Source organism: Acomys minous, assembly GCF_964271855.1.
Source record: "Acomys minous genome assembly, chromosome: 14".
Lineage (NCBI taxonomy): Eukaryota > Metazoa > Chordata > Mammalia > Rodentia > Muridae > Acomys > Acomys minous.
Genome location: NC_140496.1, coordinates 4,793,125 through 4,863,886, shown reverse-complemented (window position 1 = coordinate 4,863,886; position 70,762 = coordinate 4,793,125). Strand labels below are relative to the sequence as shown.

The 70,762-nt window shown below is 48.4% G+C and overlaps 2 protein-coding genes and 1 long non-coding RNA gene across 5 annotated transcripts in view; 1 reads left to right on the top strand and 2 right to left on the bottom strand.

Moving 5' to 3' along the window:
• Positions 1-15,572: 15,572 nt before the first annotated feature.
• RAB4A (RAB4A, member RAS oncogene family) lies at positions 15,573-47,357 on the top strand. Of its 2 annotated transcripts, XM_084755973.1 has the most exons (8): positions 15,573-15,808; positions 36,372-36,452; positions 39,205-39,319; positions 40,627-40,689; positions 41,891-42,045; positions 45,012-45,107; positions 46,177-46,309; positions 46,676-47,357. In XM_084755973.1, exons 1-7 carry the CDS (start codon positions 15,778-15,780, stop codon positions 46,290-46,292), a joined length of 657 nt encoding a protein of 218 aa, XP_084612099.1. In that variant the 5' UTR covers positions 15,573-15,777; the 3' UTR covers positions 46,293-46,309; positions 46,676-47,357. The 2 variants fall into 2 exon arrangements, with proteins under 2 accessions (XP_084612099.1, XP_084612100.1); XM_084755974.1 differs by lacking the exons at positions 15,573-15,808; positions 36,372-36,452; positions 39,205-39,319; positions 40,627-40,689 and adding an exon at positions 41,437-41,817 and having other exon boundaries at positions 41,929-42,045.
• LOC311582734 lies at positions 46,248-51,473 on the bottom strand. The gene is made up of 4 exons (XR_014774210.1): positions 50,747-51,473; positions 48,327-48,444; positions 47,364-47,399; positions 46,248-46,316 (listed from the first exon to the last, which is right to left on the bottom strand). It is a non-coding gene; the product is annotated as an uncharacterized lncRNA (long non-coding RNA).
• Positions 51,474-53,453: 1,980 nt separating this feature from the next.
• The window catches only part of CCSAP (centriole, cilia and spindle associated protein), an 18,539-nt gene continuing 1,230 nt past the window's right edge, over positions 53,454-70,762 (bottom strand). For both annotated transcript variants that reach the window (XM_084755972.1, XM_084755971.1), the window contains 3 exons: positions 70,604-70,762; positions 57,289-57,557; positions 53,454-55,071 (listed from right to left, as the gene is read on the bottom strand). The exon at positions 70,604-70,762 is cut by the window's right edge. In XM_084755972.1, the coding sequence (XP_084612098.1) occupies positions 54,895-55,071; positions 57,289-57,557; positions 70,604-70,762 (605 nt within the window). In that variant the 3' untranslated portion in view covers positions 53,454-54,894. The remainder of the gene's footprint in view (positions 55,072-57,288; positions 57,558-70,603) is intronic.

Genomic DNA, 70,762 nt, shown 5'->3' with positions numbered 1-70,762 from the left:
GGCTCAGAGGTTAAGAGCACTGGTTGGTCTTCCAAAGGTCCTGAGTTCAATTCCCAGCCACCACCTGGTGGCTCACAACCATCTATAATGAGATCTGGTCCTCTCTTCTAGAGTGTAGGCACACATGTGGGCTGAATACCGTATAATATTTATAAAGCAACACAAATGGAACACTGCCATCAGTGGCTGATCAGAAGAGGAGGATGAAGCCAGAGGATCTCTCTGGCCCAAGAGTTTAAAGTGTTTATGGCAAGACCTTGTATTAAGAAAAAAAGAAGCCGGGCGGTGGTGATGCATACCTTTAATCCCAGTACTTGAGAGGCAGAGGCGGATCTCCCTGAGTTCGAGGCCAGCCTGGTTTACAAAGTGAGTCCAGGACAGCTAAGGCTACACAGAGAAACCCTGTTTCGAAACACCTAAAAATAAAAATAAAAAAGAAGAAATAAATAAAAGAAGAGAGAAAAGAAAAGCCCAGCATGGTGTTATACCACTCCAATACTCAGGAGACAGAAGCTGACAAGCCAGGAGTCCAAGGCCAGCCTTGGCTACATAGTGAGACCCTGTTTCCAATCATAAAAAAATATTTTAATAAAGAGCTGTAGAGTTAGCTCAGTGCTAAAGTGCACACTACTTTTCAATCCCCAGTACCACAGGATGGCGCTCTGAGTCGCACTATTTATAACAAAGTATCTCATAATTGAAGCACATTGTATCCACTAGAATGCTCTCAGGATGGGGTAGGGCATTAAGTTCTGTCTAAGTGATTTATCTGCATTGCAGAAGAAGGATCAAGCGCATCGCATCATCTCTAAGTAAACAAACTGTGTCTGACAGTCAATGACAAGTCACCAGGCATGTGAAGTGAGCAAATATTACCCAGGAGGAAGAGAAAAGTCAGTTACTAGAAAAGACCTCACAAATCACTCACGTGACAAAGCTCAGTAGAAAGCAAGACTGAACCATCTCAGGACCATGGTCCGGGCTGGGGAGATGGTTCAGGCAGCAACACACTTGCCTTGTAAGCACAAGAATATGTGTGTGATCCCCAGAACCCACTTTTTTTTTTTTTTTTTTTTTTTTAGTTTTTTGAGACAGGGTCTCTCTGTGTAGCCTTGGCTGTCCTGGACTCGCTTTGTAGACCAGGCTGGTCTCGAACTCACAGCGATCCACCTGCCTCTGCCTCCCGAGTGCTGGGATTAAAGGTGTGCGCCACCACGCCCAGCAAGAACCCGATTTTTTAAAGATTTATTTATTATGTATACAGTACTTTGCCTGCAGGCCAGAAGAGGGCGCCAGATCTCATTATAAATGGTTGTGAGCCACCATGTGGATCCTGGGAATTGATCTCAGGACCTTTAGGAAGAGCAGTCAGTACTCTTAACCTCTCAGCCATCTTTCCAGCACCCCAGAACCCACATTAAACAAACACATAAGCCCACACTTGCTGGCACACGCTTGTAATTCTAAGGTTGGGGAGAAGACAGGCTGATGTGCGGTGTAGGTCTCTGTGGGGCTCACTGGCTAGCTTAATGGGCAAGCTGCAGGCCAGGGAGAAACTCCTAAAGAAATCTGAGACACCTCTCTGGCCTCCACAAGCACATGAACAGAATTCCATGCACATCTACACACACACACACCACAAATATACATACACAGACACAGATTAAAATAAAGAAAGACCATGTAACCGAGAAGCTGGAAGAGAGATGGGACCTGAATGCAGTCACAGAGCTGGCAGTCTCAGACTCTGGTAAACCAGAGATGCAAGCGCCAGTGCCTGGGCTGGGGCAGGTGATGCTCCCATAGGGCCCACAGCAGAAAGATGCCCCTGACTGAAAGATTCCTGGACTTAGAGACACAGAAACAAGGAAACACACAAGATGAAACAACAAAAAGGGTTCAGGAGAAACATAAATTCAGGCATCCTAGCAAGCTGCAGAGGACCAGGAGGGAGGGGGAAACATCTGAAAAGACAATGGTTGAAAAAAAAAAAAAAACTCCAAGTCGGATTAAAAACTATAAACTCACAGAACAAAGAAGCCTTAATAAACTGAAGGGCCAGAACCGTGGTGAGACCTGCTCCATAGCGCATCAAGATCACGGTGCTTAAAACCAGAGAAAGGGATGGAATCATAAAAAGCTGAGATAAATGACTCAGTTCACATAAAGAAACGAAGATAAGAGAGGCCTCAGCCAGCGCATTGGAAGCAAATCTGCGGAACAGTAACTACGGGGAAACTGCGGGCCTCTAAGGAGCTGGCATGTCAGGGGCAGAATGTGTGATACACCTTCAAAGCGCCCTTTATTTATTTTTAGCTAAACCTGTGTGCAAGCTGAGCATGCCCAGAGGCATTCCTGTCCCTTCTTACCCTTTCCAATACATGCTCCCTGCCCTAGAATGCGCCTGACATCTTCCTTACTTCAAGGATCACTTTAAACTGAGCATATTCAGGAACGGACTGCTTAGAGCCATGTGGGGTGTTGATGGAATTCGCTATTAGTACAGCGCTTCCAGATCTGTTCCCAGAAGTCCTCAGCACAGGAGGAGATGGTACCAGGCAGCATAGCCCCAGTGTGGGACTTAGCTGATGCACAGGGACATAATGAGCCTTTTCTCCTCTCTCTCTCTCTCTCTCTCTCTCTCTCTCTCTCTCTCTCTCTCTCTCTCTCTCCCCTCTCTCCCTCTCTCTCTCTCTCCTCCCCCCCAGCCCCCCTCCTCTCTCTCTGGTTTTTTGAGACAGGGTTTTTCTGGCTGTCCTTGACTCACAGAGATCCACCCGCCTCTGCCTCCCTGAGTGCTGGGATTACAGGTGTGCACCGCCATTCCCGGCTTTCTCTTCTTTTCCATTTTTTAATTATATTCATGTGGACACATACCGGCTACTCAGAAGACATCTTCGGGGAGTCAGTTGTCTCCTCCTGCCAAGTAGGGCTTAGGGATCAAAGAACAAATGCCCACAGAGCCACCTTGCTGGCCCATGCTTTTTTTTTTTTTCAAATTACACAAACTATTTAAAAGAATTGTTTAAGCTTAGTATGGTAGAGAATGCCTACAATCCCTGGACTTGGGAGGTGGAATTCTGGGATCAAGAGTTCAAGGTCATCTTCAGCTATTTAGCAAGTTTAAGGCCAGGTTGGATGCCTGTGAATATGCATACAACACATTGAATACTGTTTGGCCAATGAAAGAAATGAGGCTGGGGGGCTGGAGAGATGGCTCAGTGGTTAGAGCACTGTCTGCTCTTCCAAAGGACCCAGGTTCAATCCCTAGTACCCACATGGCAGCTCCCAAATGTCTGTAAGATACTTACATAATAATGCACATAAAATAATATAAAACTAAAAAAAAAAAAAAGAAGAAAGAAAGAAAGAAATGAGGCTGGAATGTGACTCAGTTGGCAAGGCTCACACAGCATGCGCTGGATCCTGGCTTCTGTCCCTAGCACCACAGAAACCAGGTATGGTGGCTCCAGCCTGGGACCTCAGCTTTTGGGAGGTTAGAAGCCGGAAAATCAGATATTCGAGGCCAGAGAGCTTGAGGCCATCCTGGGTTACATGAGACCCTGTTTTAAAAAAAGAAAAGAAAGCCGGGTGGTGGTGGCACACGCCTTTAATCCCAGCACTTGGGAGGCAGAGGCAGGCGGATCGTTGTGAGTTCGAGGCCAGCCTGGTCTACAAAGTGAGTCTAGGACAGCAAAGGCTACACAGAGAAACCCTGTCTCAAAAAAAAGAAAAGAAAAGAAAGAACGTAAGGTCTTCTGTTGTTGCTGTTGTCTTGATGACTCTTTGAAATCGCGTGTTCTTCCATAGCCCGAGCATTTCCGGAGCTGCAGCAACCCTGCCTTGGCCTCTAAGTGTCGGGGTCAGAGGTGTGCACCACCACACCTGGCTAAGAGATTGCTTTTTGGGAAACAGAATAGGAAACCAGCAAAGCTCAGGGGACGTGGGCAGGAAAGAACATCTCATCTTTTAATCTGATTACATTTTCTGTAGGTGCAGAGTCGAGAAAAGCCAACAACTGACAGGATCGCCCACAGCAAGTGAATCCTGTTCACTTGGGGCCAGAAGTGACCTTTGAATTCAACCTATCAGCGCTCCCCTCTCACCCCTGCACCCAAACAATGTCATTCCTAAGTCACCTTTCCACTCAGGTAGCAAAGGAAATCCTTTAAGCAAACAGCCAAACTGGCTGGTCTGTCCTTACCTAATCTTTAAACAAACACTACCTAATTTTTAAGACTTACTTATCTTTTAACCTAGTTGTCTTTTGAGCAGGACAACTCGAAAACCCACAGGTGCTCATATGTACATATTAAGACTCTCCATGGTGCACGCCTTTAATCCCAGCACTCGGGAGGCAGAGGCAGGCGGATCGCTGTGAGTTCCAGGCCAGCCTGGTCTACAAAGCGAGTCCAGGACAGCCAGGGCTACACAGAGAAACCCTGTCTCAAAAAAACAAAAAAAAAAAACAAAAAAAAACAAAAAAAAAAAAAGAAAAAAAAGAAAAAGAAAAGACTCTCCAAGGGTTTTTACAATGCTCGAACTTGAAACTAATGCATGTACTATACTTTTCTCTACTTAACAAACTCTCTCTCTCTCTCTCTCTCTCTCTCTCTCTCTCTCTCTCTCTCTCTCCTTTCTTTCTTTGAGGCAGGGTCTCATGTAGCCAAAGCTGGCCTCACCCTACAAAGTGGAAGAAGCAGACTTTGAACTCCTGTCCTCCTGCTCAATCTATGTGCTAGTTAGAATCAGACCTCAAAGTCTCCACTGCGCCTGATAAAGGGCCTGCTTCATCGGAGTGGAGTCCCAGAGCGCAGAGCTCCTCAGGCTACAGCTGGAACCCAAGCTGTGTCTCCACTTAAGGCTGGTCACCAAAGGACTGGCCAGCGGTACCGGTCACCAAAGGACTGGCCAGCGGTACTTTTGTGAGGTTCCTAGAGTGGTCAGGTGTGTTCAACAGAAAGAAAATGAGATGGTAGACGCTGGGGGACAGAGAGAGAGGGTTCAGTATCCTGAGACATAACTTTGTAAGTATATTTTGACACACACCACATACACACACACACACACACACACACACAGAGAGAGAGAGAGAGAGAGAGAGAGAGAGAGAGAGAGAGAGAGGGAAAATGAATGAGAATTGACTGCTTAGCCAGGTGTGATGACACACCCCTTTAATTCCAGCACTCAGGAGGCAGAGTCACGTGGATCACTGTGAGTTCAAGGCCAGCCTGGTCTACAAAGCAAGTACAGGACAGCCAAGGCTACACAGAGAAACCCTGTCTCGAAAAACCAGAGAGAGAGAGAGAGAGAGAGAGAGAGAGAGAGAACCAACTGCTTAACACAGCCATTGATAAGGTACAGTACAGTACATAGCACAGAAGATACAGTACATATTGCAGATAATACAGAACATGGCGCAGAAGATACAGCACATAGTGCAGAGGATACAGCGCATAGTGCAGGCAATACAGTGCATAGTGCAGATGATATATTACATAGTGCAGACAATACAGTACCTAGCACAGTCAATACAGTACACAGTGCAGACCATACAGCACATAGCACAGAAGATACAATACATAGTGCAGACAATACAGTACATAGCACAGAAGATAAAGTACATAGTGCAGAAGATACAGTACATAGCACAGAAGATACAGTACATAGTGCAGAAGATACAGTACATAGTGCAGAAGATACGGTACGTAGCATAGAAGATACAGTTCATAGTGCAGAAGATACAGTACATAGCACAGAAGATACAGTACATAGCACAGAAGATACAGTACATAGTGCAGAAGATACAGTACATAGCGCAGAAGATACAGTACATAGCGCAGAAGATACAGTACATAGTGCAGACAATACAGTACATAGCACAGAAGATACAGTACATAGTGCAGAAGATACAGTACATAGCGCAGAAGATACAGTACGTAGCATAGAAGATACAGTACATAGCACAGAAGATACAGTACATAGTGCAGAAGATACAGTACATAGCGCAGAAGATACAGTACGTAGCATAGAAGATACAGTACATAGTGCAGACAATACAGTACATAGTGCAGACAATACAGTACATAGCACAGAAGATACAGTACATAGCACAGAAGATACAGTACATAGTGCAGAAGATACAGTACATAGCGCAGAAGATACAGTACATAGCACAGAAGATACAGTACATAGCACAGAAGATACAGTACATAGCACAGAAGATACAGTACATAGCACAGAAGATACAGTACATAGCACAGAAGATACAGTACATAGCACAGAAGTTACAGTACATAGCTCAGAAGATGTAGAATGTGGAAGGACTGTGACTTGGCCCCAGGTGAAAGCAATCTTGGTGGGCTTTGCCCCTTTGAGACACTGTGGATACCTCACCGAGATAAACATTGTGATAAACTGAGAAGAGCCATTCTGGGTCAGGAACTAAGGAAAAGGACTAGGACTCCAGCTGGGCTATTGTATTGCTAATCGACCATCAATAGGAGGAAGGAACCAGAGAGGTCAGGGGTTGCATACTGACTGGAAGGAGAGAGAAGGCTGCAGGATTGGACCATGAGGGCGCGGATTGCTTCTATCTGGGAGAGGATCTACACGCAGACCTGGGGACGCCTAGGGATTCATCCTGTGGAACTGATACCCAGAAGGTTTATTTTCATTCTCTTTAACCTCCTTTCCCTCTGGCTTAGAGTAGTTGGCTTGTAAAGAAGATACTCTTGTTTAATACATTCATAATAAAATCTAATTGTTAAGGAACAAGAGCCAACATGCAACACATAGCCAGAACTATGGCACTCAGATTGTGGGTGCTGGCAGAGCTGAGTGGTAAGTGTCATAAAGCTCTCACACCCCTTTAGAATTAGCTCTAGTCACATGATTTCTCTGGCCCATTAGTTCCTGGGGATATTTTCCCTGGGTGATATACAATGTCTCATTTTTGCTGCCTGAGTGATTTGCAAGTGTGTTCAGATGCACCTGCTCAGCTTGAGGCTACAAGGACCACAGTGACCCCCATGGTCTATAAAGTTGTAGTCATCTGCCATGCCAAAAATCTTCTCAGAGACCTTAGGAAGTTACTGCTAGGATGTGGGCATCTCTGTCCTAATTAGTTTAAATATATTTAATGCCATATTCATCAGATCTCTGACAAGCTTGAGGGTCAGCATATATGAGCTGAATGCTTGTCTGTCGGTCTTTAGCTGTCTGTTGTAAACTACATCCTACAAACATAAGACTGGTTGTCATGATTTATAATCTGTAGACACATGTTTGCCTCTAAGATAATCTGTCTATGTTTAGCATATCTGGATTGTTTACATTACCTGATTAATTTAGGAAACTGAACTAGCATCTAATAAAGTCACAAGTTGTGATTACCCTAAACAGTTTGTGATAGCAGCTCTTAATTTTACTTACCTGTTGCAGTTAAAGTACCAGTATGGCTTAAGAATGTTTATTATTATGCCTATAATTATTATTATGGCAGTATTTTCTAACCAGCTAGCAATCAATCAACACACAGACACTTGTTATATTTTAAAATAGCCTTAGTTACCCTGGGGCAGGGAAGATATTAATCCCCTAAACTACTTCCCATAGTGGGGCAGGTATGGGATCCCTGCCCCAATCCCATGTATTCTGCTTCTAATAATTTCTATCAAGCTACCTCCCATCCATAAGCCCAAATAGTTGCTAATGTTCTTCATCTACGCCAAATCTCCATCCACGCCGGCCACATGCTTCTCTTCCATCTCTCAATTCTTCCATACAATTTACAGCTCTTTGTCCAGAGTGCGACAATGATTCCTAGTATCTGTCCCAATCCCCCACTAGGAGGAGTCTCTCAGAGGACATCTATGTTGGGCTAATATCCACTTATAAGTGAGTACATACCATTGTTTGCCAGAACACACATTTTCCAGTACTCCCAAATGCACCTGTTCTCTCTACTGGAGCGGCTTTGCCCTTAATGTAAAGAAACAGTAACAGCTGAACAATTCTATCCCCTGCGTTAATTTGCATCTCCTGCTTTCCACGAGCTGTGCTTTTGATTTCCTCCTTACAATCCCCATCTATAATACCAGGATGCACAATAAGACCTTGAGAAGTCACATACCATTTTTAAGAATTACATAGAACACCTTAAAAGAGTTGATACATAGTATGCTGTAATCAAAATATAACCTCCCTTAACTGAAAACTGACCATCAATTTGTATCTCCCAGTTATTAGTAATACTTTAGTTATTTACCTCTGTTTAATTTTGAAACAAACATGAGGCCCAAATAAATCCCATCCTGGCAATCATTCATGGCCATAAGCACAGTCAGAGATACTTTAAAAATACAATCATTCATGAGGCAACCGATAATCTGCACTTCTCTGTTATTTTTAACAGTTAAAAATAAGATGACAATCATTAAATTGGAGCTCCTTTACCTCAGCATCAAAATCTCTAACTATAGGGGCTGGAAGCTTTTCTGAGCCCCATATGGCATTGTCATTATAGAACGCAACAGTTTTCTTTTTTTTTTTTTTTAAGATTTATTTATTATGTATACAGTATGCATCAGATCACATTATAGATGGTTGTGAGCCACCATGTGGTTGCTGGGAATTGAACTCAGGACCTCCGGAAGAGCAGTCAGTGCTCTTAACCACTGAGCCATCTCTCCAGTCCCAACAGTTTTCTTAAAAGAAAATCTGTCCATGTTACTAACATATTTAACTCATAATTTATAGAAGTTTCCTTCAAGTCACTAGTACCCTGTATTGACTGTAACATAATTAATACAAATGAGTCTTTTTACATTTGTTTAAGAGTGAAGTCATACACTCGGGAGGCAGAGGCAGGTGGATCGCTGTGAGTTCAAGGCCAGCCTGGTCTACAAAGTGAGTCCAGGACAGTCAAAGCTACACAGAGAAACCCTGTCTTGAAAAACCATAAAAAAAAAAGAAAGAAAAGAAAAGAAAAGAAAAAAAAAGAGTAAAGTCATAGAGCATAACAATTTTTAGAAGTCAAAACCATGTTTTTCACAGTGTAAACAATTGAATATCTCTAAAGTTAATATATTTCAACTTAAAGGCATCTTTAGAATCACTCATTTTTTAAATCTGCAAATCTGCCAATCTGAATCAATTTTCATAACTTTAAAATTTTACCACCAAGGGGCTGGAGAGATGGCTCAGTGGTTAAGAGCACCGCCTGCTCTTCCAGAGGACCTGAGTTCAATCCCAGCAACTACATGGTGGCTCACAAACATCTATAATGTGATCAAACACCCTCTTCTGCAGATAAAGCACTCATATGCAATAAATAAAATAAACAAATCTTTTAAAAAATTTTACCACCAAATAAAGAATAATTTGAACTAGGATTGAATCACATATCTGTGCTACAAACACACATGCACTCATATATTTTAAACAAGAGTTTGAACTTAAATTTTAAACATCACAACCAGTAAGCAAGTTACAAATCCTTAGATGAGAGTTCACAGATATATGCTGGAGGTGCAGGTACAATACCTTTTTTAAAGAAACATTGTTTTAAATTTTATCTTTTATAAGTCTAGTACTGTTTCCTAAGTTGGCTCATTTCATTTGCTGTTTAGACTGTCTCCAGCCTTAAGTTACAAACTTAAGTTAACTTACAAATGTTAAAGATTTTCAACCATATCCAATAACCAATAATTTATAACCAAGATATACAGAACACAATAAATTTATACCTTTAAAGCCATTAAGAAACAAACACATAGTAAAATAGACAAAAACTATTCTTTAATTTTTTTTTCCCTAGCTGTCATTTCAAGGGAGGAGCATCTTGCTGCCTGCCTGGTTAGCACATTACAGTTCTCATTAATCTTATAGCATAATTTAAAAAGCATCTTACACCTAAATGTTAAATGCCAAAGGCAGAACCTGTGGAAAATAGTAGAGAAAGTAGAGCTATCTGAGTTTGGCGTCTTGCCCAGGATGTTCCTGCACACAAGCCCCTGCTGAAATGTGCAGACCCAATAGTGAAGGTATGCAGAGCCCACAGCCAGGGAGTCCAAGGAGTGGCTAGGACTGCAAGGAACATTACCAGTGGTTTCCTCTGGTCACTGCTTACCACCCAGTCCCCGGAAAGACCCACCACATTAGCTCCCACTGCTCAGCCCCCTATTCCCCCCTCTTGGGGGTAGCGACCCTGCACTCACCACCTTGAGGCTTCTGGGCTTGCTGGAGTGCAGAGCACATCATTGGGAGTTCAGGCCGCCCTGAGCTTGCTGCCAGTTTGATCCAGGCAGGAGAATCCCAGCCTAGCTCCAAGGACAGAGCTAATTTATCCGATTTTGCTTCTTCTTTTCTTGAGAATCTCTGAAATGTGTTAGAACTAACAGCCAGCAGATGAAGTTTGGCCCTTCCTGCCACCCGCCCCCCCACCAAAATATAAAACATAAAACAGTATTTAAACAAATAAACAAAGCTTCTTAAAAGGGTCTGTCATGAGGGAAAAGGAGGTTGTCATAGTTTGTCATTAAATCTAGAGGGGTGGAAGTAGTCTGTCCCATCGTCTGTCCAAGTCTCAGTCAGATAGAGAGCAACAAAAAGACACACACACCAGACAAAGAAAGTGTAACAGAAACTGCACACCCAAGACCCAATTGGAAGCAAACCCAAAAATGGAGCACCGGGCCCCACACCGGCTGCGGGAGCGACCTGCCATGTCCCTACACATGAACCCCCTTAGGGTCTTCACAAAAGGGACACTCTGTGCGCACCCATGGAATCCGGAACGTCTTCCAGACTTCCTGTGATCTCGGCCTTGTGGCGCGTCCGCTCAGCCGACTTGATCGAGACCACAAAGTGAAAGTAAGACTGAGGGCAACAAACAACAAACACAAACACAACACTTACCGCTGTCTTAGACTCCCATTGGGTTGGAGGTCTTGGGGGGTCACGCAGTTTCCTGGCCAATGCACCATATTCGCCAATATACCATAATATTATGCCCAAAATTTTGAGAGACTCCCCGAACAGACCACCCAAGAGCCGGGCCCAAATGCAACGGCAAGGAAGTCTTTATTGCAGGTTCGAACCTGGGCCACCCCTCCCATGCACTGGCACAGCAGATACAGGGAAGCGGCCTTGAGTCTCAAATGAGAGGGGTTTTTATAGGTCTTAGACAAAGAAATGGGTTTTACAGTATATGATTGGGTGGCATTTGGGCAGAAAAGCTGCAAGCAGGGAGTTACAAGCCTTGGCGTTTCGTGGTTGGGTAATAGGTGTAGGGGCAAGTTGGCCTATAGACAGGATTGGTTGAAGCAGTCATGGGATGTTAGGAACTTTGGCCTGGCTTCTCCTAATTGGTTGTTGCCATGTGCCAGACCACCTGCTGACCAGCAGAGAGTATATTTGGACTTTCCCAAGGTGAGCTGATTGTGTTGCTGGGGAATATTTTTCTGTTTAGACTAGTTTGTGGTTTTTCTGGAATCTGAGTTCAGCCCTTGGCTAGGTTTAACACAAAATAGAGTTTCTTTTTCAAAAAGGAGTTTGTCTGATCCTAATAATGATGATGATGATGATGATGATGATGATTATCTATTATTATTATTGGAAATTACAACTTCCAGAGTATTTCAGCAGTGAGGTCTCATACTCATTTGCTGTCAGTACCAGCAAAAAGGAGCAAGAGACAACTCTATGCAGCTGCCTGCATCTGTCTGAGTCCTTTCTGGAGACCTCTCATCAGGGGAAGGTGGTTTTGCTTTGTTTGTTTGCTTGGTGTTTTTGTTTGTTTATTTGTTTGTTTTGGTTTTTCGAGACAGGGTTTCTCTGTGTAGCCTTGGCTGTCCTAGACTCGCTTTGTAGTCCAGGCTGGCCTCGAACTCACAGCGATCCGCTTGCCTCTGCCTCCCGAGTGCTGGTATCACAGGTGTGTGCCACCGTGCCTGGCTTAGCCTCCCCCCATCCCCCTTTTAAATACATTCCAACTTTGCTTCATACTGGCTTGTTCTGAAATTCCTCTCTGTGTGTAATCAGGAGTCCCAGCTTTAGCCGGGCATGGCGGCTCATCCCAGCACTGGAGAGGCAAAGGCAGGTTAATATCTGAGCTCAAGGCCAACATGGTCTACATAGTGAGTGCTTGGGGGCAGCCAGGGCTAGGTAGATAGACCCTATGTTAAAGACAAACAAACCAAAAAAATAAAAAACATAAAAAACAAACAAACAAACAAACCAGCAGGGTGAGGTGGCACACACCTCTAATGCCAGCACTAGGGAGGCAGAGGCAGGAGGATCTCTGTGAGTTCGAGGCCAGCCTGGTCTACAAAGCGAGTCCAGGATAGCCGAGGCTACAGAGAGAAGCCCTGTCTGGAAAAATTAGAAAGGAAAGAAAGAGAAAAGAGGGCTGGAGAGATGACTTAGTGCTCATGAGCACTCGCTGCCCCTGCAGCACCTGGTCTGGCCCTCCGTGCCCACCGAGGGGGCGCACAGCCTTCTGTAACTCTAATTCCAGGGGATCGCATACTCTCACACATACACATCAGATTTTAAAATAATAAATCCTTTTAAAAGGCTCGTTTAATTTTCTCTTACATGTATAGGTATTCGACTGCACATGTGTTCATGAACCATGCGTATACTGTGCCCATGGAGACCAGAAGAGGAAATTAGAGTCCCAGGGACTGGAGTTGCAGAATGTTGTTCGCTGTCGGTGGATGCTGGGAATTGAATTTGTGTCCTCTGTAAGAGCAGCCAGTGTTCTTAATAGCTGAGCCATCCCTCCAGCTTTCTTGAAGTTTTAATAAAGATTTAATCATGGGAGAAAAAAAGAGAACAGAGAGAGAGAGAAAGAAAAAGAAAAGAACATGCTGTCTTAGTTAGGGTTTCCATTGCTGTGAAGACACACCATGATCATGACAACGTTTATAAAAGAAACATTGACTGGGGATGGCTTATAGTTCCAGAGGCTTAGTCACTGAGACAGCCTTAGTTACATGCCCCAACAACTAAAAATGAAAAGAGAGAGATAACTTTGAGCGTCTTAACAATAGCATATATATGATTCTGGCTTTTATTTTATTTTTTAATTTTTTTTACATTTATTTACTGTGTGTGTGCACGCACACATGTGTGCTTACTATTTATTTTGTGTGTGCATGAGTTAGTGTTGGGGGGGGGGGTCAAAGGATGAACCTTCTATCACATGGGTTCCAGGTCACCAGGCTTGGTGGCAAGTACCTTTACTCACTGGGCCATCTTGCCAGCCGTGTGTGTGTGTGTGTGTGTGTGTGTGTGTGTGTGTGTGTGTGTGTACACGCACTCACAGTTTGCATGTGTGTATGTACAGGTACACGTGCGTGCAGAGGCTGGATGTTGGAACTGGGTCTCTCAATCACTACCTTCCTTTCTGAGACAGTTTCTCTCTAAATCTGGAGGTTGCTGATCCAGCAAGAACAGCCGAGCAGCAGCCGCGTGGGTCCCCGTCACTTCCTTCCCAGTGTTGAGGTTACAGGTGCAGACTACAGCACCCACCTTTTCACACTGGCACTGAGAACATCAACTTGGGACTCATGTTTTGTGTGGCAAGTATTTTACCAAATAAGTCATCTCCTCAGCTTTCTTTCTTTCTTTCTTTCTTTTCTTTTTTTTTTCTTTTTTCCTTTCTGAGGCAGGATCTGTCTTAGTTGGGGTTTTCTATTGCTGTGATAAAACACCATGACCAAAAACACGGAAGAGGGAAAAGGTTTATTTCAGATTATGCTTTCATATCAAGGTTGGCCATCAAAGAAAGTTAAGGTGGACCGTGGGAGCGACTGAAGCAGAGGCCATGGCGGGTGCTGCTTACAGCTTGCTACTCACAGCCAGCTCAGCCTGCCTTCTCGTCCAACTCAGGCCCACCTTCCCAGTGGTGGCAGGGCCACGGGCCCTGGGCCATGGGCCACGGATTAACAAAATGCCCCAGCAGCTTGCCTATTGGCCAGTCTTATGAAAGAATTTTCTTAAGTGTGATGACTTCTTCTCAGGTACTGGCTTGTGTCAGGTTGACAAAAACACCAAGCAACATAGGGTCTCACATAGCTCATGCTGGCTTTATGCTCACTACTTAGCTAAGTCTGGCTGTTCACGCCTTAGGAATAGGATTATAAATGCCCCCACACTTGGCAATTTTATGCCTTCCTTTCTATTTCCTTTTAAAAATGAGATTATAGCACTGTTTCTGAGATACAGTGGATAGAATTAGAGGCCAAGATAAAAAACATAGGCCACAAAGGCCAAAAGGCTCTTTAATATATTAAATCACAAAAGACTAAGACATATTTTGTGCTTATTTATTTGCTTATGAGACAGGGTCTCACAACACAGCCTTGGCTTGCCTAGAATTCACCTATGTACACCAGACTGACCTCAGACTCAGAGATCTGCTTGACTCTGCCTCCCATGCTCTGGAGTTAAAGGCTTGTACTACCATGCCCAGCTGACACGTGTGTTTTCAGTGTAATCGTGTTTGCCAGCTGCTGAGAATAATACAGATTTATAGCTGGGAAAGAAAGGAAGCTAAGTTCAAAGGTCACACACTCTCAGGCCTTAAACACAGGTCACTGCTATTTTACCATTCTTATATAAAATATCTATATTAAAAGAATTATGTAAACAGTCGTTTTTGTTATTTTAAAATTATTTTTTCAGTTGTCTCTTTTATCTTTGTTTCCCCTCTTTGGTGTGAAGCCCAGGTAGGCCTTCAACACAAAACAATTCTCCTGCTTATGCCTCCCAATAGGGACACAGTGCCAGACAATCTCAACAGCAAATTTTGCATGCTGTGCCAGCAAAAGATTTAACGAGCACCGGGTGGTTGTGGCGCACGCCTTTAATCCCAGCACTCGGGAGGCAGAGGCAGGTGGATCGCTGTGAGTTCGAAGCCAGCATGGTCTACAAAGGGGCTCCAGGACAGCCAGGGCTACACAGAGAGACCCTGTGTCGAGCCTCCAGGATGAGGGCTCCGTTCCCTTCCCACATCTTAATTTTCTGTGTCCCAAAACACGAGAATGAAATATCGGGGCAGATGCGGTACCCAATGACCTTTTCCACAGTCCAGGCCTCTGCTGCTACCGTGAAGAAAGCAGGTAGGATCTTAGGCCTTGGTTTGCTCAGCTAGGCCAAATTCCCAACCCCACCTTTTCCTGCAAGTAGGAGTGGGTCCTGAGTTGTATTGTTTCATAAACCGAACACACCTTTCGAAATTAGCAGTAAGGGCCGGCTGGGCAACACAATTCCCCAAGTTGCCAAAGCGGGGAGCAGGAGAGTTCACGTGCCCAAACACACCTGCCAGGCGTGAGAACTTGGCTTTCTGCTTGTGAACCCTCAAGGCAAGCCCTCGGGTGGGTGGCCTCCTGTCCGCCTTAAGGCACGTCACACTTAAGGATGACTAAGTCTGTAGTGCTGTGCCATCTGGGAGGATCTACCCGCTGCAGGCGCCCCATGCTGAGCCCCGCCCCTCCTTCCTTCCCGGCCCTCCTCCTTCATCCTCCCTCGCCTCCACTCCCTCCTCCTAGTAGGAGCCTCTGACCATTTCTCTGGCCTTCCCTCTTCCCTTTCCCCAGCCCCGCCCCTCCTCCTCCCTCGCCGGGCGGTGCGCAGGCGCGGAGTCGAGTCCCTCTGGGCCGCAGCCGGTGGCCGGCTCGCCGTGGGCCCATACCCGGCCCTCACACACTCGGTTCCCCTCTCTCTGCGGACGCTGGAGGACGGACCCCGAGCAGCTGTGGCGGCACGATGGCGCAGACCGCCATGTCCGAGACGTACGGTAAGACGCGCCGGTTTGCGTATGTGTGTGCAGAGGGGGCAGGCCTTGGGGTCCTGGAATGTTGGGGGCTGGGGTCAGGGTTTCCAGAGCTGGTGGCTAGAATGTCGACATGTCCGGGCTGGGCTGAGATCCTGCAAACCTCGCGGTGTCAGGGGCCAGGTGGAGATATTGAGACTCTCGGGATGGTTAGGGCTGGGCTGGGATCCTAGTAATCTTGGCGTATTCAGCTGCTGGGAGGCTGAGATCTGTGTGTTAGGGGCCCAGGTGGAGAGACTGAGAATCCTGGAGTGCTGTCAGCTGCTGGGACTCTTGGGGTGTCAAGGTCGGCCTAGACCTTGAGAACGTCTGGGTGTTTCAGGCTGGGCTGGAATCTTGGGGCTCTTAGGGGTGTCAGGAGCTGGGCTGGATTCTCTGGCCAGCAGGTGCCCCCAGCTGTGCAGAGCTGCTGGGATCCTTTCTACCGAGTTCCCTTCCTGGGTCGGCCCTGGCTTCACCCTACATTTTCCTCCTTGGGTTATTCAAATAGCTCAAGGTTCGGGGAGCCAGTTTATCCTTGGTTCTCCCCCTCCCCACTGCTGCACCGACCGCCGGGAGGAAGGCTGGGGCCACGCCTGCATTCAGTGTCTTTGGGGGCAAGGCTGTGGACCTCTCTAGGTTTGGAATTCCTTTCTCTGCATTGAGATGATAATGAGTTTTAAATGGATGAGTGCATCTCTCTCCTAGAGACCCCAGGCCTCAGCATCTTTTCATCCCTCCCTCCAGTCTGTTATGTGTTACACTGTAGCTATTTATAAATACATTGCCTCTTTATGACCATAAGCCTTGGATATGGAGCTGTGTCTTTTTCATCCCCTTTCTCCTACAACATCCAGCCATTCCCAATGCGTGTGCTGGGTGTTCACCCGCCCCCCAATCTAGGTAAGAATAAACAGCCAGTACCATGCATGGTTGGCCCATGCCTTGCTGGTCCCTAAGTGAGACTTGAGACCTTGACTTGGTATGTGGATTCCCATGTAAAAGCCCGATGATCTGTCAAATTGTCCCGATATGTACCCTCTGCCTCCTTCCTGACACAAGGTGGGGCCAGGGTCCTGCCAGGAAGGCGCCACTCGTTGGAAAAGTGTCTTGGAAACTTCCCCTAAGAGTTTGCAGTCCGGTGAGGAGTAGACTGTTAATTCAGTTGTGACCTTAATGGATGAACAATTGAAAAACAGGCAGCAGTTTTAAAGGAGTATGATCTGGCCAACTGTGCGAGAGAGCTGACTCGATGGGTCAGGGGAAGCAGGTGAACAGGCAGATGGCGGAGGGGTGGGGGTGGGGGGGCGAGGACAGGGGGTTCTGGTCTGGGAGTGTGGTTTGGGCACCTAAACTTGGAGGGTGAGGAGGCAGCAGAAGGATCTAGGAGGTTTGGACTTTGAGAGGGTGGGACCCTGGGCAGAGTGTCACGAGGCACACAGCAGCCTGGTCCACTGTCTCCGGCCACTAGCACTGCCTCTGTGCCACTGAGCTATAGTGCCTGTCCCTGTAATCGGAAGGCACTATGCAGGGAGTGGCTGGCTTTGTCAGGGCCACAGGTGGTCTACATGTGCCTCTGTGTAGCCTGCTTCTTCTGCCAAGAATCACAGTAAAAATATCTCCAGGAAAAGCCACTTACCAGCTGATTTTCTTTCTTTCTTCTTTTTCTTTTGTTTGTTTGTTGTTTTTGTTTGTTTGTTTGTTTGTTTGAGACAGGCTTCCCCTATGTAGTCTTCGCTGTCCTAGACTCGCTTGGTAAACCTGGCTGGCCTCGAACTCACAGTGATCCGCCTGCCTCTGCCTACTGAGTGCTGGGATTAAAGGCCTGCGCCACCACGCCAGGCTCTGTGCTTTATTTTTAATTGCACCCGAGTCCACATTTCTTTCCCTTGAGTCAGGTGAGGAGCACTAGGGAGGAGTGGAGTCCACACAGAAAGCGTCATGGGGTCATGACCAAGTGAGGCAGGAGGGGAACAGCATGGGAGGCAGACATCACTGCACACCCGTGTTCACCTCAGAGCAGACGTCACTGCACACCGTGTTCACCTCAGAGCAGACGTCACTGCACACCCCTGTTCACCTCAGAGCAGACATCACTGCACACCCCTGTTCACCTCAGAGCAGACATCACTGCACACCCGTGTTCACCTCAGAGCAGACGTCACTGCACACCCGTGTTCACCTCAGAGCAGACGTCACTGCACACCCGTGTTCACCTCAGAGCAGACGTCACTGCACACCCGTGTTCACCTCAGATACAGTTAATTATCTGTATTAAGTTAGGGTTTTGCTCATCATAGCCCACTGATTGAACTCCCATCATGAAGCTGTGGCTGTTAGTATCATTTCAGGGGCTGGAGATAAAATTTGGTGTCAGAGAGCTTATCTAGTATGTGCAAGACACTAGGAAGCACACAGAAAGCGTGTGTGTGTGTGTGCGCGTGCGCTCACACGTGCATTTATCTTTTCCTTCATTTCAAGGTATTTTCCAAATATACCTTTAATTTTTGTTTTGAAAGTTTCTCTATATGTAGTTCTGGCTTAGAATCCACCATGTAGCCCAGGCTAGCCTCACACTATGGCATTATCCCTGCCTCTGCCTCCCGAGTATTAGGATTATAGAAATGTGTCTCCATGTCTAGGTTTCTACTTTTTAACTAAGTCTGAATTTAATCTTTGCTTTCAATGGAGAAAACTAGTGTGTGTGTGTGTGTGTGTGTGTGTGTGTGTGTGTGTGTGAATGTGTGTGTGAATGTGTGTGTGTGAATGTGTGTGTGTGTGTGAATGTGTGTGTGAATGTGTGTGTGTGAATGTGTGTGTGTGTGTGTGAGAATGTGTGTGTGTGAATGTGTGTGAATGTGTGTGTGTGAATGTGTGTGAATGTGTGTGTGTGTGTGTGAATGTGTGTGTGTAAATTAATACAGTAGTTTCTATTAAAGTGGAAGTTTAGCTTTAGAAAGCTGCCAGCATAAAAGAAAAGTCACCCAAAACTAAGGCAGAGGCTGTCACCTGCACTCGTCATCGGCTGTGTTTACACAGTGTTGTTCCCCAAATTAAACCAACCAGGTCCTCTCCTTCCGGAAGTTTGCCCGTTGGCTAGCATAGGAATGTTTACCTAACCTCTAAGTTCCTTGTGTTTAGCTGGTTTTCTTTCTTCTGTGAAAGGAGGCTCTGTGCAGGTTGGTGGAAATTCAAGGAAAATAGAAGCCAGCGCTCACTGCTGCTGTTAACGAGCCGATGGTGGCCTGTAGCGCAGTCACGGCACCCTACGCTGGCTGAGTGATGCCCAGCACTTTCTATGAAGAGCCTGACTCTGTGAGCATAGCTTTCCATCCCATAAGGACCATGATGCAAACTGGAATGCTAAGCAGGCAGGCTTCTGACTAAACCGTGTAGTGATTCGCCTCGCCTACCTGATGGCACTGAGACACCTAGGATGTGATCAGTGCACCTCTGGGTGCCTGTGGTGGCTTTTTAGAGATGGGAGGGCTCCGTGCTAGTCAAGAGGTTCATGATCTGACGTCATTATTGACAGGTGATCAAAGGTTGGAGGTTGGGCATGGTTGAAGGAAACTGAGGGAATGTCCTTGGAGCTCTTTCTTACCCCTGTCTCTGCTTGTATTTCCTCCTCTCTGCCTCCTGGCCTCTGTTGATGTGCCGTGTTCCCGCCACGTATTCCCAGCTACAGTGGGCTGGCCACTGTGAGGCTAAGCAAAACAAATCCTTCCTCCTCTCAGCTCTCTCAGTTCTGCCTTGGTACCAGCAAACAAAGTAGCACAAAGCTCTAACCTGAGCATCTGTGGCCTGAAGGGAGGGAGGTTCTCCTCGTTATTGCTAGGGCTGCAGCACCCTATGCTGGCTGTGTCAGTGAGCACCAGCTAGGCCACCCCAAGGACCCAGGTCAGCAGCCAGAGACCTGAGAGCTTGAAAACTATCCTTAAGTAATTCCTGGCACCAAATGGTGGGTCAGAAATCTCTAAGCAGGGTATGTGGTGGGAAAACACGAGGGCACTTTGTAAAACTTCAAGTGCAAGAGAGACAGGATTTGAGACAGGTGTCTGTGCACTACCATTTATGCCGTGTACTGTGCCAACGACTCCTGAGACAGACAAGTCGGCTCCTGTCGATGGCCCCCTGGCTGCTTCTATCGTAGTATATTCAGCATAGTATATTTTATTGTTTTTAAATTACCGTTATTATTACTATTATCGGTATGTCCGGCTGGCAATCAATTAAGACACTGACACTTGTTGTTTATTTATTTATTTTGGTTTTTCGAGACAGAGTCTCTCTGTGTAGCCTTGGCTGTCCTGGACTCACTTTGTAGACCAGGCTGGCCTTGAACTCAGCGATCCGCCTGCCTCTGCCTCCCGAGTGCTGGGATTAAAGGCGTGCGCCACCACGCCCGGCCAACACTTGTTATATTTTAAAATAGCCTTAGTTAACCTGGGGCAGGGCAGACATTAATTCCCTAAACTGCTTCCCATAGTGGGACAGGCATGGGATCCCTGCCTCAATCCCATGCCATCTGCTTCTAATAACTTATATCAAGCTACCTGCCATCCATAATCCCAAATGCTTGCTAATGTTCTTCATCTGGGCCGGATTCTCCATCCACACCGAGGGCCATGTGCTTCTCCTCCATCTAACCCATGGTGGCCTTCCTCTCCTCCTCTGGTCTTTCCCTCTTCCTCATGGCAGTCTTTCTTCTTCTTCCCAGAATTCCTCTTTCTCTCTGGAACCTTAGCCACACCTCTAGCTCCTCTGCCCTGGCCAGGTGGGTCACAGAGACAGCAAGCAGTAATTAGCATCAAAATACGTTAGACCATCCCCCCAACAATATTTCACCTAGAAAATAGCACACAGCATTCTGGGGTCTAGCATATACTGTTGAGAGCATCAGAGTACTTTCTGTTAATGACTTATTTGTGTATGTGAGCTCTGAATTGTGTCCTTAAAGACACACTTGAATCCTCGATCTGGGCCTGTGGGTGTGGCCTTACTTGAATAGCACCTTTGCTGGTGATTATTGAAGGTGGAGTAGTCTGTCCCAAACTCAGCGACTGTGTCCTAATGAGACAGGAAGCATGCACACAAACACGTGCTAGGAGGGTGAACTGTGGCAAGGAGCCTCACCTCGGAGAGATCCAACATCAGCCAAGGTACCCCACACAGCTGGCAACCGCCAGAAACAGGCCTGGAGGTGCTCAGCCAGGCCACACCTCACTGAGGCCCCTGGCACTGTCACACAGCAAATGTCTGTCATGTTAAGCCAGCTGGCTTGGGGAACTTTGAGATGCAAACCCTCTGGAAGCTAACTCACAGAACTTCGTCACCATAAGGTGATCTGTGAAGAAATGTTGGCTTGATAAGGCAACTTAGATTGATAAAGATATCCCAAATAGAGTTTGAGACCAACCTGGTCTACAAAGCGAGTCTAGGACAGCCAAGGCTACACAGAGAAACCCTGTCTCTAAAAACAACAACAACAACAAAACAAAACAAAACCAAAAAAAGATATCCCAAATTAGAAAGAGCAACATTTTCAAAGCCCCCTAATTCATAAAGCAAACTTTTCTGTTAGAAGAATCACCTAGCCAGGCGTGGTGGTACATACCTTTAATTCCAGCACTTGGGTGGCAGAGGCAGGAGGATTGCTGTGAGTTCATCAAGGCCCGCCTGGATTACAAAGTAGACAGCCATGACTGTCTTGAAAATCTCTGTCTCAAAAAACCAAAACCAAACCAAACCAAACCAAAACAAAAACAAGAAGAGGAAGAAGAAGAATTGCTTAAATCGCTATTACCTTAACACACAATTGACAAAACATTCAAACAGACATCAGGGGGATAGGTGGGTGGTGGTGTCCTTAGGGAGGTGCAGGCAGGAGGGCCAGAAGTCGAGGGTCAGCCTGTGCTATCCTACATAGGGAACTGGAGGCCAGCCTGTGCTACATACGATCCTGTATTAGAAGAAAAGGAAGGAGAGAAAAGGAGAGGGATGTGGAGGAGAGGAGAGAAAGGCAGCTTAGCAAGCGGCCTGGCGTAAAGCATTCGCTGCGCACAGTCTGTGTGAGCTCAGTCCCCAGAACCCACGGAAAAGTCAAAGCAGAGACCTGATTCTGCAAACCTGTCCGCTGACCCCACAGCTCCTCACTGCACACTTGTGTCCTCACACAAATTATACACCCACAGGGTAATAGGAACAACTTATAGAAGGCAGCAATAAAGAGGAAGAGGGAAGGGCCAAAGTCTAGAGGCGCAGAGGCACATCCTGATGCCTCTCAGCCCAGGTGTCCTGAGTCTCCATGGTTGGGCCTACAAGAGGGTTAGTGCCAGGGGTCGAGAGTCTCGCCTGAAGCTCCAGGTGGAGAGGTGCTGCTGGCCCAGGACCCATATCTGAATGCTCTGTCAAGGGTGTCCAACCTACACATGCGTGGGGCAGCATTCGTGGCTTGCCTGGGATGCGTGTGACCACCTATTAATGTGGTTGATAAAGATACATGACTGTGTCACAGCTCATCCAAGCACTTTAGAGGACGGTTCTTTGGTAGAATAAGATAAGTATTCCTCTCGTGGTCCTCCGGGTGCCCAAGCCTGTGTCTATAGTACCAGCTCCACCATTAATTCCTAAGGAACTTATTTCTCAGTGCCTCCCCTAACTCTCCCACCCTGGTGCCCCAGGGAACCAGAATACACTGTGTCCCAGGCCCATTCACACGAGCCTCCTCCTCTCCAGCCTGCTGCTCCCTGGGTCCCCTGGGAAAAAGCACCACTTATGCTGTTCCCCGCCCTCAGCTCCAGAGCCCAGCTGCCTGCTAAGCTTCTGAGATGCCCTTTCTACAGAATCCGTGCTGCTTTTTTCCCTGGTAGGGGCTACAGGAAGTTGAGCCAAGGCTGGTTGGCCAGATACTCAATAAAGGGGGGTTCCCTGGGTTCCCATCTCAGTGACTCGGCAGGCGTGTGACACCCTTGCTTGCTGCTGCACACCCACCCCACCCCACCCCGCTGGGTCTTAGGTAGTTTCTGCAGGCCTCTGCTGGGACCCACAGCTCCCTGGACGTGTGTGAGGAAAGGGGCCTCGACTGGGTAAATGGAATCCCCTCAAACTTCCTAAACTCTCCAAAAAGCAATTTCAGGTAAATATAAGTTTGACATTTTCCTCTTGCTATAATAGTGGTGTCTTCTATTAAAGACATCTTGGTTTCTTTGAACGATGCACCCACTTTGTGTAAATTATTCATATTTTTTGTTTGTTTTTTGAGACAGGGTTTCTCTGTGTAGCCTTGGCTGTCCTGGACTCGCTTTGTAGACCGGGCTGGCCTCAAACTCACAGTGATCCGCCTACCTCTGCCTCCCAAGTGCTGGGATTAAAGGTGTGCGCCATCACACCTGGCCCTATAATTTTCTTTTTAACAGTTCAATATTGACTGTGTAGACCAGGCTAGACAGAGATCCACCTACCTCTGCCTCCTGAGTGCTGGGATAAACCCATCTGTTTTTTATTTTTATTTATGTGTAGCGTGTGTGTGATTATGCCACATGTATCAGTGCCCACAAGGCCAAAAGAGGACATCTGACCTCCTAGATCTGGAGTCACAGGCAGTTGTGAGCTGGGTTCTGGGATCCAACCCCAGTTCTCTGGAAGGGCAGGAAGTGTTCTTAACTGCTGAGCCATCTCTCCAACCTGGAGCATTTCTTTGAAATGAGAAAAGGGTTGATTTTGTTTCTGGATGTTCTTCTTTCAAGCTTTCCTGAGGAGTGTGGTCAAGCCGAGCTGCTGTTTTCACCATCCTTAGCAACTCTAGCAGGACATCATCCTGTTAGGGTTCTGTAGGAAGCTATGATGGAGTTTCTGAGACGGGACGGTGGTGTTCTTTATTATTTTTTATTTTATGTATTTATTTATATATTTATTTATTTTTGGTTTTTCAAGACAGGGTTTCTCTGTGTAGCCCTGGCTGTCCTGGACTTGCTTTGTAGACCAGGCTGGCCTCGAATTCACAGTGATCCACCTGCCTCTCAAGTGCTGGGATTAAAGGCGTGCACCTACGCCCAGCTTGTGTTTGTTTTTGAAGATGTATTTTTCTGTGCTGTGCATGAGTGTTTACCTGAATTATGTAACTGCACCACCGTGTGCCTGGTCGGAAGACACGGGTGCGGGCCTAGAACTAGAGTGTTACAGGGGGTTGTGAGGAGGAATGTAGCACAGCGCTTGCCTCAGTGGCCGCGTCCTTCCGGTTTCTCTGATGGAGTCTGTACATCTGAAGGACACGTGACACTTGCTACTCAGTGCCTGTGGCTGTGGAGTAACACATAAATGGCACAGGGCACATGAAAGCGTAGAACGGCCCAGGCTAATAATTCTAGCACTTGCGATGTAAAGGCAGAGGGGTAACCTGGGCTACATGTAACCCAATCTTTAAAAAAGATAAAAGAAGTGCCGAGCGTGGTGGCCCACGCGTTTAATCCTAGCACTCTGGAGGCAGAGGCAGGTGGATCTCTATGAGTTCGAGGCCAGCCTGGTCCACAAAGTGAGTCCAGGACAGCCAAGGCTACACAGAGAAACCCTGTCTCAAAACAGACAAACAAACAAAAAAGGTAAAATAAAAAGGAACCACATTCTAGCACAGAACATAAGGAAAAAATATTTTTTACTTATATTTTAAATGTGCTTATGCAAATATAAGAGCTTCAAGCCAGCCAAGGCTGCAGAGCGAGACCTTGTTTCAAAAACCAGAGTTCCAAAGGCAGTTTGTGTTGTGAAAGGCTTGGTCAACGCCATTAGTGTGTGAAGATGGCGGGTCTGACACAGAGTGGAACTGGGTGCATCGCAAGTCCCACCTCCAGCAGCATGCTCACGCGTCAGCGGCTGTTTCTGCTTCTCTTGTCTGCTTTTCTTTTGTTTCTTGTTGTTGTTGTTGTTGTTGTTTTAAGACAGGGTTTCAGGCTGGAGAAATGGCTCAGTGGTTAAGAACACTTGCTCTCTTCCAGATGACCCAAGTTCAATTCCCAGCACCCATATCAGGGAGCACACAATCTCCTGTAACTCCAGCTCTGGGAGACCCAACCCATCTGGCCTCTGCAGGCACCTTCATTCATGTGCACATAACACACACGCACATACACACACACGCACACATGCACACATGCACGCACGCACACACACAGATTTTTTTTGTGTGTTTTTTTCGAGACAGGGTTTCTCTGTGTAGCCCTGGCTATCCTGGACTCGCTTTGTAGACCAGGCTGGCCTCGAACTCACAGAGATCTGCCCGCCTCTGCCTCCTGAGTGCTGGGATTAAAGGCGTGCGCCACCACACCTGGCCACACACATGATTTTTAAAAATAAAAAAGGCAAGCTTTCATGTAGCCCAGGCAGGCCTCAAACTTGCTTTGTAGCTCAGGCTAGACTCAATCCTGACCCTTCTGCCTCCACCTCCTGAAACAGATGGCAAGATTGGGCCACTGTACCTGGCTCCATCTCCTCACAGATGCTGTGTGCTTTGGCATTTAAGCCTTAAGGAGTCAGTGATATTTAGATGGGCGGGGCCGGGGAGAAGGACACTGTTCATAAAGCGCTAATAAATTATGAATGTGAGGTCTATTTTAGAGAGATGTTTATCATTTTCTTCTCAAACATAAATTTTTAATCATGCAGAAAAGCAAGTGGAGGCTTAAGAACAAAGCGTGTCTTCAGAGCTGCCAATGTATGTAGCGTGTGTTTAGCAGCCCTGCTGTCTGCTGGTGTACCTGCCAGAGCGGCTCTTAGGGGGTGTGCACAAAGAAAACACGGGTCTGAGCACACGGACCCACCCTCCTGCTCTCGCTTGTGATCAAAGCAAAACCTGCCTTCAGTACTAGAAAGCAAACTCTCGTCTTCAGGAACAGAGAGTCCAGGTGACCTTCTGTCTTGGTCCCCTGTGAAACCCGGGGCATATCTAGCCTAAACAGGCTTTGATGTGAGTCCATTTGAGAGATGGTTTTGCTCTGAGAAAAGGCGAGCAAAAAGGCCAAAATAAATAGAAATTGACGTGGTGGCTTGGCTTCACTTTGTTCGTGGCAAGTCAGACGGTTCCGTTGTGGACCTCTAATAAAACCTGTTCTGTGGATCGAGTTTCCTGGACTAACAAGGTCACGTGGGCACCTCACGGAGCCTGAAAACGGGGAAAACAAGCATCCCTGCTGAGGACCCAGATCTGAAGCCAGGATCCTGCCAGGCCTCAGAGCAAAGCGTGGGAGGACCCAGTTCTGCAGCTGCCAGCTTCAAGTGTGCTCCTGAAGAGGATATGGGCTGATGGGAGAAGCTGCACGGCCAAAGAAGTAACAGGGTGACAGGTGGGGCCTTGAGGGACCTGTCCAGGTACTGCTGGGCACAGCTGCACCCAGAACTCAGCTTGGAACCCGACTGGGGTGCTCTTGGCAGAGGGCCTCTGTGCGTTCAGACATCTGGCTCCATTGCTACCGTTTGCAGAGTGACCCTCCTTTGACCCAACTCATGACTACCTGGTAGCCTCTTGTTCACTTTGGTCTCCAACATCCCTGAAGGATGACCGTCAGCCTCCAATGCTCCTGCCTCCGCCCTCCGAGTGCCGAGATTATAGGTGCCCACCATCACACACACTTTATGGACACTGGGTATCAAACCCAGTGCTTTTTTTTTTTTTTAAGATTTATTTATTTAAGTATACCTGGCAGGCTCGCTACAGTCATAAGAGCATTCTGAGGAGTGTTAATCCATGCTCCTTACACGTGCCCATGGGTGGACTCTTTCTAGTTTTCACCAGGCCTCAGCGTTCAGGTCAACACCTTGAAAACGGTGTGATTGAAGCTCTTCAGATACAAATCATAGACCTGTGCCCAATGCTACACTGGGTATGTGGCCAAGTCAGTGGTTACCCTTGCCTACAGACCCCTCTGCAGTGGAGCCATATAGTTCATGCCTAGTGTACTGGTGCCCAGAACTCAGACCCACTATGAGGTGAGCCTAGGTCCCATGTGCAGGTGATGATGACCAAGAGTCCAGCCTTCATCACCACTACTAGATATGACCAGATCCTGTCGACTCACCACGTTCCGGATGAACCTAAAGCTGTCTGGCGAATCCAGGGCTAAGCAGGGCTAAAAGGCGGAAGCCCACAGCGATACCACCAACCCAGGTGGCCTCTGGAGCACAGACACTGTCCATCTGAGCAGTGTGCTGTTAGGAGGAGCCGTGTTTCCTGTGTGCCCCTGGTGGTCAGATCATGGCACTGGGAACAGCAGTAGGAGGTCAGACATTCAAAGATGAGGAGACTCAAGTCCCTGCCCTCACAGCGTCAAAGCGGATGTTGCACCAGCCAGCCCCCCATAAAGGAAGAGTGGAAAGCCGGCTCTAGACTGTTCTCTGGCTAGAATGCTACCTGCCCTTCCAGGGTGTCATGGCGCAACGGGAAGGCTTTGGATCAACCACAGACCAAGTTAGCTGGTTGGCTCACACACTCCTGTGATCCCATTATTTGGAAGGCAGAGGGAGGCAAAAGCCTGGGCTGCATGAAATGCTCCTCAGCCCTCCCCCTCTGTCTCTCCTCTAATTGAAATAGTCTGCAAATCATCTTGACGGATTATTTGCCCTGTTTCTTTATAGACTTTGGCAGGCTTCATCCTTCCGTTAACCTAATCATATTCAACAGTCTACTCTTTAATACACCCGAAATTTGTTCCTGATTAAGGGCGGCTGTCCTAATCAGACCTCTTTATCTTTAGTTCGCTGTGCCCTGCTCCATCTGGCAGCTGACTTTCCATTCTGGGCTGCCTTTCCCTTAGGAGGGCACCAGACACAAACCCCCTTCATGCTGAACCCTGCAGCTCTGTCGCTGTCCTCCACAGTCACTGGACTGGCCATCGTCAGGGTCATCTGCTGAGCATCTGGCTTTGTCCTCAGCTCCTGGCTGACCTTGACTCCTGATGCATCTGTACACAGGACTGGCCAGTACCTCGGCCTCACGGCCCCGCTGGGTCACTTCTGGTCACCTTCTCTTCTGCTTCAGGTATTCAGTCCCCTGGCTTCTCCTGCCCAGGTCCCATCACTGACTAGATCCATCCTGACAGGAAAGTTCCCGGCTCTTTGACAGGCCAAGGTTGGCCTCCTTTCCAGATACCCTGCCCTCTGCCCCCAGCTCCAGGGTCTCTATCTGCTTCTCTGTGTTGCTGAGGATGTGTGCTGCGTAACATCCCAGCCAACCCTCTACCAGATCTGCTGTTACAGGGCAGAGAGCTTTGTAGGGGGAGACGGAGGCAGGCGTGCAGCAGCATCCCCCCCAATCACTTTTCTTCCCTTTCTTATATGTCAGCTGTCTCAGTTCAACCCATTAGTTGTCCCAGTGGAGCTCACCAGTAGATAAAAACACAGGCAAAACAATAGCAAAAAAGTAAAATAAAATAAAAGACAAGCGTGATGGTGTCCGTCTTTAATCCCAGCACTGTCGGAGGCAGAGACAGGCAGATCGCTGTGAGTTTGAGGCCAGCCTGGTCTACAAAGTGAGTCTAGGATAGTCAAGGCTACACAGAGAAACCCTGTCTCGGAAAAAGGTACAGGCAAAGAATGCGCCCACCTGCTCCAGTCAGCACGTTCCCCTGGGCCTTCCCTATTGTCCAGAAGTCTCAGCATCCGGGGTGAAGCGGCCTTTGCCCAGGCTGTCCCCGGTCTCAGTGCTCACAGCACACCTCCCTTTCCTCTGTTCCGGCACACACTGACCTCTCTGCGCCCCTTTCTCACCCCTCCACTTCCCTCCCAGCTTCTTGGAAGAGCCACGGTATCCACGACACAGTCCCACTCCGTCCTGCCGCAGTCAGGGCTCTGCCCCACCTCAAGGGCAGACTTGACCAGAGGTCTTTGCCTTAGTTCCCTTTCCATGGCCCGCCCCTGTGAGGGATACAGGCGTTTGCAGCTGAATCTGCCGCTTAGCATCTCAAAATAGATTCTTCTTGCAACCTTTGGCATCCCCTATATTGGTCTTCACATCACAGCAAAGCAAGGGAACCTCCCCCCAGATGCCTCCGTTATAACGACCCACATCCAAGAAACCCAAGGGCCATCTGAACCCTTTCTGCCAGGAAGAGCGACCCTGCCTGGAGGGGTCCTGCAGTTCAAGAGGGCCTCCCTCCCACTGTGGCCTGCGGAAATCTCAACGTCCGCGTGGCTGCATGAAGGGAAACTAGGAAGGCATTGTGGAACTCTCCGCTGTGACGGTGGTATAGTGTGGGTGGGGGTGGGAGTCCTGGAAGGAGCCCCCAGCCCGTGTTTGTGTCTTGCCTACCTCTTCTTGGAGAAGTGGGCAGCACTCTTGGAGGGGACCAGGTCGGTGTCTCTTGAAGTCTGGTGTTGACAGACTGCAGGTGGCAAGCCCATGGCATTCTCTCATCTTGAGGGCTGGACATGCTAGTTTTAGTTTTATTTTAACAGGCCGTCCTAGAATGGGCTCAGAAAAATAACAGGGTCCCGTGAGAGAGAACTGGGCCATGGTCTGAGTCTGAGATCAGGACCAGGGTGAAAGCCAAACGGGGTGACGGCAGGGCTGCCCAAGCAGAGGCACTGTTGGCCATGGACACGGGCTGCTGAGCGTAGTGTGCAGTGTCGTCAGGTCATTTTGCCCTGTCCTGTACTGCATAAGCTGCCTCTGTGCCCTTCTCCCAGTCCTGCTGCGCGACTGCGGGGTCTGGAGAGGAGGTAAGGGCGCTGAATGTCATGTCCTTTGGCTGCGGTGACTTTTTCTGTTTGGTAATGCCTCTGTGGGAGGGTGGCTGGTGTCTGCCTGATTGCTGATTGCTTGATAGCTTTCCCATCATCCCATCTGACATTAATCATATGGAAAGTTAAAAAGTACACTGGTATGATATCCCGTTTTAGCATTCCTATTCTGGGATGCAGACCTTCCCTGCCTTCGAGCTAATTCCTCCCTGAAGAAATAAGTACCTCGTGAGTGTAATAACCAAGGGGTTTTTAAGAGCATCCTGGGAAGAAATACCGTGAGGGAAAAGTCATCCATCAGGATTTGGGAGGGAACAGAGGACACAGACAGACAGACAGACAGACAGACACACACACACACACACACACACACACACACGTGCACATACAAACATACATGCACACACATGAAGTCATATAATAAATATTCATTAAAAAACCTAAAGATTGACAGCTCAGAACCTCCGTGATTTCCAGCCCCTGTCACGTTAGCTAACCTCCACCTCTGCTCTCTCCCTCCTCTCTGTTGCTGCTGGGTGGGGCAGGGTTATTTATTGTTGTTGAGATAGAGCCTCCCAGATCCCGATTGGCTTCAAAACCCTTAAATAGCTCAAATGACCTTAAATTCCCGATTCTGCCGCATCCGCCTCCCAAGTGCCGACTGCCCCAGGACTGCCACTTGGTTCTCCTCACAGCTTTTTGGTGGTCATGCCCTGCAGTGTGTCACCATTGGTCACTGCCGTTTTACCAGATAAAGGGTAGGACCCTTGCCTGCCTCTGTACCTACCTTCTCTTGATGTAACATTTTTCTGTGTTCCAAAAAAAAAAACCCAAAACCAACAACAACAAAAAAACCCAGCCAGACATGGTGGCACACGCCTATAATCCCAGCAGAGGCAGAGGCAGGCAGATCTCTGAGTTCAAGGCCAGCCTGGTCTACAAGGAGAGTTCCAGGTCAGCCAGGGACATACAGAGAAACCCTGTCTCAGAAAAAAAAAGAAAAATGTTTTCTCTGGGTATGAGTGTCTTGTCTGCATGTACATCTGTGCAGCACATATGTGCAGTACCCCTGGAGGCCAGAAGGGGGCTTTGGACTCCCTGGAGCTGGCATCACGAAAGGTTGTCACCTGCCATGAGTTCTAGGAAGTAGACCCTGGTCCTCTGCAAAAGTAGCAAGTGCTCTCAGCCTCCAAGCCGTCCCTCCAGGCCCCACTTTGTATCTCCTTAACATCCCTGTTTCTCAGCTGCTTAAGTAATTGTAGTACGCATTTGTACAGTCACGTCAGACAGGGTGGCCATGTTTCCAAAGCAGCCACAGTTAGCACCAAAGAGAAGGCAGGCCTGCTGCACTGGCTCATAACCGTGTTAGCAGAGTCTTAAGCTTCCTGACTTGTGAAGGAAGAGGAGCAGAGCTGCATCCTCCACCCTGACCTTGCAGTCGGGATATTCCCATCTCCCGCTTTCCTCCCGGCTGCTTGCCCCACGCTTTCATGTCAACTTCATATTCAGCTCTGTGCATGTATGTATTTCCTTTCAATGGCTCAACGTTATTTTTATTCTGACAATTTCTTTTGCTGTTGTGATTTAGTATCATTGTGTCTGTGTGTATGTGCTACCACACTCACACCTTTACATGGGCTCTGGGGAGTGGACTCAGGACATCAGACTTGCACAGAAAGTACCTTGCTGGCCCTTATTTCAAAACAGGGTTTCACATAGCCTGTAGCCCAGGCTGGCCTTGCCCTTTTGCTTCTGCCTCCCAAACACTGGGGCCTCAGGTGTGAACTACCACCCCCAACTTATCCCTTTAATGCCAGTGTTATAAAGTCCTCAATCACTATTTCTTTTAGTGTTGACACCTCTTTTACAGAGGTTAGATTTCAGTCCTCTGTGCCTTTCAGGTCCCCACCGTGTTTTTTTTCCTGTGACCCTTTGTTGCCTGGCAGGAATTTTCCTACAGCTTCTGCTCTCCACATCCCCTTTTCAGTTTGTCATCTGTTCTTTTTTTTTTTTTTAATATTTTTATTTAATTTTAATTTACATGCATTGGTGTGAGGGTGTCAGATCTTGGATTTACAGACAATTGGTTGTGAGCTGCCATGTCGGTGCTGGGAATTGAACCCGGGACCTTTGGAAGAGCAGACAGTGCTCTTAACCACTGAGCCAACTCTCCGGTTCTTTAATCTACCGCTGAGGGCTGTTGTTTTGTTTTTCAGCACTGGGGCCCGAACTCAGGCCCTCCCTCGTACACACCAGCCGCATGCTCTCCCGCCCAGTAGTCCACACATGCCCAGCTCTCTCGCTTTTCATTATGAAACAAGAGTTGTTCAGTCTGGCTCCCCTCTTGCCTCGTCTTCTCAGGGAGCTGGGTGGCAAGCCTGGAGCACTAGGCTCTGTGAAACCTTACGCTCAGTGGCTGTCATTTCCCTTCCTCGGCCGTCTAGACGATTCTACTGATCTTTCCAAGCTTCCTGTTCCTTCATTTTTAACTGCATGTTCGTATTATTGGTCATCCTAGTGGCCCCTTGCCAGACTGCTCTTGGGTCCGCACACACTAGGGCACAGAAGTGCATCACCACCCCCGCTGACCCTGGTCTCTGTGTGCAAACACTAGGCACCTCACACAAGTGGGACCATCGACATTTGGCTTATGTCACTCGCCGTAATGTTGTAGTTTTGTAGTTTTTGCTTGTAAACTTCTCTTCAGAGGACTGGGGGGAGGCGTGTGGGGGGAGAGCACCTTTGTGTCTCTAGTCAGGATATGTCTGGAGGGATCTGCATTGCTTTCTGGGTTTTTTTTATTGCTGATTTCCTGACATGGGCTTTATTGTCTGAAATAATTATGCTGTCAGCTCGTAATTCGTTTTCAAGGGGGAATATTTCTGTCCTCCTGGGTAAGTGGGTTTTGCCAGTTGTGGGTGCACTCCAGATCCTCCCAAGGCTGCAGCCTGCGCTGTTCCAGCTGAGCATCGTCATTTCCTGTTTTCTTTTTTTCCCTTTGGTTTTTTGTTGTTGTTGTTGTTTGTTTGTTTGTTTTTGAGACAGGGTTTCTCTGTGTAGCCTTGGCTGTCCTGGGCTCCCTTTGTAGACCAGGATGGCCTCGAACTCACAGCGATCCACCTGCCTCTGCCTCCTGAGTGCTGGGGTTGAAGGTGTGCACCACCACGCCTAGGTCATTCTGTTTTCTTAAAAGCTCTACCATTCTTATTTGGCCAAAGTGATTTCAAACAATCTTTTCTGTTTATAATCTTTACCCTTCTCAACTCTGGTGGGTTTGTATAGACTCTGGATCCTTCCTGCCCTTTCTCCATCACAGTTTGCAAATAGGTCACCCTTCAGCCAGGTGTGGCTTATGGACAACAGTTCGCCAAACCTGAGCCAAAGTCCAAGGTCCAGATGTAGGGCTCTGTGTGCTGCGAGCTGCACGTGGCTCTGCCTCCCTTTGCCTGCATATTGCCAGCCTCTGCCTTCTCCCTCCCCACCCCCAAGGCAACAAGAGACCCAACATTTGATTCTTTCTCTTCTTCTTTTTAAAATCTTCTCTTTACAGCTTATATAACTTTATTTCTGAACAGAAGGGACTATTGACCAAAGTTGAGGATTCCAGGTGCCTTTAGCTTGGCAATCTTAGCCACTTCACCTTTAGTTTCTTGGGTCATAAAAGCCGTTTGGTAAGCATGATTAGGCTTGGTTTCCGGTGGATGGAGATACACACATGCACACACACTCTTTCCTCTCGCTCTCTCTCCCTCACCCTCCTCTCTCCAGGAGAACCCGAGTGTGACTCCTCTGAACCCACGTGAAAGCTGAGAGTAGTAGCACACGTTTGTAATCCTGGTGCTTAACTTCGAGATGGAGATGATGACAGGAGCATCACCAACTCTCAAGCTGGCTAGTCTGGCGCGGGCTGTGTTCAACAGCAGACCCTGTCTCAACAAAATAAAATCGCAAGAGCCAACACCTGAGCCGGTCCTTTGACCCCCGCCCCCCACAAGTGCGTCATGGCACAGGCATACCTGCATTTGCACACACATAATTCCTGTGAATAATATAACACTGAAAATTTGAATATACAGTTCAGTGGTATTAAAATACACTCACGTTTCTTAGCACAGCGCTCGCATCCACACAGCCTCTAGAACTCAAATATTTCCAAACTGTCGTTCATGCCACAAAGGGACAATTCTTCATTTGTACCCCCAGGCCCTGGCAACCCTCACTCTACTTTCAGTCTACTTTAAGGAGCTCACACAAACGGAATCACCAGGATGTGTCACTTTATGACTGTTCTGTGTCATTAATGCCCTTAAAGGTCATCTGCTGTAATAAGTACCAGAAAACGCTTTCCTTCCTAAGGCTAAGTCCTGTTCCATTGTATGGACATATATACCACACTTTATCTGTTTCTCCACTGGTGGACACTTGAGTTGGTGAACAATGCTTGTATGAATATGAATATTTAAAGCCTTAATTATTTTTACTTTGTGTTTTGTCTGTGCACGATGTGTGCACCTGATGCCTCAGAGGCCAGAAGAGGGCGCTGTATCCCCTAGACCTGGAGTTGAGGGTGGTTGTAGGCTGCCATGTGCACACTGCTAAGTCTTTTCTCCAGCCCTTATTATAACTCATCTTACCAGAAGTGAAGTTTCTTAAAACATATTTAATATAGATTTTTATTCATAATGATTAAGAGGATGAGAAGCACTCAGGAAGAAAGCTAAACACGTTCAAGAGCGTAGGCAAGCACCTCAGAGAACAGCGGAGTCCCCATGCATGCTGTAAGGACACGGCAGGCAGCGGTTGGTACCTGAGTGCTGGCACAATCCTAATGGCGTTCCCCATGGTTTTCTGCAACCATGTGGACATCACTGGAGTCTAAGAGGCTTACTCCCGAAGTGATGGCTATGGTTCTCAGAAGCTGGTGACCGGGCCATGTCAAAAATCAGCGGCTATCTCAGTTTCATGGGGCGAGCAGGGAGTGGCTAGGGTCGTCAGCCCTTGGTCCCATCAGGAGAGGATGTGGTGTGGAGTGAGGGATACAGAGCCCATGAGCCAGGCAGGGTGGGGCTTGCAGATGGAGGTTAAGGCAAGGCTGGGGGGGTGGGGGCTTTAATGTTAACGGTGTGCAGCTCCCAGCTACCAGGGACTAGAGCTCTTACTAAAGAGAAAGCAATTGGTTGGGTATGGTGGCACATGCTTTTAATCCTGCTCTGAGAGAGAGAGAGAGAGAGAGAGAGAGAGAGAGAGAGAGAGAGAGAGAGAGAGAGGAGAAGGATCAAGAGTTCAAGGCTAGCCTATGCTACATTGGACGTTTTTCAGCCCCGGCTTTCTAAAGCAACTTCTTATTTCTTGGAAATCTCTCGTCCTAATCTTGCAAAATCAATACCCCAGGAGCCGGAGAGATGCCTCAGAGGAGTGGTTCTCAACCTGTGGGCCAAGCACTTGTTTCACAGCGGTCACACATCATTTGTCCTGCATATCGGATATTTACTTTATGACTCATAACAGTAGCAAAATTACAGTTATGAAGTAGCAGCAGCAATAATTTTATGGTTGGGGGGCTTTGTCACAACTTGAGGAACGTGTTACAGGGCTGCAGAGAACCATGCCTCAGAGGTGAAGGGCACTGGCTGCTTTTCCAGAGAACTCAGGTGTTTTGTTGTTGTTGCTTGTTTATTCGTCCGAGACAGGGTTTCTCTGTGTAGCCCTGGCTGTCCTGGACCGGGCTCTGTAGATCGGCCTCTGTAGATTGGCCTGCTTCCACCTCCCAGAGTGCTGGGGTTAAGGTGTGCACCTTTAATCCTGGCTGGGGACTCAGGTTTGATTCCTAGTTTCTACACAGCACTTCACAGCCATCTGTAGCTCCAGCTCCAGAGGGATCTGCTGGCTGCTGCTGGCCTCTGCTGCCTCTGCAGGCACTGTACACACACGGTGCATGGACATACATTCAGGCAAAACATTACAAATAAAATACAACAACAACAACAAAACCCAGATTAAAGGACCCTCTCTGTGCTGTCAGACGGCAGCTTTACAGCCTGAACTTGCCCTCAGCTGCTTCCCAGGAAATAAGCCAAGGGACGAGAAGTGACACACAGAGCTGTACATCTGGGGACTCACCTGTGTTGGTAGAAAAGTAACTTTTTAAAAAAAGATTTATCTATTATTTATACAGTATTCTGCCTGCATGTATGCCTGCACACCAGAAGAGGGCACCAGATCTCATTATAGATGGTTATGAGCCATCGTGTGCTTGCTGGGATCTTTGGAAGAACAGTGCTCACCAGCCCTGAGAAGAAAAATTTTTTTAATTATTATTTTAAGATTTATTATATGTACAATGTTCTGCCTGCATGTACACCTGTACACCAGAAGAGGGCACCAGATGGTTATGAGCCACCATGTGGTTGCTGGGAATTGAACTCAGGACCTCTGGCACAGCGGACAATGCTCTTAACCACTGAGCCATCTCTCCAGCCCCAAGAAGAAATTTTTAACAGCCTCCATTTCTAGACTAATTTTGCTTGCAACTGAGTGTGTGTTTCTAGTAGCAATCAGTGGCCAGTTTTACTTATTGTAACAGCTGATTTTTCAACCTTTAAATGCCTGAAGTTGTCGGAAAGAGCAGTTTGGAGAAGCTCTGAACATACCAGGAATATGCAAATGTGAAATGCGTAAGTATGAAAAGGCAAGCCAGCTGTGGCTTCAGATTCGGTTACCTCATCTATCAGCAAGTGACACTTGACGGGATTTATGACCACAGTCTAAGAACGCGTTCACAGCTCCCCTTTAAAGCTATTTCCTGTTCGTTGCCTTTCAGATTTCTTGTTTAAATTCTTGGTCATCGGAAATGCGGGAACCGGCAAATCTTGCTTGCTTCATCAGTTCATTGAAAAAAAATGTGAGTGACATCGGACATCTCTGTAGTGATGTGTGTGTGAGCACCCTGGGCATGAGGGTGCTTATGGGAGGGGGAAACTGCAGCTTTAAAGGGCTTCACTTATAAGGATTAGTTGAACATCTCATGCACGTATATATTTCTCTCTTCTTCCCTCCTAACATGTCCTCCATCCTCTCCGCACTTTCATATCACTGAGTTTGAATAAGGTTGCTTGTATGCATATGTGTACGTGCGGGTTATTAGCTGGATCATAAGCAACAGGCAGCTTACCAATGGCCACACCCCTGATATTTTAAAAATGGCTCTCCCTCCCCTAGCATGGCTGCTAAGGTATCCTCAGCCTAGGGTTGGTACCTAACGGGCACTTCCCTTCTGTGCTGGAGTGTTGAGGGCTGGATTGTGTGCAGGGCTCGCGCAGGTAACGTAGCATCAGCATTGTGAGATCATGCGTGCAGTGGCCACATCATGTGCAGCATCTCACAGCATCCCTCCCTACCCCCTAGTTCTTACACGATTCACCTGCCCCCATCTCTGCCACCCACTCTTCTGTGAGCAACAGTCAGCACTTGGAGGCCGCTGTGAGCCTCCGCATTAACATCTGTCCGCTCCAGCAGGAAGCTTCTCTGCCCAAGGTTGAGAGCAGCGCTAACCTAAGGGTATAAACGTAACTGTTTAGAAGGCAGTTTGACCACACACCCATGAGCAGAACAAATGGAGTAGGTTCTCCACGAAGGCTCTGGCCTCGCCAGCATGGAGGATTACAGTACCTAGCATGAATTTCCTCCTGTGGGGCAGGCCTCTAATCCCACAGGAAAGTGGCTGGTTACTCCTGTAACTTGCTATTGTTGTACCAGTGCCACATCTTGCCTGGTGGATCAGTATTATAGCATGCAGGGTCTGCTGCTGGGTAAAAGTGCTTTTAAAGAGCATCACAGGGCTGTGGTTGTTTGTTTTTCCCCTACCCAATGCCTCTACCTTCTAAGTGCTAGGATTAAAGGATTTTGCCACTATGCCCAAATAAGCTTTATTCTTATTACATAGTGGAGCTTTTTGTTCGTTTGTGTTTTTGGTGTTTCGTTTTGTGTTTCAAAACAGAGTTTCTCTGTTTAGCCCTAGCTGTCCTAGAACTCACTCTGTAGACCAGGCCTTGAACTCATAGCGATCCGCCTGCCTCTGCCTCCTGAGGGCTGGGATTAAAGGTGTGAGCCACCACCACCCAGCTCATGATGGAGTTTTTATTAAGTTGGTGTTTCAGCCCAATATTGGCTCAGTGTATAGTGTTTTCTTATCCTAAGCAATGACAAGATGGTGAGCACAGCAAAGGGTTCTCCAACAGGGACCCTGTGTCCTGGCAGAGCAGCCAGATGCACAGTGGAACAATTGGGTGGGTTACAGCCTTCGGGTGCCCTGGGTGGCTTTTAGTGCCTGAGGCCCTTTGTCTCCATCCCAGTCTGCAGGTCAGGAAGGAGAACGGCAAAGTCCCAGGTGCTCCTGGGAGGAGCGTCTGTTACAGAGGGCCCTGGACCACAGTTCCACGTGCTTCTGTGTGAAACTGGAAACCTGTAGGTTCAAAAAGCCCCTTGAGTAAGCAAAACTGTGCTCCCAGTGTGAGGAACTGCAGTGAGCTGCTGGTTTGGGCAAGTCAGAGGAAGGTTCAACCCAGAAGCGGCTTAATGAAGTACAGCTAAGGAGGGAAACCCTTGAGGTGGGAGGAGGGGACGAATGCACAGCACCCTGACAGAGTGTGGAGACATTTCTGGAACGTATCCCGACACTCCCATCTGGGAAGTGTGTGTCTGTCCCCTGCCCAGCAGAAGCTGCTGTGGTACTGTCAAACTTGTTACCACATGGCATTGATCCATCTCTGAAAACAACATAGCGGCCAGGCAGGTTGTGTACCCATCCCTGACTGTCCCCAAAGCCTACCTTTGTGGGTCACAGCAGCATGCTGCCACCTGGGTTTCTGCCTGGGTCCACCTGCAATCTGTCTGCAGGTGGGGGCGCTTCCTACCTAATCACACACCGGATCTGTCTCTGCAACAGGCTGGATGATGGGGCTAACCTCTCATCCCTCTGGGGGAGAAAAAGATGCGTTGCCAAGTGGTACCCCCTGATTTCCGAGGCTGTGACAAGAGCAGCATTTGACCTAGCTCATCCCTATGGCACAGCCATCTCACGCAGACGGCACATCCCAGTTGGCCTTAGAAGAGATGGGACTGGTTTCTCCAGTAAACTCGTTCAACTAATGAACACTTGGTACCAGTAACACACATTAGAACCAAAGGAAAAGAAAGATTTCCCCCAGACAGACCCCAGGTTATCTTTCCGGAATAACTGCACACTTTGACCACGTCACTAATGACCAGGAGCCCTGCTGGTGACCAGGCCCACATCCAACCACACGGCAGGCTGGTCACCAGCAGAAGGCCGCTGGTGGGAGTCCTCTCAGTGGGCGGTCTCTCCCAGTAACTACAGCCTATTGGGGATGGGGTGGACTGTGAAACCGGCGGCCTCTTCTTTGCCCCTTTGAGAACAGGAAGCGTGTGTTTGGTAGAGACTGGATGGCTGAGGCGGCGGAAGCAAACCGCCTTTCCATCTGCGGAGCCCGAGCTCTCCCGCCTTCTCTCCTTCCGCTATTTTTATTTTAGCTCTCCAGCCCTTGACCTTAACGACACTATTTAAATCTGTGACCTGTCGCCTTTGTGTTCTAAAGTGTAATTATTTGTTCTCTGGTTTTTTTTCTTCCTTTTAGTCAAAGATGACTCGAATCATACGATAGGAGTGGAATTTGGCTCAAAAATAATAAACGTTGGTGGTAAATATGTAAAGTTACAGATCTGGGACACAGCTGGACAGGAGCGATTCAGGTAGCCTGCCTTCTGATTTACTAAAAACACTGGAATTTGGGCTGTTTAGCTAGACCCCCCTCAGCATGTACGGTCTCAGTCCAACATGAGCGTTGATTTCAACATCTCCGGCTCTGTCTGGAATCTCTCACTGCTGGGAGAGCACAGGCCGGACACCAGACATGTATATGGGTGTGCGGCACCGACCCAGCCATAGCATGCTTTTAGATTAAAATCAAGGCAAAGCAGCCGGAAAAATGGCTTTTTCCAATATTAGGCCTCTAGGAGGAACTTTTAAACCAATGGTGGGTTTTTACTTCTTGACACTAACTGGAACAGACTATGACAGCTGCTGTGGATCCTGCAGGACACTCTTGCACCCCTGGGACTCAGAACGACTGACTCCAGGGCCCTGCTGACCAGCTGTGTAGTCAGCATCCTGTGACAGCGAATGCACGACCCTGTGTGCACATATGTGCACATGTTAGTCATGCTTTCTGCACAGTGCACCAAGTCGAGGAGTCATGATTTGGTGTGGAATAAGTGACATCCCCAACGCAGGCCTTTTAATTAAAATCGGGGCCACAGTGTGGTGGTGCCCATAGCAATAGCTACTTTGAAGGTTGAGGCAGGAGGATCAGAGGGGGGTCATGGCCAACCTGGGTGGTACAGTGTGAGACCATAGGGGATGTCAGCGCAAATGTTATGTTGCTAGTATTAAAAAAAAAAAAAAAGGTAATGATCTGGCTCAGCAGGTGAAGGTTCTTACTGGGCAAGCCTGACAGCCTGAACTCTGTCCCCAGAACACATGTGAAGAAATTACTCCACTTCTGCATACATGCTATTGCACCTACATCAAACACACAGTAAAGTTAAAAAATAAAAAACTAGCACAGAGAGAGAGAGAGAGAGACGTTGGTACTTTGGGGGAGGGGGGGATGTATTACTGAAAATCAGGTCATTCGTTGAGAATGTGTGAGGCGGACAGAGAGCCACTCCTGGGCAGGACGAGGAGTCGAGAGGGATGCTGGGTAGGAGAGTAAACGTGGCCCCTGGCAGGAATCTAGGCTGCTCCCATCTAGGGCTTATCCTGGGAAGGTGGGGTCAGGCAGATGTGAGGGTCTCCTCCACACAGAGCTAAGGACATTCGGGCCACATGCAGACACCTGGCCCTCCTGTGCCTAAGGAGCTGCCCAGCAGAGCTGTCCCTGCTTTGGAGGGAGCAGGCGGCTTCTCCTGGCCCTAGGCTGTGAGTCACGAAGGAAACGTGGTTGTTGTGGGGAGAAGTCATGGGCCTTGATTGTTAGAAGCTCCTGTGCTTCCCTCAGGTCTGTGACGAGAAGCTACTACAGAGGTGCAGCCGGGGCGCTCCTGGTCTACGACATCACCAGGTAATGTCACCTCCCCAACACACAGGCTCCTTGCTTTTTCTGCATCCCCGTGCTGGTGACAGGCAGCATGGCTGTACCCAGGAGGCCCTCTGCTGGGGAATCGGAAAGGGCTTTAGTGTTTGAGCTGTCGGGACCGAAACTAGCCTTCTGCCTCGTCCTCCTTCGTCCCACCATGTGGGACACGTGCCTCAAGGTCTGCAGGGTTCTGTGTGTTCTCAGAATGAACCAAGAGGCCAGAGAGATACAGACTCAGGCTCAGAGCCCCTGGGTTCTGAGCCCAGCTACAGTGGCCTCGCGATCTCTGCAGGCCTGGGCCTCCCTGCTCTGGTCTTGGTTTCCTCGTCTACAAGATGAGGGGTAATGTTCTTGGATCCTCAGAAAGTTATGGAGGCAGGCAGGTTAAACCAACGAATGGATACCTTTGCAGTTACTGGCTACATGTAACAACTTGGGCTCACTCTGGGGTTGCTCTGGCCACATTTCAAATGCCCCATACCTGGTGGCCACAGGATTGTCCTTGGGAATAGTCAGTGTCTTGTCAATGTACTGAGCTCAGCAGCAGTGCCCTGGAAACACGTGGTCCAAGGGGTTCCACCAAGGGGCGCTTCTCCTGACCCAGGAGAGAACAGCACACGACTGCCTTCCTCTTCTGAGAGGGGAGTGACTGACACTCCCAACTCCATGAGAGACTCAGACTGCCAGGATGTGACGGCACTGGCTCCAGTCCTTAGATGTGGGAGCCAACCACAGCTCTGAGCTGCTCCTGGGTAGACAAAGCCAGGAAGTCCCGCATAATGTCCCTGAGCACCGGCTCCTAGTGGCAGGAGGTCCTTGCAAAGTAAATGTTGTCTTGTATTCCTGTGGACCAAGGAGCCCACAGACCTATCTACAGGCCACGGTGGTTAGCGTCGCAAGCCAGGCACATACCTTGCTCAGGGCTCAAGTGCATCTGTGAGGCGAGGGAAAAATCCCCTTTCCTTTAGAACCCAGAGTGTCTGACTCACAGATTTCGCTGTACCAAAAGCTAAACAAAGCCCATGGGTCTGCTGTGTTGCCAGGCGTTTGGGTTCCCACGTTACCGCGGAGGCACCATTGTCCTCGCTGAGATGTTGACAAGCACTGTGCATGGTGAGGATGACTGAAAAAGAGTTGCTAGTTTTATAAAATACATGTATTATTTCCACAATCTTATGTCACACAGCCGAGAAACCTACAATGCGCTTACTAATTGGTTAACAGATGCCAGGATGCTGGCGAGCCAGAACATCGTCATCATCCTCTGCGGGAACAAGAAGGACCTGGACGCTGACCGTGAAGTCACCTTCCTTGAAGCCTCCAGGTTCGCACAGGAGAACGGCAAGTGGCTTTTTCCTCTTACGGCGTCTCACAGGGTGGGTCTGGGCACAGTGACATTTCCTTGGGAGTTTTGAGACTAAGCTATCCTGTGGACCTGTGGAATCTCCACTGTCAATGTAAGCTAGCTCAGCGTAGCTCAGTACGTGGCCTTCTGCCGGCAAAGGTCCACACGCTGAGGGAAGCGAGGTCTTTGCATCTGTAAGGACTTCTCTGTCTCTGGCTGGATGTTAGCCCTCTTGGGGTGGCACTTTTTTTTTTTTTTAACTTGAAACGCAGCTGGAGAAGTAGTCATGCTACACAGAAAGGAGGGAGGCGACATGCTCAGCTAGCTGGCTTCATTCTTCTCAAGCTAAGTCGTTTGTTTAATGGTAACAGATTTCTTGTTTGATTGATTTTTTTAAAAAAAAGATTTATTTATTTATTATTTATACAGTGGTCTGCATGTACACCTGCAGGCCAGAAGAGGGCATTGGATCACATTATAGATGGTTGTGAGCCACCATGTGGTTGCTGGGAATTGAACTTAGGACCTCTGGAGGAACAGCCAGTGCTCTTAACTGCTGAGCCACCTCCCCAGCCCTTGACTGATTTTTTTTTTTTGAGACAGTCTTTGTATGTAGTCCTGGCTGTTGCTATGTAGACTAGGCCAGGTAGCAAATTTATTAATGTCAAAACTGCATTGCGGAATTAGCAGTGGTTTACAGGGGATAACAGCACTGCAAGCATTCAGGAGAGCCGTAGTCTGAGAGGCAGCTGAGACTAGTAGGTCCTTATGTCCACATCTGGTTGAGCTCCAGGACAGAAAACTGTTTCCCTGGCTTGATGGTTTTTTTTCTATAAACTAAACATGAACCAGGCATGGTGTTGTAGGCCTGCAATCCTTGTCCTTAGGGGGCAGAGGCAGGAGGATTACTGAAATGTTGAAGCTAGCCAGGACTACACTGTTCCAAAAAGGGGGATACAGGAGGAAGGTAGGAAGAAAGAAAAAGAAAAGCAAACACAGTGAAGTCCACACGCATGAGGTGATGCTTCTCAGCCTTCCTAATGCTGACCCTGCAAGGCAGCTCCTCATTCTGTGGTGACCCCAACCATGGTATTTCATTGCTACTTTTTAACTGTGATCTTCCTTCTGCTAGGAATCTTTTTTTGTTTGGTTGGTTTTGGTTTTTTGAGACAGGGTCTCTCTGTGTAGCCTTGGCTGTCCTGGACTCACTTTGTAGACCAGGCTGGCCTCGAACTCACAGTGATCCACCTGCCTCTGCCTCCTAAGTGCTGGGATTAAAGGCGTGCACCACCACCCCTGGTGTTTTAGAGCTATTTAGAAAGCAGGAGCTGTTCAGTGCGGTAAGGAGCAGGCTTTCCACTGGAATCAGCCCTTGCTCTGGGGATAAAGGAGCTTGATTCCTAATAGGACTCCAGGGCTAGAGAGATGGCTCAGTGGATGAGAGCACTTGTCCTTGCAAAGGACCCAGGTTCGATTCCCACCTTAAAATGCACACATTTTCCAATCCAAATGCAAGTGCAAACTAAATGCAATGGGCAGGAGGGGGTGGCTTTTTTTGGACAGCAGGGCTGTGTCCGGCTTGGATGGGCATGGGTCCTGCTCCTGTGTAGTGCAAAGCAGTGATTTATCAGTTCTGTGTCTGCACTCATGGTGGCAATGCAGATCACTTGGAGAAGGAAGTTAAGTCACAATTTTAGCCAACCAGCCCCACTGGCGGTAGTCACCGACATTTCTCAGTGTGCCTACTTCCTCTTGTCAGTTCAGGGGCATGAGAATGGTCACTCTTTAGGAAAAGTGGGGCTTCCCATAACTTAACACAGTGACAGACCTGGATGTGGTGGTGCCTGTGATCCCAGCACTTGGGAGGCAGAAGTAAGAAAATCAAGAGTTCAAGACTAGCCTCAGTTGCCCGGCATGGTGGTGCACGCTTTTAATCCTAGCTCTCGGGAGGTAGAGGCAGGTGGATCACTGTGAATTCGAGGCCAGCCTGGTCTACAAAGTCCAGGACAGCCAAGGCTACACAGAGAAACACTGTCTTGAAAAACCAACCAACCAAACAAGACTAGCCTCAGTTGTATGGAACCTTATAAAAACAGACAACATATATATACAATTACGTGTATTGCTTTTATATTCATAGAAAAAGAAGATTTAGGGCCCGGTGTGGTGGCTCACACCTTTAATCCCAGCACTTGGGAGGCAGGCAGATCTCTATGAATTCTAGGCCAGCCTGGTCTACAGAGCGAGTTCCAGGACAGCCAAGGCTACACAGAGAGACCCTATCTCAAAAAACCAAAAAAAAAAAAAAAAAAAAAAGAAAGAAAGAAAGAAAGAAAGAAAGAAAAGAAAAGGGCTGGAGAGATGGCTCAGCAGTTAAGAGCACTGACTGTTCTTCCAGAGGTCATGAGTTCAATTCCCAGCCACCACATGGTGGCTCACAACCATCTATAATGTGATCTGATGCCCTTTTCAGCACTGTATGCATAATAATAAATAAATATTTTTTTTAAAAAAAAAAAGAGGATTTAGCCAGGTACCATGGAGCACACCTTTAATCCCAGCACTCGGGAGGCAGAGGCAGGTGGATCCCTGTGAGTTAAAGGCCAGCCTGGTCTACAAAGCAAGTCCAGGACTGCCTAGGCTAACACAGAGAGACCTTGTCTCACAAAAAACAAAGACACAGAAAAAGAGGATTTTGGTGCTGGTTTGAGGTTTGCGCATTACTATGTGAGAATCCTGAATAGGCTGTTAGCAGTTGCAAGTCACTGTCCCTGGGCCAGCAAGACGGCAGAGTGGACAGAGGCTCTTGCCTCCAGGCCTGAGGACCCGAGTTCCATCCTTGTGACCCACACAGTGGAAGGAGAGAAAAGTCTGACCTACAAACTGACCTCTGACCTCCACGTATGCACTTGTTCCCTGGCTTCTAAACATGGCTCCCTGTCTTCTTTGATTCCATGTTTAGAGCTGATGTTCCTGGAAACAAGTGCACTGACCGGGGAGAACGTCGAAGAGGCTTTCATGCAGTGCGCAAGGAAAATACTTAATAAAATCGAATCAGGTAACAGCCTTTCCCTATGGGTTTTGCTGTGTCGCTCAACAGTGCTCCCTAGTGGCTGTCAGGAGCAAGGCTGTAATAAAGCACCCCTATATCATGTCAGTCACACTTGCCTGAGGGAAACAATCTCTCTGAGGAGTTATTGGTCAGGGGCAGGTGTGCACAAGGCATCAAAATTGAGTGAACATTGCTGATGCTTAATTTTAAATTATTTTACTTTTTATGCATAAACTGTCACATAGTTCCACTAAAACATCCAAAATTCAGGTTCAGGTGGCTCACAGGTGAAAAGCACACAGTGCTCTTGCAGAGGGTCCAAGTTTGGTTCCTAACACCTACACCAGGCAACTCAACTATCGCTAAGTCCAAGGAATCCAGCGCCCTCTTGTGGCCTCCTTGAGCATGCACACACGCATGCACACTTTAAATAAATCTTTTTTCTGAAATATTCAAAAGTCCCTGAAGTCAGCTATTGTTATGGGTTCCTGATCCTCCTAGGAGTATTTAATGCCAGGTACTCAAACGAATAAACTTTTTCCAGACACTGGGGTGACAGCTCAGCCACATAAGCATGAGGCCCTGAGTTGATCGCTAGCACCTGTGTAATAATCTGGGCGTGGTGGCACATGCTAATAATCCCAGCACTGGTAAGGCAGAGTCAGGAGGATCCCTGGGGCTCACTCGCCAGGCAGCATTGCCAAGTCAATGAACCCCAGGACTCAGCGAGAGCCCATGTCTCAGCAACAAGTAGAGAGAGAGCACACAAGTTGACCCCTGACCTCCATGTGTGTACACGCCTGCACACATGTGTTAGACACACACACACGTACATTTTAAAAATAAGGCATTTCTTTTTCAGACAGGCATGGTAGCACACACTTTTAATCCTAGCATCAGGGAGGCAGATAGGCAGGCGACTCTCTGAGTTCAAGGCCAGCCTGGTCTACATAGTAAGTCAAAGGCCAGCCAAGGCTACACAGTGAAGGAACAAATACGCGAGACATTATACTTGCCCTTTCCCACTTACCGTGCTTGGGGAGCACAGAGTCACAGCCGTCTGCTCGGTCCTCAGGTGAGCTGGACCCAGAGAGGATGGGCTCTGGCATCCAGTATGGAGACGCTGCCTTGAGACAGCTTCGGTCGCCACGACGCACACAGGCTCCAAGTGCACAGGAGTGTGGCTGCTAGGCACCCCAGCAACACAGGTGGGTGCTGGACAGAAAGGAGGGGCCGTGAAACTGCTGTGGGAGGGCAGCAGAAGAGACCCATGGCACAGACTTGGCCTAATGAGGGGGGAGGGGGCTCCACAGGAGCACTCCTGAAGCCAGCAAGTTCTCCATTAAAGCTTTGATAGCCCTCTCTTCCAGTTACCACAATCCTCCTGCCTCAGGCCTCTCAAGTAGTGAAACTACAAGTGTGTGCCATCATGCCATCACGCTCAGCTCGCAGTGGCATTATCTCGCGGTATAAACCAGCGTTAGCCCAAAGGCGAAACCGTCGAGGCTGCCAGGCTCTGGGCTGGTCTACTTTTACCACCACCTAAGTGTCTAACCACACTTAATGTCTCTCAGGTTCGGAGCTTTCCGGAGAGCGCAGCAGCTGGAGCCTCAAGAGCCTGAGGTTTTTACTACCACCTTTTCTACTCTGCACAGAAGTAGATGTTGTTTGTGGGGGAAACAACAGTGCACACCGGGGCACAGGGCTCAGCGGCCACCACCTTTAGATGCCACATGTATGCGATGACCCCTGCCCCGCCCCTTCCTCATCTACTCCTTCCTGTTCCGTTAAAGCAAGCTTGTGCTGCACACAGCCCAGAGCCGGGTGACATGACTGAATCCTGCACTCAATGAAGCAAGCCTTTTTTTTTTTTTTAACTCATAGGAACTGCAGTTTGTGAACGTGAACGTGCTTTTTTCATTGTGTTGGTTACACGTCTGACTCTGTAACGAAAGGACTCTGGCGCTAACAGCCAGTGTGTTTTCTTATTTAATCCCTCTCACTCTTTTTACACTGTTTCTGTGATCCACACCTGAGATGCTAAACCTACGGGACTCACTAACATCTGGAAATAAAGTGGAACCAAGTTTCTCGTGCACAGTACTGTCCTGCTCCGTGGGCCCAGGCCAACCTGCCCATCCTGCTCGGCTTCCACATCACCCTCCACCCCCCCTGTCTGTGTCCCCGCCGGAAGACCCATTGTCACAATGATTTTCCTAGAATTCAATATAAGGGCATCCTTGCCCCTTTTTCTCATCTTACGTGGTTTTGTAGTCATTTTCAGGGAACTCACTGCCTCTAGCAGAGGATTCTGCTTGTTAAGAAATCCTCGGCTCAGAAGTAAAGCGGTTTGTTTTGCTTGTGCAAGGCCCTGGGTCTGATCTCCAGCAAACACTGTCCACCTTCTCATGCCAGGTGTGGTGGCACACCCCTATAATCCAAAACCAGTTTCAGCTAGAGACTGGAGTTAGGAAAATCACGGAAAGTATCTTTGTAGCTCTTACTGGATACGTATACACTTATTGTATACAGTTACCAAGTTGGTCTGGGGCTGTTGTTGTTGTTTTGGTTTTGGGCCAAGGTAGCATTATGTAGCCCTGGAACTTGCTATGTAGACCAGGGTGACTTCAAACTCACAGAGATCCACCTGCTACTGCTTTAAGAATTTGAGGATTAAAGGCATGCGCCACCACACCAGCAAGCCTGTTCCCTGGCAAACAGTGTTACCAGAGCACTGCCTTTCTTGTGCAAATTTTAATATGCCCAAACATTCATTTAGCTTCCGTTTAAATGTTTTCCAATTTTGAGACTTTTCTCTTTGGCAATTTGTTTTATGTACGTGCTGTTTAATTTCCACCTAACTTTAGATCTTTTGTCACTAATTTCTAGTTTAATTAGACTCCAGTCAAAAAAAACCCATATAATGCATCTTGATTGTTTTGACTGGCAAGGTCTGTTTATATAATAGGATTGTTGTCTTGGTAACTCTGTGTCCCTGGGGGGACTTGCATGGCCATGGCTAGAGGGAGCTAGAGCCTTTGCCTTTTGATGCTTGGACATCACCAGGCTTTCCTGCATCCTGGCTGATTCTCGCCTGTTATCTCTAGTGCTCACAAGAGGTGCAAGTCTCCAATTCTTATCCATAGCTGGCTCATGGTCCCAGTCCCAGCCAGGCCTTCCACACAGCCTCTACCTCAGTCCCAATACCGCAGCTTGCCACAGGACGTCTTCACTTACCTGTATCTCTCCATGGGCGTGATGCTCACACACTCTGCGGAGTCAGGTGGGTCCCAAGAAGCCTCGGCACTTTTGAATCGCAGTTGGTTGGCATGGAAACACAAGGCTATCTGGAATACATTGATGCTTAGCTTTTTCTACATTTTTAAAATGCTTCTCAGCCTCTCTGACCCTGCCCTCTCTTAGGTTAAACATTTTTAGTATGTATATCTCACCATAAAAAATTTAAAAAATAATTTCAGTCTCTTCAGAGTCAGCCCTCCCCTTCAAGATAGGGTCTCACTATAGCCCAGCCTGGCCCCATATTTGTGGCAATGCTCCTGACTCAGCCCCCCTCATATTGGGATTACAGTGTGTGCCAACACGCCCAGCTCTGGATACAGAATTCCCAGTTGATACTCCTCTTTCACTCTACTGAGCCACTTGCTCTGGCCTCCACAGTCTGTGCGTAATTTGCCACCATTCAAGCTGTCAGGCAACATTGTTTGTTTGCTTCTTTGAGCACTTTATGGTGTCTTTTAGTTCTGGGCAGTTTGAGGATGTGTCCAGATGGGTGTTTGTATGAATCAGGGTCTCACCAGGCAGCCTAATGTGGCCTCAAACTCAGATCCTCTTGCTTAGCCTCCCTGGTGCTGGGATTGCAAATGCTCTGTGCATTTCTTGGGACTTTTCACATATGGGATTCACTCAACTTCTTTCATCAGGTTGGGAGTTTCCAGGCACTGTCCATTCTGGTCTTTAAAAGCCTTCACTGTCCCTCCCATCGTCCATGCCACAGGGCCCCATGAGACCTTTCAGTCCCTTTCTGTTGTTCAGACTGGTGGTTCTCTCATCTCTCTCTCTCTCTCTCTCTCACACACACTCTCTCTCTCTCTCTCTCTCTCTCTCTCTCTCTCTCTCTCTCTCTCTCTCTCCCCTCCCCCCTTCCCCATTCAGCCATTGAGTCTCTCCAGCTGTGCTTGCTCACACTTCTAATGTTTTCATCTAGGGCTTGTTTTTGTTTGTTTGTACAGGCTTGCTCTGTAACCCTGATTGGCCTGAAATTCCCGGTGTAGCCCAGGCTGGCCTCAAACTTGCAGCAGTTCTCCTGCCTCTGCCTCCCCAGTTCTGGGATTAAGCTGCACAACAGCACACTTACCCATTCATTAGATTCTTTATGTCACCGATTTCCTTACTGACCACACATTCTAATCTTTGAGAGTACTTTAACTGCTCATTAGAACTACTTTAATGCCTGTATCCTATCTGCTATCTTTCCTCCTGGGCCTCCCAGTCCGGATGCTGAGTGGCCTGGCCTTGTCTCTGCACTGGGACTGTCACATTTAGCCATGTGGAATTGTTTTAACCTGCTTCCTGTCAGTATAACTCTGGTTTAGCATCAATTCCCAAAGTCCTGGCCATGCTTTCTGGACCTGCCCCACCTGTGACGCAGAGGTCCCCTACTGGCTCAGTTTCCTTCGGTCTGCTGGTTAGGGCCAGGTGAACCTAGTGAGCTGTGGCACTGTTTGCCCAGCCCGTGTTGTTGCAGCACTCTGAAGTGAGTGTGGCGCTCAAAATAAGCTTAGAGCATCAATGGAAATGTTCTCTAAATATAGCCGGTGATGCACACCTGTAATCCCAGCACTTGGGGAGGCAGAGGCAGGCGGACTGCTGTGAGTTCAAGGCCAGCCTGGCCTACAGAGGCTACACAGAGAAACCCTGTCTCAAAAAACCAAAACAAAGAGAAAAAAAATGTTCCCTAAATACAGTAAATTTTGTTACTATTTAAGAAATCCAGGATGAAGCCGGGCATGGTGGCGCATGCCTTTAATCCCAGCACTCGGGAGGCAGAGACAGGCAGATCGCTGTGAGTTCGAAGCCAGCCTGGTCTGCAAAGTGAGTCCAGGATAGTCAAGGCTACACAGAGAAACCCTGTCTCGGAAAAAAAAAAATCCAGGATGCGGGCTATACCGTGGGAATGTGGGCTGACAAACTCCAGCTTCTATCCTGTAGGCTGCTCCCCAACTCCTCAACTCCCAGAATGCCTAGAGACGACCAAAAACTGCTTCTTGTAGAGATTTTTTTTTTAATCCTCAGATAATATCAATTACTTAAAAGCTCTTGTGAATAAAAGATCAATAATTCCTGCATTCCTGGGGCACCATCCATGGGGCTGACTGAGGCCTTAAAAAGCCTGGCACACTTTTAATCCTGGCACACAGGAGACAGAGGCAGGTGGATCACTGTGAGTTCGAGGCCAGCCTGGTCTACAATGTGAGTCCAGGACAGCCAAGGCTACACAGAGAGACCCTCTCTCAGAAAGAAAGAAAGAAAGAAAGAAAGAAAGAAAGAAAGAAAGAAAGAAAGAAAGAAAGAAAAGAAAAGAAAAGAAAAGAAAGAAAGCCTGGCTGTAGCAAGCTAGTCCTCACACTGTCATTATTTGAGATGCTCTGTAGGGATGTGTCCCAGGAGCTGAACATGCACCTCACAATGTGGGTCTTGTGTCTGATGTAGCTGTGTCCTGTACAAGCCTAGATAAAGAAAAAAGAGGGAAGAAGTTCATAAAGATATACAAGTGATGGTGGACCAGTGTGCAGAGGCTTTACCATACCAGAAACTCGCCCCCTTGGACAAGCTGCTACCAAGAAATATGCAGTTGCTGCCGATCTAAAGCCTGTTTTAAGGACTGGGAATATGACTCAGCTGCCAGAGTAACCACCTAACATGCATGAAGCCCTGGGCCCTGACATCCCCAGAACCACACCAAGTCCAGTGGTACACACCTGTAATCCCAGCAGTTCATGGGTAGAGACAGGAAGAGCACAAAGTTCAAGCATCCTTAGCTATTTAGTTCCAAAGCCAGCCTGGGCTACATGAAACCCTGTCTTAGAAGGAAGAGGAAGAGGAGGAAAGGAAAGAAGGAAGGAGGAAGAGTCATCATCAGCATCATCACCACCACCACCACCACCACCATCTCCTCCACTGTCACCTGCTCCATCACCAGCACCACCTACTCCACCACCATCACCACTGTCACCACCACCACCACCTGCCCCACCTCCATCACCACTACCTGCTCCACCTCCATCACCATCACCACCACCACCACCTGCCCCACCTCCATCACCACCACCTGCCCCACCTCCATCACCACCACCACCACCTGCCCCACCTGCTCCACCTCCATCACCACTGTCACCACCACCTCCATCTCCACCACCACCACCTGCTCCACCTCCATCACCTGCCCCACCTCCATCACCACCACCTGCTCCACCTCCATCACCACCACCACCACCTGCCCCACCTCCATCACCACCACCTGCTCCACCTCCATCACCACCACCACCACCTGCCCCACCTGCCCCACCTCCGTCTCCACCAGCAGGCATTGTAGCAGACGCACTGGAGCGGCAGAGGCAGGTGGATCTACATAGTGAGTTGGCCCCATAGGACACTCTACCTCCCATCCCAAATCCACTTCACATTCAGATGCACGTATGTTGAAATGACCAAGTCATGTTCAAAAGGTCGCATTTATGCTGGCCGCGGAGTATATACAGCAAAGATCTTACCTGGGCCCAGGACTGCAGAATTGGCCACGGCATAGCACTGGTTCACCCACAAGGTGGACCATGCAGCAATCCCGGTTTTTCTTGAGTGGTACACTTACCAGGAAAGCAAGTCTCACCTTCCACCTGGGCTGGGCCTCTCCCGCTTTCCTCCAGGAGCACTTCCGGTGTCCTGAGTGTCACCGAGTCAGTTCCATTTGCCAAGTTTTCTAAAGACCTTTTTATTAACCGGAAAGCTGTACAGATTCCTCGTTTGCTTCTCGCTCTACGGGGAACTCTGGTGCTTCCCGCTCGCCAGGCGACCGTCCCGTCCCTGAGCTACATTCCCAGCACAGTAGAACCCTTTTAGAAATGAAGCCTTCGACAATAGCCCCTGGCAACTTAGTCTAGTTACTGTGACCTGAGCGCACACACCTCTGAATTAGCAGCCAGCCTTCAGTGGAACAAACTACAAAGATGCCATCGGAGCTGACGCGGGCCCGTGCTGCTGCACTGTGAGCAGGCAAGCCTGCCTACAGAGCCTCCAGTTAACTTGAAACTTCTAACATTCTGTGGGGAGGGGGCTGTGAGCACACACATAACCGACTCCAGTGTTCAGACAGCTTCTAAACATATGGTTTAAGGATGTGTTTCTATTTTCTTCTCCTTCTTGTTCCAGTAGAGCTTAGTGTTCTCAGTTCAGCATTCTGTTAAGTCACACACACATGCATGCAGGCGCGCGCGCGCACACACACACACACACACACATGTGCACACATCCCACTCATGGAAAGTTGTTTTAATTAAGACCTTAAAATCAAGGGACATGCGTGGTGGTGCACGCATTTCTTCCCAGCACTCAGGAGGCAGAGGCAGGTGGATCTCTCTGAGTTCAAGGCCTGCCTTGTCTACAAAGTGAGTCTAAGACAGCCAAAGTTATACAGAGAGACCCTGTCTCGGAAAAAGGGGGAGGGAAAGACCTTAAAATCAAATTTTTTATAAGGCTTGTGTATCATTTATTTTAAATATGCCTGGATTCTCGGACACTTTCAGATGTTTCCAGCATGGAAGTTAATTTTAAATTATCCCACCGCCTTGCAGCTTGACCCATATTAGCTCCTAGGATAGGAAAAAAGTTGCTAAGATCGAGTTAGTAAAAATTTCATAGGTTTAAAAATTACCATCTTTTTAAAAGGAGGAAAATTGAACCCTAAACATTAGGGACTCAGGTGTGGGGGAGTCACAGCTCATTCGTCACGTCCGAGCATAAATATTCTCCAAAGTCCTGATCACTTGTGCTCTGAATAAAGAGAGTGCAGTCCCAGAGCAGCCTGTCCTCACCCCAGCCTGCACTCCTACACAGGGAAGCAAAGGGATGCTCATCTGTGTTCTAAGCAAGACTGAAGGTCAGGGTCCCCACCTGTCTTTCTGAGACTGTCATGGGTGGGTGGGGAACACAGGCCTTCAAGGCACAGCTTTACAAAGAGCAGTTCCCAACCTGGGCCACTGTCCCAATCACCCTGATTATGTGACATTTGGGGACTTTGCAGTTAACACAGTTATCACTAACAAGGCTGCATTTGGACACCATGTAGAAGTTACTCTTTAATTAAATATACACCTGTTTGGGGGAGGGGTGCTCTGTACACAAGGGACTATACAAAACTAGGCAAATTTTTTTTTTTTAAAAACACTCATGATTCTTCGGTATGCATTTTCAAAGCTTAATACAGTTTTCAGATGACACCATGTGTCAATTTTATATGGAATGAAATCAGTCTGCGTGTTCTAGATAGAAATCATCATACTCAAAAACCGGAAGTAAAAATATCCTGGAAATGTTCATCCGCACTCCCCAACGCTGGGTTTCACCCAACGAACTCAGATGCTGAGGGGGTGCGGGCAGAAGACCTCCCCGTCTCTCAGGAAGAGCAGCACCGTGCTCATCCTGCTGGGAGTCTCTTCTGCAGGATGGAGAAGGCACCCATTTACCCTGACAGAGGTTCCCTACTAAAGGAAGAACACTTACGTCCAGGCCATCCCTATCCCCCCACAGTTTGGCAGCAAAGATCACCAGGCTGGCCATCAAGCAGTCACAGTTTCAACCTACACTGCCCACACTGTGCCTGCCTCATGAAGCCGTCACTAAGTCCTAGAGGAAAAAACAGAAAGAAGGTTGCAGCACGCTAATGGCGTCTGCCTGTCCCACCCCCATACGCCCAACAAACTCGTCTGCTATCTCAGAAGACAGAGGTGGCGGGTCAGGCTGCACAGGCAGCTGACTGAACCACGCGTGCTCTAAAGGAAACGCTGACGTTAAAAGGATGTGACACTGACTCAAAGGAAACGTCACCGTTGCTGTAAGCATGCACTGCACGTCACTCACTGGAATGTACCAGAACTATTAAACTATATATTAAGTAAGTGCCTAAGTGAAGATTTAAGGAGAAAGGGTGACCCTTGCTCTGGCCAGAAAATTCTTAAATACCACAGTCTATGTGAAAATGAGTTGAGATGAACTATATCAAGTGTCGTCCCGCAGCTGCCAACGTTCAAGCTCGTCGGGAGCAGCACTGACTCAGGCTGACACCCTTTGCTTTCCTTGGAGCTCCCTGCAAGGCAAACTGCACAGATGTGCCGGTGAGTCCTGCGCTTTGGGACGGGATGTGGAAAGTGGTGCTGATGGAAACTGTGCTACAGGAGGGTGTGGACAGGAAGCGCCTAGAGCCAGTTAAAGGCATTCGGTGTGGGTGTCTCCAGTGATTAAAGTCTTTAAAATAAAACTCTTACAAGAACATCAAGACTCGGGGGACTTGTCTTGGTAAACAAGCCAACACATATGGCTTCCATGGTCTGTCCCACTTAAGGCAGGTGACCAGCCATCACAAAAGTAAAACCATCTCTTGAAAAATCCCTCGGAGGAGCTTTGCAGGACCAGTCAGTCTCTTCCGCCTGTGTGCGGTCTGACTGGACAGTTTTTGTTCCGCTTTCCTTGAGTAAAGACTTGGGAAGAGGCGGCCCAGCAGCTAGGCCCTCGCTGAGTAGCACCGCATGTACTCAGTCAGCCACGGGTTCTCTGCGGAGGACGGCTTCACCCTCAGGGTCTTTTCCACATCCACCGAGTGAGCCCGCTGCCTCTGGGCAGCCAGTTTCCTTTTCTCCACCTGCCTTCGGTTCTTGGCTCGAAGTGCCGATTCATGAATCTAAAGAAAGTTCAAAAATAAAGGTAGTAGCCTAAGTGGGTTAGGGCCGATTTTCAAGAATATCTCACCAAAAGTGTGGGGCTATGGCTCCATGCTGTTTAGCACACACGAAGCCCCGGGCTCTGTCCCCAGGCATAGTGGTACATACCTGGTACCCCAGCACCTGGGTGATAGAAGCAAGAGGACCATATGTTCAAAGCCATCCTTGGCTACATAGAAAGCTCAGGGCTAGCCTGGGCTCACGAGACCCCGTCTTAATGTTACTCGTCTGATTCCCTGAAGCAAGGAGTCCAGCCCTGCCAGTCTATGGCAGCAACACTTTACAGAGTAAGTCACCCTGTCGCCACATTTCATCCCGTTACAAGGATGGCAAAGCTGAGCAGCAGAAAATTACATTTTAGGGCTGGGGAGATGGCTCAGAGGTGAGAACAAGTACAGCTCTTAATTCCCAGAACCCAAGCTGGGGGCTCACACCCATCCGTAACTCTAGCTCCACGGCGATCGGATGCGTCTGAGCTTCAAGGGCAGCAGCGCTCACACGCACAGGCCCACACACACACACATAACTAAAAATAGTAAATATTTTTAAAAAAATAAACATTCAGATAGAAATGGTGAGCTGCTAACTTGCATCCAGTCTAGGACCAGCCTGGGAGAACTGCTGACTTTAGGGTTTGTTTGTTTGTTTGTTATTGGACAGGATCTTGCTATGAGGCTCTGTCTGGCCCAGAACTCACTACATAGATCAGACTGGATATAAACCTCCAGGAACCGTCCTGTCTCTGCCTCCCAAGCACTGAGATTATAGGTGTGCCCACCACACGACATACGCCACCACAGCAAGCGCTGGGAAACCGTGGGAACTCCCCCACACTAAGCAGGCAAAAGGGTCTTGTTACTTGTCTGTAGTGCTTAAAACCCTGCACTAAAAAGTGTGGAGGGCGGCCAGGTGCAGGCACACAAGCCTGTAATCCTAGCGTCTGGTAGGAGGGTCAGAAGTTCAAGGTCATCCTTGGCTACATAGTGAGTTCAGGCCAGTTTGGGATACGCGAGATCCTGTCTCAAAAGTATATATATAATAATAATAAATAAGTGTCAGGGGATTTTACGCCGTGACAGATAATACGCTGTTAAATTGTCCCAGAGACTCACTCATCAGAACCCTCTGTTCGCAAGTGCTCCCTTGCCTCACTTCACCGAGCAGCATCTGCTCTGGGAAGTTGCCTGGCATTACAGGGAAACCGAGTTTTCCGTTTTTCTTCCTGCCCGTCCCTAAGGCACCCCTGGCATTCAGCTGGTGCTAACACAGTCACTGCTTCATGGCTACCACTGAGGGTCTCCGTGTGTAAAATGTCTCAGGTCTTGACAGAATGACAAACCAAGGTTGACCCAGATGACTGGAGCTCATGGGAACAAAACACTATTGCAGGAGCTACAGAGAGATGGCTCAGTGGTTAGAGCACTGGCTGCTCTTCCAGAGGACCCAGGCTCAATTCCCAGCACCCACATGGCAGTTCACCAATGTCTGTAACTCCAGCTCCAGAGAATGTGACACCTTCACACAGTCACACATGCAGGTGACACTAATGTACATAAAATTAGAAGTAAGTAAGTAATTAAAAAAAAAAACAGCTAGGCAGTGGTGGCACAACGCCTGTAATCCCAGCACTCAGGAAGCAGAGGCAGGTGGATCTCTGTGAGTTCAAGGCCAGCCTGGTCTACATAGTGAGTCCAGGACAGGCAAGACTACCCAGAGAAATACTGTCTCGAAAAGCCAAAACAAAAAAACAAACAAAAAATCCCACACTACTGCAGATAAATAGGAAATCCGCAAGTTGAATCTCATCAGAAGGAAAAACAGAAGTCTCCAGTGGATGCTAAGTAGTCATACATGCCAAGGAAAAAGCCTTTGGTTAAGGACACCAAGTTACCAACGCAGAAGGAACTGTGGCCTCTCCAGGGGATAGCTCCAGCTCCTGTTTTACTTTCCCTGTGGCCCAGAACACAGAACTCATACGCCACAATGACATCCTGGCCTTCCCATCAGCAGACCTTAGCCCTGGCTGTAGCCCCAGTCAACCAAAGTCTACTTCATCTTCCTAGGACCAGAGCCCCCACGCCACCCAAGGCCCCCCGCCCCCCAAGGCCCAAAGCATCAGTAGCCATAAAGAAAGGCCTTTTGGCCACACGTGGCCAACTCGCCCTTCCAAGGCGCACCTCGTGGGCAGAGGCCGATGCGCAGACATTGTGCGTCTTCTGGCTGCCGGTGTCCATCTGCTTCTCTCCCCAGCCATAGAGAGCAAACGGGTGCTTGTTCTCTCTTGTTTTGCTTGTTGGTCTTTGAGGGCTTCTGGCTGCCTTCTTACTTCCTCTGGCAAACAAGGCACTAGGCTGCTGCCGCGGGACAGGGCCACCGGACGCCCTGTCAGCCTCTCCTGTCCCGGTTTGCTGGTCAGGTTTTTCTTCTGTGTCTTTTTTTGGCGGTGCTTTTGAAAAAAGGGAACGAGATAAGATAGAAATAACTTTAAACCTAAGTTTATAAATAATGACTTAATTTAATTGAAAAATAATAAAAAATGTCAAGCCAGCTACATGTTTTTCTGTGGCTCAACTCTACACATTTTACTTAAAGCAAGCTATGGAAATAATTTCATAAAATAACTAACAAACCGTTTATCTTATTTTTAAAAACGGACGACAAAGCTACCAACATTAAAGCCAAAACAATTCCAGAGCAACCTTGGCCGCCATCCTCAGGGCTCATCACAGCTATGACGCCTTGGGAGCTCCTGCCACAAGCCCCAGTGTGCATGCATCCATCTGTAAGCTTCCTCTGGGGGCTAATGAGGCTGTCCCCGCTGGGCAGCTGCTGAAAGTCACTAAGTCACTCCCTGGAATTCCACCCTTCTGTTTCCTTTATGATGCACACTGATTGTGGGGAACCTCCTTACCTGGGCCTCCAGCATAGGTGGCTGTCCAGCTGGGTCTAAGGGCCCTTTTCACAACAGGAAGAGGGCCACCACAGCCACTCACCTGAGTGTAGCCCTCTACAGCATATCGCCAGTGCGAGAAGAAGTGACCTCACAGGACGGGGCCACAGTGCTGTGTTTGGCTACGTAATGTCCCCATCAGCCATGTGCTTTGACACCTGGTCCCCAGCTAGGGGTGTGGCTTTAGGGGGTTATGGAGTCTTGATGGAGGAGATGAGTCACCACAGAATGAGTATTATGGGTTATAGCTTGATCCCAGTTTTGACCTGATATCCTGGTTCAGTTATATCCTGAAGCATCAAGAGATACAAGTGAGCAGCCCCCCTTAGCTGCCATGCACGCTGCCATGCCTCCCTCATCGGGATGGACCACACCCTCTCCAAGCACAGGCAAGAGCAACCCCTCCTGCCTTCAATTGTTTCTTACCAGGTATCTAAACCACAGTGAAGTGAAAAGTAACTGACACGTGCGGTGTGAGGCAGGGGCCTGGATGGCATCAGCAGGAGCTGGGGAAACCGAGGGAAATGGTGGGGATATGGCTGCCTAACTTGAGGAGAACATCAGGTACAAGAAAAAACACTCCAGGATGGCTCAGATTCCCTTACCTACCTTCTGGGGGTTTGACATTTGCAGGACGTGATTTTCTGCATCAACCCTTCTCGAGGCTGTTTCCTTCCCACCTACACAGCCTGGAATGAGCTCTGCATGAGTCAGCCGCAGCTCAGGAACTGCGCATCCCCTCCATCAGCTGATGCGGAGCTCGGCTCTTCCTGACAACCACGCAGACTGCTGTTACAAGGCCGGGTCCCCTCAGAGGATAGACCTGAGCCCTGCCGCCCTTGGCTGGGCATCATATTCCTCTCCAAGAGCGTGTGCACTGTGCGGGCGATCCTGACAGGGCATGCCTGACTGCAGCAAGCCTTTACCTCTGACTTGGCTTCCTTAGCTCTGCCAACCCATTCATCTTCCTGAGCAGCTTATGCATCCTGTGATGCAAGCAAGCCTGGTCTAACATCTACATACTAGGCTGCAACCCCAGTAGGGGCACTTCACAAGGTGGAGGGACACCAGGTTCTACCTGAGTCTATTCACAGCCCGAGTGTTTTTCTGCGTGTCATACGCAGACCCTTCCTAACTTCGTGTAGGGTGAGGGGAAGAGAAATAGAAGTATGGGGCAGGACCTCTGCAGATCGGGAGTGGAGACTGAGGAACTGTGGGGGGGCCTGAGTTGCGGGTCTCTCCTGCTCCTCTCCTCCAGGTCTCCCAGGGCAGCCTGCCCAGAGAGGACAATAATACCTTCTGCGAGGAGGAAGCTGATGCTGACCAGGCAGTGACCCAGGGAAGGAACAGCCACTGAAGGGAAGAGGGAATAATAAACAGTTCTAAGGACACGTGCGCATGCAGTGTCTACAGCTACGGGCTGGGAGCAGATGGCGCAGGGAAATAAAGCCTTTCTTTCTGTGCCAAGCTTGGCTTGGAGGTGGGGTGATGGTACCTTAGAAATCATGGGGGGTTATGGATTCCAAGCTTAGGAATGGCGTGGTCCTCTCTATATTTGCAGATGGGTTGGATGAGAGAACAGGGCCCAGCGCCCGCCAGGAAAAGCTGACAGAGGACCAAGGTAAACAGGCACACAGGTACCATGCTGACACTGGGGGTGGAGGGGGCGGGAGGGGGTGGGCGGGCAGGGCAGGAGGACCTGATTGGTCTCCACAGATGCTCTAAGTGGATGGCCCTCCTATCCATGGACCCAAGGTATCCCAGGCATGAAGGAAGGACCCCCAAAGGAGGGAACCACCAGGCAGGCTGACAGTACACATCCACAGGCACCTTGAGAGAGGAGACTGCCCTGGGGACCCAGTCTGAGTGCAGGGCACCGCCCAGGAGAAATGTGGAGCAGGAAGCCAAAAGGGCACACTCTGATCCCTGGGACACTTATTTAATGATCCGGCTGAGAAAGATCCAAGAGGCTCTTGGGGGGTAGAGGTGGGGACAGGAGGGGACATGAGGGTCAGGGATGCAGCGACGTGTCGGAGCAGTGGAGATAGCTCTGCTGAGCGGCTGGATCAACCCTCCTTACCACAGGGCCCAAAACAGCACAGTAAAGTACAAAAGTCACTCCCCGAAGGACCCATGCAGGACCCCAGGGTCCAAATGACTCCAACAAATGATTTTCACCCACAATTACCACAGCGTCACATAGCCCAGCACCCCCAGAAAAGATAACAATGCTGAGACAACCCGCTGGAACAACAGACTTAAGATACTTAAATGATCATCTACAGACTGTGGAAATAATGGTGCTCACGCTCTGTGCTTAAGGAAAAAAGATAATGCTTGAAAATTATTCTCAGCACCAAACAAAAGATGGACAGAGCAGAAGAAAAGAGCTAGAACGTATCACTGTAATTTCAATATTTATAAAACTCTCTGAGTCGTGCCTGCCACATGGTAATTAGATATAAGTATATGCTTCTCAGATCCTATTTGAGAGGATGATGTACTCAAAATAAGGGTATTTTCAGGCAAACAAAAACAGCATTTCCCACGAGATGAAGGGGAAGATGCTTCTCTCACCAAGCAAGAGAAAATTGAATTAAACCCAGTCTCCAGAACGGAGCTGCCCAAGACAGTAGCCTGTGGCCACCTGTGGCTATTACAAATAACTTCAAGTAAACTAAAAGTAAAGAAAATGAGATGGTTGTGCTCCTCTGTTAGGCATGTCACAGGTCAACCAGGCGGTAACACCACAGTAGATACTACAGAAAATGCACCTCCTCCCATGGAGCTGTTCTGAAGAGTCTGGTTGAAGGGGAAGAGCGGGTCAGACCCGGTGGGTAGAGATGGCGCATTCGCATCAAGCAGATGTGGAACGCAAACAAGCTTTCCACAGGCGAAGCCATTAAAGGGAATCTTCACACACTTACAGAACCGGACTTACATAAACTGAAATTACACAGAACGTATTCGCAACCATTTGGGAAATGCAGCTACATGTATTAAATTTAACTTCCAAATCTCTTTCATTTTTTAGCTCAGTGTGGTCGCTAACACTTGGAACCCCAGCACGAGGCAGGCTGAGACAAGGAGACTACTATAAATTTGAGATCAGTCTGGTCTACACATTGACTTCTAGGCAAGCTTGGTGCATGATAATCACATATAAGTGTATGCTTTTAAAATCCTATTTCAACACATGTTTACAGAGTAAAGACCAGTCTCAAAACAGCAACAATAAGACATCCCATTTTTGAAATTTAAAAACACCCCCAGGGACTGAAATGGTTCAGTGGGTAAGAGTGCTTGATGTGTAAGCCTGAGACCCTGAGTTCAAACCCCAGCACATGGAAAAGGGTCAGGTGAAACACTGTGCACTGGTGACCCCAGCGCTCAGTGTCCGGTGAAGAAAAGATCACTGCAGCTCAAAGGGCACCAGCCTAGCTCCAAGTTCAGTGGGAGAGCCTGACTCAAAGGAAGAAGGCAGACAGTGCGAAAGCAGGACACCTGACATCCTCCTCTGGTCTACACACACACACACACACACACACAGAGAGAGAGAGAGAGAGAGAGAGAGAGAGAGAGAGAGAGAGAGAGAGAGAGGTGCAGAGAGACAAAGAAACAGAGAGAAACCATATTTAAACAATCATGAGTCAAAAACAAAACATACGGTTGTAAAACACATGGTGTACTTAGCGCCAGGAACTGCATATTTTAAGAAGGTTAAAATGGTAAACTTTGGTGTTCGCTTCGGCAGCACATATACTAAAAAAAAAAAAAGGTAAACTTTGTGTTCTATTTTACAAGTTAAAGTTTCCATTGTAATCACACTTGGGAGATGGAAGCAGAGCAATGGAGTTTAAGGTCATCTCAGCTGCATACTAACTCTGAGGTCAACGTGGGTTATGAGGGAGCAGGTGCCTGTAACCCCAGGGGAGGTCGATGGAGGACCTCCAGATCAAAGTTATCCTGGGCTGAGTAGTAAGATCTTCTCGCTCTGCCTTTTTTTTTTTTTTTTTTTTTTTCCAAGACAGGGTTTCTCTGTTTAACAGATCCCTGGCTGTCCTGGATTTACTTTGTAGACCATGCTGGCCTCAGACTCACAGAGATCTACATGTCTCTGCCTCTCAAGTGCTGGGATTAAAGGTGTGTGTCACCACACCCAACAGCAGTCGTGGCCCACATCTTTAATACCAGCGCTAGGGAAGCAGACGCAGGCGGATCTCTGAGTTCGAGGCCAGGACAGCCAAGGTTCCTATCTCAGGAACACACACACGCGCGCGCGCACACACACACACACACCACAAAACCAGAGCATAGTGGTTTTAATTCCTGTTATTAGAGGCAGAGGCAGGGGATCTCTCTGAGTTCCAGGCCAGCCTGGTCTACTGAGTGAGTTCCAGGGCAGCCAAGGGCTACATAGTGAGACTGTGTCTCAAAAAAAGCCCAAAAAAAAAAAAAAAAAAAAGGGAACAAGAAAAACAGAGCTGGGTGTTGTGGCGCATTCCTTTGATCCAAGCGCTCAAGAGGCAGTGGCGGGAAGATCTTTGTTGTGCTTTCGGCCAACTATCCAGTGAGCTCCAAGCTATCCAGAGGTACACAGTAAGACCCCTAAGAAAAGAATCCACATAGATAAAAGTTCTTTGGGTACAAAAGAAAAAACCAACCTAACCTAATAGACAAAAGTTAGTTTGTTTAAAAAAACAAAACAAAACAAAAAACTAAACAGATTCACAAATTTCTGGCCAACCTGAACAAGAAAGTAATAGGCCAGGTATTGGTGTGGTGCACATCTTTTATCCTAGCACCCAGATGCAGGTGGATCTCTGTGAGCTCAAGGCTAGCCTGGTCTACAGAGTTCCTAGGCTAGCTAGGGCTACATAGGGAAACCCTAATTCTACATAAACAAGTAAATCAATGAATAGTGAGTGAATGAATGGGGGGGAGGGGAGAGAGGAGGGAGAGAGAGAGGGGGAGGGAGGGAGAGAGAGGGAGGGAGAGAGAGGGAGAAAGAGCAGAGGCTGGAGAAATGGCAGCTAGTGCAGGGAACTTAGGTAGCTCAGGGCTGTTCATAATTCCAGCTTCATGAAATCTATGTCCTTCAAAGGCATCTGCATGCACATGTGCATATTCACACACATGTACACACATGTACATATGCACCTAAGCAAAAAATAAGGCAGGAGGTTCTGTTTAAATGAACACTGCGAACATGCGCTTAGACCTCTTCCTTTCCAAAGTCCCACTTAGTAAAGGCCAAAAGACACGACGACAAAGGACAGGGGAAGCAACGGGATCACACAGAAGGTTCACGAAAACATCGAGAGAAGCAGATACGAGAGTGACACAGACTTAGATCAGAGGAGGCCCACTGCCTGCAGGGAGGCCCAAGGCAATCGCTGTGGGCCCAGAAAGGGTCCACACGGCACAGAGTTCTCACAGGACCAGGGCAGTGGGCTTTCTTTCCAAAGGCCCAGCACCAGCCAGCCCTGACCCCACATCCTTCTGAAAAGCAATGCACACATCTCCACTGATAACTAGATTAGGGCATTCCCAACTCCAGCCTTGAAGAGACTTCCATAACTTGTAAGGAAGGCAGGTTAAGAGGGAAAGGTTCTGTCTGATCCACAGAGAAACTGGAAAGGCAAGGCTCTCCATCAAGCTGTTTTATTGTGTGCTGTCCTAGAGACCATCTTCACTGTGAGAGGAGGGCCCAGCATAGGAGAAAGCCTTGCAAGTGTTGATCGAGCAACAGCTCGGCTGACCTCTCAGCAGAGGCCAAGGATAATACTTATCAGACAAGGTGTGTCTGCCTTGGAAAGGGGCCCGTGTCTAGCCCAACACAGGCTACAATGCTTCAGGAGTAGTTAGGTTTGGACTGAGTTTTGTTTTGCAGCAATGGATAATTCTCTCATTTCTGTCTCTCTGTCTCTGTCTCTCTCTGTGTCTGTCTGTCTGTCTGTCTGTCTGTCTGTCTGTCTGTCTCTCTCTCTCTCTCTCTCTCTCCCCCTCTCTCTCTCTTATTGTCCAGGAACTCACATGTAGACCAGGCTGGCTTCGAACTCACAAAGATCCACCTGCCTCCCGAGTGCTGGGATTGAAGCCGTGCAACACCACCCACCACCCAGCCTCTTTCTTTCAAAGTCTACTCAAAGTACCCAGTCCTCTCCTCTCTGAATGCCAGAACACTGGCAAGATGGAGAAGCGGAGGGGTCCCAAGTCTGGGACCCCAGCACAGCAGAAGCCAGGGTGATACCTTCCTACCAGGACGGGAGGCCTCAGCACGCAGACAGCCCTCCCCTACAGCTTCCCTCCTGGCCTCTAAGTGGCAGACTGGCCGGTTCCCCTGGGGCAAGATTGGAGACACCATCTGGGACGGGCACACAGGAGACTCCCAGAGGGTAAGCTTTAAATGCCGCAGAGAAACACCTGTGGCTTTCTCTGACCCAGCCAATAAACTACCCCAAGGCCTCTCATCAGGGCCCCTGAAAGCACTTTCAGGCCTTGTCCTTAAATATAAGCACATAGGTCCTCCCCCATGACGTGGTGTGTGTGTGTGTGTGTGTGTGTGTGTGTGTGTGTGTGTGTGTGTGTGTGTGTCTGGGCACATGTATGCCTGTAGAGGTTAGAGCACAACTTGCAGGCATTGGCTCCTTCCACCAAGTGGGACCCAGGGGGCAAAGTCAGGTTATCAGACTTGGCGGCAACCGCCTTTACCCACTGAGCCGTCTCCCCGGCCCACGGGTACATATTTTAACAAAAAAGACAGAGATGGGCGCAGTATCTCACGCCTGTAAGCACGTAAGCAGGTTAAAGTGCAAGGATGGAGAGGCTCCACTCCCAGAAGCCACATGGTGGCCCGCAGCTGTCTACAACTCCAGTCCCAGGAGACCTGGTCACCTCTTCTGGTCTCTCTGGAGACCATATCCATGCAGGCAAAACACTCATATACAAAAAATAAATATCAATTTTTTTGTCTAACGACGGGGTCTTTACTATGCAGCTCTGTCTATCCTGGAACTCACCATGTACACCAGGCTGACATGGAACTCACAGAGGTCCACCTGCCTTTGCCTCCTGAGTGCTGGGATTAAAAGCTTGGACCGCTACTCCCAGCAATAAAATAAAATTCCTAATTTAAAAAAGTATTTATTTATGTATTATTACGCATACAGTGCTCTGCCTGCATGCACACCTGCAGACCAGAAGAGGGCATCAGATCATATTACAGATGGTTGTGAGCCACCATGTGGTTGCTGGGTATTGAACTCAGGACCTCTGGAAGAACAGACAGTGCTCTTAACCTCTGGGCCATCTCTCCAGGCCCAAAATTCTTAATTTTCAAATGTTAATAGTTTGGTTCAAGCCAGGCATGGTGGCACATGCCTGTAATCCCAGCACTCGGTAGGCAGAGGCAGGCGGATCACTGTGAGTTCAAGGCCAGCATGCTCTACAAAATGAGTCCAGGACAGCCAAGGCTACACAAAGAAACCCTGTCTCAAAACCCAAAACAAAAACAAAACAAAACAAAACAAAAATTGGTTCAAAAGGCTTATCAGTCAACAAAGAAAGAAAATAATCTGGGCATGATACATCAGGTCTATAACGCTAGTGCTCAGAAACCTGAGGCAGGAAAATTTCTATAGTGTGACATGAGTCTGGGCCATAATGTAAATCCTGTGTCAAAGAAGCAGGGAAAGGGAATTCAATAAGAGAAAGGGAGCAAAGAAAAAGATGATAGTGACAGGGGAAATGGTTTTAAATGGTATTAGGAAATCTTCAACAGCATGAAGCGTTCATACTCAGAAAGTGCAATACAGGGAATGACCAAAGACAGAGAGGCATAGCACTGGATTTGAGAACACCTAGAAACAAAAGAATTTTCTGGAAGGCTCTGCCTCCCACCAGAAAATGCTGAGCGACGAGAGGCAGGAAGAGGGAGGAGCAGGCATGAGTAGGCGATGGGCAGAGTACACGTTGTATAAAACAAGGCACAGGTAAACCTTACCAAATGTACAATGTAGTTGACAAGAGTGACTGTAGAACAAGCAACAGGCTGGCAGCCTGGCATTTTAACATCTGGACGCCAGTGGTGACACACAGCAGCCCTGTGTTAGATCCCCAGTGTCACAAAAACAAGTCTGGAGGTAGTGAGTTCGAGGCCAGCCTGGTCAACAAAGCCAGTCCAGCACAGCCAAGCTACACAGAGAAACCCTGTCTGGAAAAACAAGTCTGGAGGCGGTCTTCAGCGTTTTTCAAAGCAGGATGGCTAGAAAGGGGCCGAGTTCCTAATCACCAAGCACTCCCACCTCCAACACGGCAGGTGGGACTTACAGAACTCTGCCCCGCCATCTCTCAAGTAAGAGAGAGCAGCCTACAGACCTCACGCGGTTGAAAAAAAGCTTCCAGGGAGCGATACAGAATTAGAAACAAAAAGAAACAAAAACAAAGAAGGGGAGGAGATATACTCTGTTCAATACGCAAAGAGAAACAAAACCCTCTTATAATGTCTTTTACAAGAAAAGATACAGTGTACGACGCTAGAGCCTAATACTTTCTGTAGGCATGGATCTTGCCCTCCTGGGGTTCCCCCACGTGGAGGATTCAGAGTTTAAGCCAGCCTGGGTTCATAGGAAAACTATCTGCAAAACAGGGGGGTAAATTACACAAACAATAAACTGGATACTTTTTTCCCCTTAGAAACAAGGTCTTCTTTTGTGCCCAGGCACACCTGGAACTCTCTTGTGAGTCTCCAGCTCAACCTAAGTGTGCTGGGTTACAAGCATGCACCACCATGTCTGCTTGCTCTGGAGACTGAACCCAGGGCTTCATGTACGCAAACAATCACTCTGTTATCAACTGACCTTCCAAGGGTTTGAGAGGACACACGTGCTTAACTCGATTTCAGCATTACACACTATACACAACTGCAGAAACATCACAAGGTGAACTATAAAATATGTATGATTTTTATTTAATTTCAACAACAACAACAACAACAACAACAAAAAAGAATAGACCAGAGGCTCAGTTGCACAGTGCTTTCCTGGTAATATACAAAGTCTTGAGTTCCAATCCTCCCACCATAAAACTAACTCACACCCCTCTCCCCGAAAAAAGGAGAAACGGATAAAATAAGTCAAGATGCCCCAGAATTAAAGAGCATTTGGGAACTAGAGAGAGAGGAGTCCAATGGTTAAGGTTTTATTCTCAGCATCCACGTGGAGGCTCACAACCTCCAGTTCCAGGGGATAACACCATCTTCTGGCCTCCAGGGGTACTGCATGCACACGGTGCACAGATATAAAAGGAAAAACCCACACACATAAAAAACAAAGGAAAAAAATTAAGAGGGTTTGGTTTGGGGATTTGCAGGTGACCTATATCAATTCCTGAGAGTCAGGACAAACAAAGGAGTCTAACAGCCCCTGGAGGCACTTACAGGTATGGGTCAAGAATGTCTCCAGATGGTTTGGGTTTTGTTTTTGTTTTTGTTTTTCTTGAGACAGGGTTTCTCTGTGTAGCCTTGGCTGTCCTGAACTCACTTTGTTGTTTTTTTTTTTTTGGTTTTTCGATACAGGGTTTCTCTGTGTAGCCTTGGCTGGCCTGAACCCGCTTTGTAGGCCAGGCTGGCCTCGAACTCACAGCAATCCACCTGCCTCTGCCTCCCGAGTGCTGGGATTAAAGGCGTGCGCCACCACGCCCGGCTTCTGAACTCACTTTGTAAACCAGGCTGGCCTTGAATTCACAGAGATTCACCTGCCTCTGCTTCCCGAGTGCTGGGATTACAGGCATGAGCCACCACACTTGTCGTCTCCAGATGTTTTAGAAACAATGAGCAATCATCACAAACTCAAAAATTATGAGGTTTTTTTTTTCCCCTCAGAAATTCAACTTTCTACCTGTCCTTTCTTAAGCTGGTAGATGACCTCTACCAATAAGGGGGTAAGTCAAAACATGACGGTGACTCCCACCTGTGAGGGGAAGCTGGAAGTGCCTCCTGACGCAATGCCAAGGACCCTCTGTAGATGACAAGTGGCAGGCCAGGCCTGCCACAAAGGCTGCAGGCAGGCCAGATAGAAGTAGGTCAGTAGCCCCAAGGGATGAGTTAAGGCGAGTGTGATGGCGAACTGGCAACATTGTGTGAGGGAGGAAAAGGGCCCAGAGAAGCGAAGTAGGTCAAACTTTGAGCCCCTGTCCATTTCTGTGGGCCCAGTATCACAGAGACTACAGTGGCTAAAAAGAATGTGTGTGGTGGGCCGGGCGCAGTGGCACATGCCTTTAATCCCAGCACTGGGGAGGCAGAGGCAGGCAGATCGCTGTGAGTTCGAGGCCAGCCTGGTCTACAAAGCGAGCCCAGGACAGCCAAGGCTACACAGAGAAACCCTGTCTGGGGAAAAGCAAACAAACAAAAAACAAAAAGAAAGTGTGGAAACAAGCATGTGTGCAACAGGAGAGTCGAAATAAAGTGATGAGCCAAGGTAAAAACTGGGGGTGGGAGGTTACCAATCAGTGTCAATAAAGGTAGTAAATACTCGCCAGGAGTGATGGTGCGCACCTGTAGACTGAGCTACTCAGGAAACTGGGGCAGAAGAATGGCTTAAACCCAGGAGTTTGAGGCCAATCTGGGCATCATAGTAAGACGTGGTCCCAAAATAAGAATACAAATAAAAAAAGTGGCTGGGCTTGGCAGCACAGGCCTATAATACCAGAAACCAGATACCCTTTCAGGAGATTGATACAGAACGGTCATCCATCTGAGGCCAGCCTGAGCTACAGAAGTTTGAGGCCAGTGTGGCTTAGTGAAACCCTGTCTCACAACAAAAGATACAAAGGGAGCTGGGAGTGCAGTTCTGTGGTAGGGCATTTGCCTAGGACACCCAAGGTCCTGAATTCAGTCATCAGTCAGTACCACAAAAAGACACATGAGGGGAAAAATAGAGGAGCTGGAAGCGGGGTCACCTGACAAGTAGGCACCTGCTTGTAATTAAGTTTTTGTAATAGGTTTCCTGAAGCTACAAGATTCTTTATGTAAAAATCCTTGCAGCTGGGCGGGGATAGCGCACACCTTTAATCCCAGCACTCAGCAGGCAGAGGCAAGTGGATCTGAGTTCAGGGCCAGCCTGGTCTACAGAGAGAAACTGTGTGTGGAGTGGGGGTGGGGGAAGGGGTGGGGGAGGGGGTAGGGGAGGGATGGGGGTTGACTTGCAGTAAAAGCAAGGGAAATGCATTTCAGAGCGATGCAAACCGGTGGCTCACCTACTATATAAAGAGCCACCAGGAACACTTTTTATATTGACGCTGGCGCACAGGAGCCATGCAAAAAAAGCTGGTGACGGATGAGAAGCCGGAAAGCAGGGCACATCTACTTTCCCTAATGCCTACACACCAAAAAAATTTAGCAGGGATTTTGCAAATCTTTGGGGGAGGGCTCAGTATCTCCATGGAAACCCAAGTAATCACGAACTCGGGGCTCCAAGCACACTAAAGGGTTGTCAACAGCTTTCATATAGCACAGAGAGAGAGCAGGTAACCTAGTCAAACCACGGAGGGGAAAAGGAGAGCCCTCTTCGCAATAAAGTAAACCTCCTCGTTAGCAAGGGCTGTTTGCACCGTAATAACTGGCAGGCAGGCTCCTAGCCCCCCAGCTACCTTCTGCCACTCTAATTTCTAACCATATCACTGAAGCCACGGTAAACGTCACAAACGACCCGATGACGAAGAGGCAGCCCAGCCACGCAGGAACTGAGGACAGCCAAACAGTAACCAAGAGCAAAGCAACCAACTGGATCCTTTCAGAGTCTGACCACGGATCCCGAGCTCCCAAGTCTTTTGTTTACAAAACTGAGATTAAAAACAAAGGCCCCATCGTATGACTATTTGAAGGTCAGTTGAGAAAATACATATTCCTAGACCAATGGCTGAGTAATTTTTATCACTAGACTCTCATAGGCTCTCGAGGAGGTGGCTGTCCACCACAGTGATCTCCAGTTGTGCTGAAGCGCGGCCCGAGCCCAGGCAGGCACCCTCCAGGCCTTTCTGAGGACAGCCCCACTCCACAACAGCGGGAAAAGCGGCTCACAGCCTAACCAGTGTATACAAAGAGGGTTCGTCCACAGATAGATGCACATCATTCTTCAGAGACAGATCGACTAAGCCAAGGAGTTCACATAGACAGCTATGACCTCATTATGACAGCTCAGGTGTTCCTAACTTCGTGGGTCATCTTTTGAATGAGAGGGATGCGCGGAAACAGACCCCCTCCTCCCCAAATCTGGTGGATCGAGGACTCACTGAGCCGGGCACTGCCTGAGACCAAGGAGGGGGAGACGGTGGCACTTGGAGGTCATAAAGAGCTCCGTTAAGAGTCACCAAATTAGGGAAATCCGGGGTGGGAAGACGGAGACGCGGCCCGCACCTCCCCCGCTTAGTTCAGCAAGCGGATTCTATCAACCTCAACCAAACCAAACCAAAACAGGAAGCGCCTGCCCAGAGAAGCTAGAACCGCGCAGCTCGGTAGTCCCAGCGACCCGCCGTGCCCGTACCTGGTTGCACCGCGTTCTGCTCCTCCGCGTCCCGCAGCTCCGCGCCGCGCTCCCCCACCCGCTGCTCCTCCTCCCGCGCAGAGGGTGCCGAGGGCTCCCCTAACGCGCCCTTGGGCGCCGGACTGGGTGAGGCCGAGCTGTCCGAGGGGCTGTCCGGAC

Bases quoted from the DNA above. Each gene is read 5' to 3' on its own strand.
- RAB4A (XM_084755973.1), top strand. From the start codon at position 15,778: ATGGCGCAGACCGCCATGTCCGAGACGTACG. The intron at 15,809-36,371 runs GTAAGACGCGCC...GTTGCCTTTCAG, and splicing joins CGCCATGTCCGAGACGTACG to ATTTCTTGTTTAAATTCTTG. The intron at 36,453-39,204 runs GTGAGTGACATC...TCTTCCTTTTAG, and splicing joins TCAGTTCATTGAAAAAAAAT to TCAAAGATGACTCGAATCAT.